The 54,979-nt window shown below is 45.1% G+C and overlaps 1 protein-coding gene across 2 annotated transcripts; it reads right to left on the reverse strand.

The window, feature by feature from the left end:
- Positions 1–580: 580 nt before the first annotated feature.
- USP10 (ubiquitin specific peptidase 10) lies at positions 581–42,682 on the reverse strand. 2 transcript variants are annotated; one of them, XM_069966331.1, is made up of 15 exons: positions 42,569–42,682; positions 35,247–35,315; positions 32,553–32,588; positions 32,100–32,157; positions 30,025–31,029; positions 26,123–26,214; positions 22,709–22,818; positions 17,587–17,642; positions 16,092–16,198; positions 15,238–15,337; positions 13,410–13,593; positions 9,108–9,273; positions 5,222–5,366; positions 3,818–3,883; positions 581–2,143 (listed from the first exon to the last, which is right to left on the reverse strand). In XM_069966331.1, the coding sequence occupies exons 1-15, from the start codon at positions 42,587–42,589 to the stop codon at positions 1,956–1,958; spliced, it is 2,403 nt and encodes an 800-aa protein (XP_069822432.1). In that variant the 5' UTR covers positions 42,590–42,682; the 3' UTR covers positions 581–1,955. The 2 variants fall into 2 exon arrangements, with proteins under 2 accessions (XP_069822432.1, XP_069822433.1); XM_069966332.1 differs by lacking the exon at positions 32,553–32,588.
- Between the last annotated feature and the right edge of the window lie 12,297 nt (positions 42,683–54,979).

Below are 54,979 nucleotides of genomic sequence, written 5' to 3' on the forward strand. Positions count from 1 at the left end.
GAACAAGTTCCAGATTGCAGGATAAAAGGAACATGGCCTGACAAAACTTACCATGCAGTGTGCTGGGGCGACAATGAAGCAGACATTAGGAGCTATAATAATCAATGCCTCATGACAATTCTGTTCTTCAGAGGCAGAAATCCTCAAACATTAGTTACTAAGACTATTCGATGAATAATTAGTATCCATTTAATGTATACGGCTTAAAAAGGTATGAGTAAAGGCGAATGCATTGTGAACACAGAGTTACAGCCACCTACCATGGTGGGGAGCGTGATTACAACTCTATTTTTAGTCATTTTGACCCATACAAATTCGAGAAGACCCATACAAGAACCTGGTTTTATATTACATAAGCCCTACACATAATGATTAGATGAAACGGCGGTAAGCCACTGAGGTCTTTCAGAAACACCATCCTCCCGCTTATTGTTTAGATTACATTTTTACACATTCTATGGTGTCAGAGCTAAAAATTTAGTAATTAGGGGGTGCAGATAATGTGTACTGTAACCCAGTAGCTCTACATGTCTCCAGTGACAGACAATGAAAAAAAAAAAAAAATCCAGGACACAAGATCTTAAACCAACGTTGTGACTTTATTGATGGGCGAAGACTTTATACTCCTAGATATCACTAAACTGTGTACAATTAGGAACTGAACGTTAGAGGAGAGCGAGACAGCAAAAATTAAATGAAGCAAACTGCCTGGAATCCCGAGCGGCTCTGGTTGTCTCTGCGTCCCGACCTCCACTGTACACAGATGAGCATTATTATTTGTGTATTACAATCTCTGTCCTCTATACAGACAAACCTCCCACAGTTAAAGGTTCATTTATTTTATGCCTTTTCTCTGCATTTTGTTTTAAAGCCTTCAGCTGCTGGAGAGGCAAATGCCCTCTAGCCTACTCCAGCAGGAAAGGAGTTAAAACGCTCTAATACTTCAGGTTACTTCTACGAGGCACCCAGCAACTCTGAAAAAAGCCTTTTGAAGTTTCTTTTTTTTTATCATTTTTTTTCTTCTTTTTAAACTTTTTTTTTAATTTTTAAATGGATTTATGCAAGAAATTCTAGAGAAAACTGCAGCCTGATACACTTTTTTCTTTATTGTTTTTCTTACTTTTGATTCAGTGATCCGAAAAGCAAAGGAGAGTGGCAGGGATTTTATTTTTATGCTAGGAGTGAAGGGTGGAGGCTTGCAGGGATGGGCTAAAACCTTACAGGCCATACTGTTCTCACATGTAGACTGATGATGCTGGTGCATTGAGTCTTTGGCGAAGCGCGTGGGTGCCCTAGAGGCGACACAGCCACTTCTACCCGAGACGCTAAAAAAATAATAAAAATCTATTCTGTGTATTAAGAACCAACCCCTGGACAGGTTAAGCCTTGGCTCCCTGGGCCCACATCAAGTCTGATGCTGCAGTTTTTGTTACTTTTAAAGTCATTGGTTTAACTATTGCAGCAGACTGAGGTTATCTGCCCAGAGGTGGTTTTATCTCTTGATCCTTTTGCCTCCAGATGGGGGCGCTCCTAGCTGCAAAAGGATGAAATATCAGTAATATATTAAACATCTTTCTAAATTGATTGCAATATCAGCTAAGATTTCCACCTTTGCAAGTCACATGGTATGCTTAAAAAGGTCTGCATCCCAAAAAGGGGAGCAGTAATCTTGGCTACTCCTGACCCCAATGGCCCCCATTGGCGTTTTGGAGTTTGTGAGGTCCCTAAAGCAGAGTGAGTTTTATTTATTTTTTTTTTTAACATATCCTCCTAGTCTAATCTAAAAATGTACCAGGAAGAAAAAAAGAAAAACTGTAGGGACAATGGGAGGGAAAAAGGGGGTTCACGCAATTAGAAAAAGAAAGAAAAGTTGAGGATTAAAAGTAAGTGGAAACCGGTGATTTGTGTCCTATGAAGCAGGAATCTTGCGCACGAGCACACACACAGGGCGCGGTTCACAGCAGGTCTACACGGCGGTAATACAGGAGGTAGGCTGTGCGCTCTACAGTCTGTTTCACCACCTGATACTGATTGATCACTTTCACAGTCTGGTCATCGATGCGTAACCAGCCATTGAGACCGATCTGGAAGACGTCTGTAGTGTAGTGTCCGCCTGTAGCACTGTTACCATGGTGATAGACGACTGACAGAAAGAAGACAAAAACAAATAAGTACAAGAGAGGCACATATCAGATATTTAGGACTGGTAGCTACACAAAAAGCAATTAAATTGACGTGCCCAGCCTTCTGTAACTAATAGTATTTTGGTGTAGTTCCTCAAAAGTCTAACATGCGTTGGAGTAAGATGTCCTAAATGAGCCATAATGAAATTTGCTAGTTATTAGCTGTAATACACGTCTGCTATAATTTACACCTATTTTCTGGTGTTATTAATGTAAATGCAGAGGGCATTCTTGTTTATTTTGAGCCAGCCAAGAACTGGTGAACTGAAAAACAGATGGAGATTGATAAAATCACCCATTCCTGTGCCTCTTACCACTGCTCTAAGGTCCCATTCTCATCACTGGAGCAGCATAACAGACACAGCGACGGGTGGGTTCACTTGTTTGTTTTTTTCTCACCCACCCCTGTCAGCCATTTTTTACAGTTTCTGGGACTTCCTCTTTGAGATGCTATGCTGCTGCCATATTAAAAAATATAGAAGCCATTCTAACCTGTCCAACTACGGCGTCTATGACTGAAACGGGACAGCACTGGCTGATTGGCTGTCACTGAGCAGGGACCCAGAGATGCCGAAGGAGGGCACTATAGGAGCGCCTACAGGCTTCTTTGATTTTTAACATAACAGTATGTTAAATTTTACAATGCTATGGTAGGTCATTCTTGCAGTAGAATGAAAGAACTTAAAAACTTAGATCTTGCAGGCTTCCGTCTATGGCAATAAATGTTATGAGAAAAATGAAGTGGGTGGTGCGTCACCAGTCTAGTCTTAGGGTCCTATTCCATGGAGCGATTATCGCTCGGTGAAATAGAGAAAACGATCAACCGATGATTGTGTCATCGGCTGATCGTTTATTTAGGCCCAAACCTAAAATGATCTGCGCATCGCTTCATGGAATAGCTGTGCGCGTGCGATTTAAAAAGCACCATACATTACCTAGCAGGGCTTCTCCTCCGCTCCGTCTTCCTCCCCGGGTCCCGCGGCGCAGCAGACCATCGCTAACGATGTCCCTGCAGCCCTCGATAAACGATCGGGCCGTGAAATAGGCCCAGTAAACGAGCGCCGATCTAGCAGATCGGTGCTTGTTTACACTGTTGATCGGCCCGTGGAATAGGGCCCTTAGACCATGCACACACTGACTCCAGAAGCGAGTCACCTATTTGTATACGTGTTCAGTAGCTTTTTTTTTTTTTACCTTTTACTTTAAAAGGATATTTTTTTTTGTGACCGCTATTTTTAAATTAACCCGTTAGCAAAAGTGTTTCTTTAGACTGTTTTTGTCACTCACTGTCTTCTTGCCATTTGTTATTTTTAGTGGCAATATATTGCCATATGTTGTACTGAAACCTTGGGGGGGAAAAAATTGTGACAGCTCCCTTTCGGTCTAGGAACCTAGATGCTGCAGTCGCTACTGCATCTAGGTGATTAAGTATTTGTAACAGCACTTCTCTAACCCTAGAAGCTGCTGGTAGGTGTCAGCTGTATAACACAGCACCTGTCATGTAACAGCTCAGCCCACTCTTTTCTCCCCTAACCAACATATGTATGTGTTAAATGTCAGGTAAGTGTATTTATTTAAAAAAAAAAAAAAACCCTCAGAAAACCAAATCCTGGACTTACGGTTTAAATATTTACCTGCAAAGAGCCTGTAGGTTCTTTGGCCTTTAAAAATCTTACTTCTCACACCAGGAGAAAGCAAATCTGCAAAGAAGGAAAGCAACAAAAACAGTTATTGATGACAACCACCCTCTCAGACCACAGCGGAAAAGTGAACTGTACTGGGTACTCAAAAAGCACAATAAGTCAGCAACGCAAGTCTATAAAGTTTTATAGAAATTCCCCAACCCGTAGCAGGAGGAAAACAACACTCAGGCAAGTGGATACTATTTTTTTTTTTTTTTAAACTACATTTTTTCGATTCCCTAATCTATATACCAGTGTTCACAACTAAAGGCGTGAGAGGAACATGTGTCTCCCAAACCACAAACTGTGTAGCTCACCCTTGGAGTCCTGGGTTAAGATTAGCTGTTTGAAAAGCTGTTATGTCTACTGGGCACCTTCAAGTCCATTAGACAAAGCATCTGTGATATTACCAGGATAGTAATGTGTGGGGGGAGGGAGAATATTAATCAGGGCTGTGGAGTCGGTAAGCCGCAGCTCCGACTCAAACTCCAACTCCTGAATTTTATCAGGACCGACTCTGACTCCTGCTCCTTCATAAATAGCCAGTCATATACCAGGGGAGTTATTTATCACACTGGCTCAGCAGCTTCTCCCTAATGTCCTACATGATCCTGGGGCGACTTCTGAGGGAATAAGGAAACATATAAAGCAGCTTCTCCTGTGTGTGCAGTGGATGCAGCCAGTCTCCAGCCTCCATGTCCTGAACAACTCAGAACTAGACTAGATGGGGCAGGTGGTTTTTTCCTGCTGACAATCTTCTATGTTTCTAACTAAATATTCACACCACACACAGAAATACTGCTAACAATGCCAGACACCTGTAATATAGAGGTCAGACATAGTGATATAGAGAGGGGTCACACAATGATATAGAGAGGGGTCAAAGAGTTGTATAGAGGTTGCACATTGATATAGAAGGTCACTGTGGGGGCACGCAATAGCATACACACACACAGCTTGCTGCAGCCATAGCGCACACCTCACACACAGGCTGCTGCAGCCATAGCACACACACACAGGCTGTTGCAGCCATAGCACACACACACAGCCTACTGTAGTCATAGCACACACAGAGCCTACTGCAGCCATAGCGTGCGCGCACACGCACACACACACATACACACACACACACCCTGCTGTAGTCATAGCACACACACACACCTGCAGCCATTGAAGACAGAGGTTACTGCTACACTACTTATGTCTTCTCCTCCTCCTCTATATTACACAGGATATCTTCATATTACACTGCTGCTCATATACCCACGACTCCTACTCCACAGCCCTGATACTAATGCCATAGGTCAACCACCTTCCTTATCCAAGCAACCCACAAACAGAACAGTCTCTTCTCACCTTTGCTGATTTCCAGATCCACAGGGTATTCAATATTCTTCACCAGTTTCTGGCAGCCGCCAGTCTTTTCAAACACAAATCGTTTTAGGTGTAGCACGAGGACAGGCGGCAGCTCCTCCAGAGTCACTCTGCGACTGACCTCCACCTGGAAGAAGAGCAATTCACATCAGCAAGGAACAGAAAGACCCAATCACTACTGTATACTGGTTACGGTGCCAAGTCTTGCACTAATCACCCCACAAACACAGTCAATACCGTGATGAAGAAATCCCGTGGATGGCAGACAACTTTCTGTAACAGAGCCTAGATTCTAGAAACAGATGTTCTATGAGTAAATTATCCAAATATTGTAGGGTCAGTTGTAGCTTCACTTGCCCTAGTGCTAAAATGGTTAAATTCTGTTTTATTGTTTCTTCATTTGTCTGCCAGTACATGAAAATTACACACTACACTGAGCGGCAACCTGCGCTCTGCTGATCCTCAAGATGCTCAGCGAGGCACAGGCCGCAGACACTAGGAATGTGCAGACCTGGAAGCAGGAGCAGGGTCTGCCGCCAAGTATTATTGCTGCAAAAAAAAAACCAGTTATGTGGAGCAGTTATCCGCAGCTAGGATCCTATATGTAAGGTAAACTTAACAATGCAGGTAAGCGCTAAGCCTGGAGAGGAGGGAGATTTGTATTCTCTATTACTCAGCCATTAGTATTTGATCAGAACAGATTTTAAGCCACTGGATGTTAATACTCATTAAATGCAAGCAGTGATCTTCTTGAAAATGTAAAGTAATTGAAACACCTATTAAATTGATGAAAAATTGGTGAAAAGAATGTGAGGTTTTGGGTCCACAATATGCAACAACTGAGGAGGGGGGGGGTTACTTTAATTATGAACTGTACCAAGGGCAGAGGTGTTATTGACACCTAGGAAATGACGCAACAAATGCAACAGCAGAGTGCCTAAGTAGCACAACCAAAACAATCTGCCAATACCGGCACACAGTGTTTGTTTATAGGACAGAGTGAGCATTAAGTAAGAGACTAATCTGCCATTCGTCCTTACTAACTATTGAAGTGCGAGTTCCCCCTTCTGTGCACCTATAGATAGATTTTATTATGTCCGTGATGGAGGAGAGAGGTGCGTGGATTGGAACCCCTGCTGAGCACTAGTATGGAACGTTTTGCAAATATTTTCTTTTAACTCCAGCAATGGCCGCTAATGTCATTAAAACCAAAGGTTTTAAAAGACAATGTTTAAAGGGAAAGTAACAGCAGGTTAAAATAATCAGTTTGGTTCCCATAGAGCTGGGAATGCCAAGGAAGGTAGTTTTCTTACCTTTATCCTCAGTGCCAGGTTTCATGCAATCCTGCGTTTATTAGGTGGTTCAGCGCACTGCGGATGTTACTAAACCTCTCAGTTCACTGGTTCTACCGACCCCCCTTATAAATACTAAGTTGGCACTCTACAGTGCCGTCACTCTGGCCACTCATCATTGCAGAGCACTAAATGAATGTTCATGAAGAGGGACTGGAAGACCGAAGCACCGATGGTTGTAGTCCTGCCTTCAATGCACCAAATAGTCTAATTACCATAATAATAAAATCACAGGACGTACAAGATATAGATATAGAGTTATCTATCTCTCTATCTGAAAACCTGTAGAGATCGGATAATTCTCAAAAAAATGCTCGGTACAATAAAACCGGCCTAAACAATCCTCTAAACCAGACTCCAGTAGCAAGGTAGGACAGAGATTTAGCTGCACAATTTAGACAGGATACAACTAACAGTATGACGTATGTAAGGTTACAGTGTCTGAATGTCACACTGATATTTTGTTAACATTACCATCATCAAATATTCTTCTATATCTAATAAACCATGTAAAAGTACCATGTGCAACGGATTTCCCTTTACATAGGTCACTATGCAGAACATTCTTGAGTAGTGATCTGTTGAATATTTGCTCAGGGTAAATCCTGGATCAATCCCAGGAAAGCTCTGGTATAAATCTTTGTTCCATATAATGCTGTGTGGTGTCGCTAGCTGAGGAGCCCAATGAGAAGGAGAAATAAATTCCTCCAAATAGTCTATTTCAACACGGCTGAAGCTTCACGTAGATACACACACACACACACACACACACACACCTCAGACCGGCCTTGCTTGGAAAAATTGGAAAATTCCCCTTTAGAAAGTGACTGACTGTCTAAATGTCATAAGGAGGGCTTCTGCACGCCTTTTCTCTGTCTCTGCCTAATTATCATGCATGAATTTTATTTCCAGCCCAGACATCAAAATAAAAACCAGACAGAGCCACCAGAACATAAACTGAACACCCATTTCTCCTAAACCCTTAATTGAACAGTGGTCGCTCTGTCAAGACCAGAAATGACAGGTTACCCACCAAAACCTTACAAGCTAAAATCACAAGTCGCTTGGCGATGAGTTTTACTCCCACATCAGCAACAACCTTCAAACGGCTGGGAAACCTAGACTGCGGCGCAGCTCCAAGAGTTCTGCTTAACCCCTGCACTGCTCAGGAGCCTAGGCGTTTAGACTGAGGCTACACAGACGTTTTCTAGCTACAGCTGCAGGCCAGAGGAATACAATGAGCTGCATTCAACCATAAACTTCTGGAAATAAGCCTGATCACTTTTCAGCAGCTTTCCACCATCAATTTCACTCAATTTTAAAGATCCGATTGCTTTCTTGTTTACAATTAGAGGCTGAAAACCTGTGTAGACCTAGTTTCGTCTGCTACAATCCTCTTAGTAGTACAGCCTCCAGACTGATACATATTGCCTACCTCAATGCACTGTAACATACCAATCACTTGAGGCATATTAGGTCTATAATATAGCCTATCACACGGGTTAGTCATTGAACAGAACCAATTGTCAATTTTCCTATATCTGGCTAAACAGAAATCTCAACCCAGAAAACAGATTCGCCATTGTGTAATAGATAAAACATTAAGTGTTGCTTGAGTTAGCCATGATGTCTTTGATAAGACATTGTGCCATTCACGTGTATGGGAAGGGGGTGGGGGGTTTTGTAGTTTTATCAAACTGTCCTATAAAAAAAAGAAAATACTCTGATGCCCATAGCAATAAACCAATCGGAGCTCATTTTATCCAAACGATATAAGGTATAATCTGAACTGTGATTGGCTGCTATGGGAACACTGGATCTCCAAAATACCCCATTAATTTACTTCATTGGTTTTGGAAATAACTGGTCTGGGCAAAAACCTCAGAACTCCAAATCTCGCTAGTTTGAAAGGAAGATATATTCCGGTAAAGTTAAAGGAACTATTACTAAGCTTTCTCTGGATCCTGAATAGCATCACAGTTAAGCTGAAATGTGACCATAGACTACTACTTTGCCCCGATCCAATAAGAAATGTATACACAACAGAGACAATGTACTATTAGTATTAAATGTCCAAGAATTCCAGGTGTAATTTATCCCAATGAGCTAAACTAACTCCCTGCTTCACGTCAAAGTCAACTATGTCAAACCTTTTCCCCCAAACTAGCCATTTTATCATGGATGTCACAGTGGTGAGCACTGCTGATACCAGCTGATTTAAACATCTGGGAAGAAAAAGCCCTGTTTGCAACATTTCAGAAAAACCGCTTGTTCCTGCAGCTTGCTAAAATCTAAATTCTTGCAGGCATATCTATGATTTTTATACATGTCTTATCTTTTTGGCGTGCCCATAACCCTAACAAACAATTGATAGCTATGTTATGAAAGAGCCGCTAACTAAGGTTTGTAAAATCTGAAAAAGGTTTGAAACATTGCTCCTACTGCACAGGGATAGGAACAGATGGGGCATGGAAAGTTGCAGAAAGGCACAGCAAGCTGCAGCACTGGGTACATACCTCTTGTTTAGTTTTGGTGGTGTACCCCTGGACAGACTCTCTGGCCACAAGACTCTCCAGTGCGTCTTGGACGGTGCGGATCTTTTCAGACTGAATGTCCAGTTGCAGGGTGAAGAACGGCTGCAAGGTAGCAGACTCCTTGGAACTTTGCTGGTAAACTACAGATCTGCAAGAGGAACAGCAGTGTTTTAAGCAGACAATACATTACATTAAATGATCATATTCCTGATCTTGTTTGGTAAACAGCTTAACCTCTTAGGGACATATGACGTACCCATACGTCATATGTCCGGAAGAGTTCAGAGGGGGGCCGCGCCGCGACCCGCTCTGAACTGCCGCCATCCCGACTGCTATCTGCAGCACGGGACCGCGGCTATTGGCGGAAGCGGGCCGATCGTCGCTCCCGCTAATTAACACCATTAGATACAGCTGTCAAACATGACAGCTGCATCTAACAGTGTTAAATGCAGCCCATCCCTGGTGTCTAGTGGCGGGATCCCCCCCCCCGCGATGCGATCGCGGAGGGGGGATCCCTTGGTCTAACTAAGCCGGGCCTCAGCGACGTAATGACGCTCATCCCGGCTCAGTATTCTATTGCAATGGTCTGCAGCAGACCAAAGCAATAGAGCAACGATCTCATGGATTGGTGCTGTGTAATACAGCTACACTGATCTCTATGAGAGATCAGTGTAGCTGTATTAGAAGTCCCACAGGGGGACTTCAAATTAATGTGAAAGTTTAAAAATAAAAAGTGTTCTTATCAATAAAAATCTCCCCTAATAAAAGTCTGAATAACCACCCTTTTCTCATTTTCGAAATAAAAATAAATAAATAAAACTAACATGTTTGGTATCACCACGTGCGTAATTGCATGAACTATTAATTTATCACATTCCTGATCTTGCACGGTAAACGGCGTAAGCGCAAATACCCGCCAAAGTGCTCGCATCAAATCCAGAAACATTGTAATAAAAAGCGATCAAAAAGTCACATATACACAATCAAGGTACCGATAGAAAGAACACATCATGGTGCAAAAAAATGACACCTCAATCAGCCCCATAGACCAAAGGATAAAAGCGCTATACACATGGGAATAGAGCGATTTTAGGGAACTTTTTTTGCTGTAGAAATTTAAATTTTTTAAAAGCTATCAAATAATATAAAAAAATTTATGCAAGTTGCATGTTTTAATCGTACAGACTTAAGGAACATATATAACATATCAGTTTTTCCATAGGACAAACGGCGTAAAACCCCCCCCCCCAAAAAAAACTAAGAAAAAGAATTGCGTTTTTTTTTTTTTTTCACTACGCATATAATTTTTTTCTGGTTTCGATGCATATTTTATGCAAAAATTCAGCCTGTCATTGCAAAGTACAACTAGTGGCGGAAAAAATAAGGGCTCGTATGGGTTTCTAGGTTAAAAAATGCAAGTGCTAACACAAAAACGAAAATTGGCTCCGTCCTTAAGGGGTTAAAGGGGTACTCCCGGGCTGGAGTCTTTTATTGTACGACCCGATTCCAGCGCTGGGTCCCAGATCGCGCCGCCCCGTTTTCCCATCCGTCTGCCGCTGCCTGGTCTGAGCTGTGGCTTGAGACGTGACGTCTCAAGGCAGATCAGCTATTTAGCGGTCGTAGCGGAGTCCCGCCACGGCCACTAAATGGCTGAGCTGCCTTGAGACATCACGTCTCAAGCCGCAGCTCAGAAGGGAGAACGGGGCGGCGCAATCTGGCGCTGGAACCAGGGAGGTGAGACCCCAGCCTGGAGTATCTCTTTAAGCACAAAATTGCAAATGTTTGGTCACATCACATCCCAGAAAAAAAATGGAATAAAAATTATCAGTTGCATGTACACAAGTGTGGTACAGATAAAAACTACAGATCATAGTGCAAAAAATGAGGCCTCAAACAGCACGGCAGACATTAAGTCATTCCTGGTTTTATGCTTCAGACCATCCAGTCTTTGGACCTGTTCTTTTTAATCAATACTTTATCAGAACTGGACACAGAGCTCTATACAGCGGAATCACACTTTCCCTTTTCGTACTGGTTATACCTCTAGCTATACAACTAGCTTTCCCTACCGCCTGGGTGCACTGGTGACTTTTAAGCTATCAGAAATCATTACCCATCTCTGGAAGTCTTTGCTAACATAAAATGATAATGATACTCAGAGGATCCACATTACTGACACCTCAAGGGATGTCAACCCTATTGCCCACTTTTGAGTCTCCCAGAATAGACCCTTTGGGCATACCAATTTTACACACAATTAACCCCAACCTTTTGATATTGTATACTTCAGCAAACCACAAATCTATGAACTATTTAGGGATTAAGGGTCTTTTTACACACACAGATTGTTGAAGCCACAGCCAGGAATGGATTTGAACAGAGGAGAAATCTCAGTCTTTACTTTAAAACAGAACAGGTCAAAAAGGAAAGACGGATATTTCTCTTTAAATCCATTCCTAGCTTTGGCTTCAACAATCTGTCAGATAAATCTGTGAGTGTAAAAGAAGCCCAAGTCAATATTCCATTATTTCTCTATGGGGTTTTTTTTATAGGCAATGGTATTAAAGGCTTTGCTGAAGTAGATACCACATATAGGCAATATCCACGCACCACCTTCTTCAAGCATTTGAGACATATTAACCCATAGACGACCCAGGACATAAATGTACATCCTGGCGTCACTAGGGGAGTTCAGAGGAAGGCCGCGTGGCAACCCCTCTCTGAACCGCCAGGATCCCTGCTGCTATTTGCAGCCCGGGACTGCGGCAATTAGTGGGCATGGTCCGATTGCTGTGCCCGCTAATTAGCCATTTAGTTGCAGCAAAGTTGACAGCTGCCTTTAAATGCCTGTTTTCCCCCTTCCGTGGTGGTCTAGTGGCGGGATGGCCAAAAATCACAGATTGAGGTTATTTTAAGAACCCTGGGGTGTACTTCATCTGGACCCATCAGAATACTCAAGTGTCTCTAAAAACACTAGGGCCTTACAACTGGAGGCAATGATCAATTCAACCATATTGTGATTGTAAAACATTACTTCTGAAAACATTGAGCAGAAGTAGTTATGCTCAGCAACTCAAATCTTCCAGTACTTATCAGCTGCTGTATGTATGCAGGAAGTGGAGTATTCATTCCAGTCTGACAGAGTGCTCTCTGCTGCCACCTAGGTCAGGAACTTTCTAGAGCAGTAGCAAAACCCTATAGAAAACCTCTCCTGCGCTGGACAGTTCCTAACATTGACAGATGTGGCAGCAGAAAGAACTGTGTCAGACTGGAAAGAATACACCACTTCCTGCAGGACATACAAAAGCTGATAGGTACTGAAAGACTGGAGATTTTTAAATAGAAGCAAATAAAAAAATCTATACAACTTTTTCACACTAGTTGATAAAAAAAAAACTTTTCCCTGTAGTACCCCTTTAACTCAATCAAGAGAAGGCATTCTCCCCTTTACGTATTTTTGTAATGCTGCAGTTTTTCTTCCTTTCACTAATATATCTGAAAAAACGTTTTTCCCCCTATTTTACAGATTTTGTCATTTCATCCTCTTGAGGATTTAGCAGTATTAACAATCACAAAACCCAAAGTTACAATCTGTCTTACGAAAACCCCTGAGACCTAAAAGAAGGCAGTTCATTAATGGTGGTCAGACAACAGGGTGACCATGTTAACCACATGGCATACAGTGAAGGCACTTGCGGTAAGGGTAAGTGTTTCACATTACATCCTCACACCACACCCATCCTCCTCAGACAACAGAGGTTACAGAGGATCCTGCAAACTCAACATCTGAAATCTAGACCCTGCAACAATACTCCAGAGAAAAACAGATTTTCAGGATTGACAAACTAAATCTAACCAGACAGAATAAGGAAAGAAGTCAGACTTTGATCTTCAACATCACACCTCCTCTCTAGTGAATGGACTGCAATCTTTGATGTCACCCCCTGCTCAGGTGGCATTCACTCATATCAATACTGCTCTCTAGTGAATGGATAAGTTGTATTCTAAGTACTATTACTGCTCTAGTGAATGATTAGGCTGGATTCTCAGTGAGGTCACTGTTGCTTTCTAGTGAATGGACAGACAGTACTAGCAGTTATATCCTGACACCCGCCATCACGAGTAACCCCCCCTCCCCCTTCTCGAACATATAGCTTAAAATCACCGCTGTTAAACTTTACTTGCGCTGTTAAAACAATAGTTTTTTTTTTTTTTTATCCAGTTATTTCGTCCAACCCCTGCACAAAACATGAAGCTGATCGGCAATGGCACGAAGACTCCTACCTCATATGTCCTCCGAAGATATCTGTAATGGGAGTCTGCACAAAGTCTGCCTGCCGGGTAACCGAAGACTTGTTTCTGGGTCCCACCTGCTCCCACTCCTCGTCGCTGCCTTCCTCTTGGTCTCCATGTTGGTTTGTGTCTTCTTCATCATTCGTCAGCTGAGTTTCAGGTCCATTTGATATTTCTTAATGGGTAAACAGAAAATTAGTACAATTAGATTAAAGTTTTAGTCAAATTATAAAACATGTTATTTTTCCCTAATCTTATTTTCTGTATTTTATTTCACTTCTACATTGTTACAGGGGATGCCATTTTTGCCTGAGCCATTTTTAACAGCATTTAGTGACATGCTTTACGGCAAGACTCATGGTCATAGATGACAATAGACAGTCTGGCCCCTTGAGATGAATTGTGAAACATTACTGAGCGTACGCTGACCCTTGAAGAAGTCATTCCACAGGAAGTGGCTATTATCTTACAGGAAGTGGCTATTATCTTATATTTAGCTATCTACTGGTGTCACCCGTCGCTGCAATGCTGTACAGATTGCTTCACAGCAGCCTCCTCTTATCACCACTTTAGACCCATTGGTGTAAATGAAAAATAGAATACTTCAGGATTATTTTTTATAACAATCAATTAATTCCTGAAAATGTATCAGCTTAATTTAAACAATGGGTAATTTTCTGACAACACATTCCCTTTAAGCTTTAGAACATGGCTCTCTAACTGTTGCAGATCCAATCCTAAGCACTTCTGCTATCCAGAAGCTCAGAGTGCATGTTGGGAGCTGTAGTTTCTCAATTACAGGAAAGCAACAAGTTTCACATCAGTGTTTTAAAATGGGCACATGCCAATTTATGCAACCTACACTTAGATACGTGGGCATAGAAATGGTCCAGGCTGTGGTTTCAGTGCAGGTATTAATATTTGTATTTAATCCTTGTTTTATTTTTTAATTACTCAGAGTGGGTTTGTTCAGGAAGTCTGCTGGTATGTGGAGTAGGCAAGCGGCTTCCTAGATGGTCAGTATTACAAGGTAGCACAATAAAGTTTGGAACTGTGGAAACATAAACCACCACCATGCCAGAATCCCACAATGGCAGGCTGAGAAACACTGGACAAAAATAGTGCTGTCAGGCTGAATTAACACACCAAGCAGCAGCAGCTGGGAGAATTTTTACATCTACCTACACTTACAGACTGAGTTTTAACTGATTTGCTCATAACATCCACAAAGCTAAAAACATCACAAAATGGACCTATTTTGCGGTAAGAAACCAAGGCTTAAAGGAGTTATTCAGGAAGAAAAAAATATATATTTTCCTGAGGTTATGACAACTTTTTACCGTCCCTACTGGGTGATCAGGATTGGACAACTCCCGGTAAAGTTATAGCTTTACTACATTGTCCGTTTCTAAACAGTCATGTAATCCTAACAGCTTGGACTCTACCCCTACTGATTAACCGCACCAAACCTGGGATAGGGCAGTGGGTTGTACTGCTTCTCTAACACAGAGTACTGTCTGCACAACCAATCACCTGTATAAAGTATGAGGCTAATACACATTTGCTAATTGCAGATATGCAAACTATAAAGGCAGCAGAATGGATGACTGTGACCCTCGCTCACTGAATCTGCACAAACATCTTTGTTCTTAGGGGTGGGTGACCATGGAAGATACTCTAAGTAACATGCAGTTCATTACAATTCTGTAATAATGAATTACAGGAAACTATGGATAAATAATGCCAAGGCTGCAACGACTATCACAGCGCAGATAAGGATGGGACTAGACCTGAACTCAGCAGAGGAACACAATCTTACTGTCATTCTGTGGGTACAGAAGCTTCTTCAGAGATAGCATTTCTTCATGTAATCCATTCAGCACAAAGCCCAGATATTCCTCTGCATCTTCTTGCCTCCCCTGTGGATACACAATTTATACATGTGTATATCCATGCATGTATGTCAATACGAAAACAGTTAAATAACAGACAATGATCAAGAATTCTTGGTTTGTGTAAAAAAAAAAAAATAAAAAAAAAAAAAAAAATTGTGTAATTTGTTCATAGCAACCAATCACAACTCAAAGCCATTATAACAAAGGGAAACTGAAACCGCAAATACGCATATATCCATGCGGATAGTTTCTCATTGCATACATACATTTAGTGCTGCTCATCTTTGGCTGCGCGGGATTTCAACGTGAGCTGGCCGCCAATCAATCTGGAGGAGGCGGGATGGGTGCAGTCAGTGTCACAGACCTAACTCTGAAACCCTCAGCCCAACATTATACAACATTTTTATCCACATGCTGCATCACAGGTATGGTATGTATGAGATGCAACAGTCAACTGACAGCACGGATATATGGGTATCTGTGCTGTCAACTTCCCTTTAATGAGCGCTGGTTAAATGAAAGCCGAGCTGTGACTAGTTGCTATGAGCAAATTACAATATCACTGTCTTGGTGTAAAATAAATGAGGCGATAACCCACAGCCACGCTCTAACAAGAACCACCTACGGACTCTGCAAGAAAATCCTTTGTATTTGCTGACGATCATTTGCAGATTTATACATTTTTCATTGAAAACAGAGGCGTGACAGAATGATGAGCCACAGCAACCCCCCTCCCCCCGACACATTAAGTTTGAGGTCTCATTCTTCCCTCGTTTACCTTCTCTGAGAGACTTGATTTGGAAAGAGTCAGCAATTGGTAGATGTATGTGGGTTCAAATGCTGGTCCAGGGCGAATGTCACGGACAACCTTGTCACCGGCAGCAGCTGCAAAAATATCCTGATCATTAGTGTCAATAAACGCTGCAATACAAAATCAGCAACTCTTACTTTCAGCAGATCATGATCTCTAGAGGCCACTCTGATATTAGGCTAGGTTCACACTGCGTTTTCAGCATCCGTTTAACGCATCCGTTTTTTGCAAAAAACGCATGAAAAACGGACTGCAAAAAACGGATTCATTTGTGTGCATCCGTTTTTCCATTGACTTCCATTATAAAAAAAAAACGGATCCGTTTTTTTGGCGGACCAAAACGGACCAAAAAACGTTGCTGACCCTATTTTTCTGGACGTTAAAAAAAACGGATCCGTTAAACGGATGCTGAAAACGCAGTGTGAACCTAGCCTTACAGAGACTCTGTCAGGAGGTTTATACTGCATGTCACAGGGTAGCATAAACTAATGACAAAAGCTGAACAGAATGATGCATCATTTAAGATGTTCTGTGAAGTCAGAGATATCCTTCTCAATGAGGATTCTCCATTAAAAGCACATGCTCACTAACCCTCGATACTCATGAGCACCAGCACACACTGCCCTCCGCCACTGATTGGGAGTTGTCTGCCTATACAGGCAGACAGCTGGCAGCTGGAAAGCAGAGGGAGTGGTGGAGCACAAAACCCATTCTCCTTCTCATTGGGAGAAAGACTAAAAACAGAATGATTTAAGTATTACACCATCTTACAATGTTCTTTTCAGCATTTCTGGCATTAGTTGATGCTTCACTCATTAAAGTCAGCATAAACCTAGTGACAGATTTCCATTAAAGGGAACCAATGAGCATGATTGTGCTGATATGGTTCCCTCCAGCATTGTATAGAGCTACTGTGCAGCTCGTGGCACATACTGGCTATGGCTTCAGCGGTAGCTTTAGTAAGCAGAAAAAAAAGTTTTATTCTGCCACACGAGGCAGGGAGCTGGGCGGCACCTAATCATCGCCGCCTGTGACTAGTCACCGCTCTCTCCCTGTCAGCGCTCAGTGGGGGATGATTGACAGACTAAGAGGTCACTAACAGGTCTCTCTGTCAGTCAATCATCCCTGCACTGCGCGCAAAAAGGGAGAGAGCAGTAATTAGTCACAGGCGGCTCACCGCACAGACGACTAATTGTCGTCCCTCTCCCTATATTGTGCGGCAGAATCTTATTTTTCAGCTTACTGAATCTACTGCTGCGGCCAGTACATGCCGTGAGCTGCACAGTAACACTATATGGTATACTGTATTGTATACTATATTGTATACTGTATTCCGCTGCCAGTCAGCTGGCCCTGGCAACTTTATATTAGTAATATAAAGGATGTAATCATCGTCCTACCAGGGTCACAGCATGGAAGAGCTATGAAGACTGATCCCTGAAATGGTCATTATAGTACTAACCTTGCTTTGCCTTAGGAATAACCGGCATATTTGTGAATTCATTCATCAGGTGAACACTGAAAGAAATACAAGAGACTTTAGGGCAGAGAAGAAAAGCAGCAGCAAACAAGAGTTTGGAAGCCCACAACAGCCATGGTATAGGAACAGTTCTTTATAGCGGTGGTTAGATTCATCCACTGTAAAAGATACCCCCATCCTAATGTAAACTAAAATCTGAATGAGTTGTTTTGCAACTTTCCAACAGTATGAGTTTTAATCTTTCATTATTTAACAATGCTAACTGCTGCCAGTGAATGACAATATTCTTGCTAACAAGGCTAAAAGCTCAGGCAGATAAGACATATCTAATAAAACACAAACAACAAAAAAGCCTCTTGACTGAAGTTACCAGAGTAAAAGAGGACAGAGCAGGAGTCCAGGAGTGATGGGTACTAAGCTGATCTAATACATGGGCAATGTTGCTTAACCCTGAAAATCACACTCCTCCTATCAGCTACAGTGGAGAAGCATCTTACTGTAAGTACTGTGCCCATGCACTGCCCCGGCAGTACACAGATGTCAATGGCTAATGTATAAAACCGACAGTGCTGTAGGGGCAAGGATCAGTCAGACTGCTAACACATGTAATGTACTGAACTGGTTTACTATAGATATGGTCCAAGATAAATTAAACAAACTCAATGTAACCAAAGCTCCAGGGCCTGATGGATTGCACCCCAGAGTTCTTAGGGAACTCAGTTCTGTAATTTCTCTACCCTTGTATGAAATATTCCGTGATTCTTTGCTTACTGGTATTGTGCCGAGGGACTGGCGTAAGGCAAATGTAATGCCGATCTTCAAAAAGGGCTCTCGAACTTCCCCAGGTAACTATAGACCCGTAAGCTTAACGTCCATTGTGGGGAAACTATTTGAGGGGCTTATAAGGGACTACATCCAGAAATATGTAGTGGCTAATAGTATTATAAGTGTTAACCAGCATGGTTTTACTAAGGACAGAAGCTGTCAAACCAACCTAATATGTTTCTATGAAGAGGTAAGTAGAAGCCTGGATGGCGGCGCGGCTGTGGATATCGTGTACCTGGATTTTGCAAAAGCGTTTGACACAGTTCCTCATGGACGTCTGATGGGTAAGTTTAAAGTCTATCGGTTTGGAAAATTTGATGTGTAACTGGATTGAAAACTGGCTTAATAATCGCACCCAGAGAGTGGTGGTCAATGATTCCTACTCCGAATGGTCCCCGGTAATAAGTGGTGTACCCCAAGGGTCAGTACTGGGCCCTCTTCTGTTTAACTTGTTTATTAATGATATTGAGAATGGAATTAACAGCAATGTTTCTATCTTTGCAGATGACACCAAGCTTTGTAGTACAGTACAGTCTATGGAGGATGTGCAGATGTTACAGGATGACTTAGACACACTGAGTGTTTGGGCGTCCACTTGGCAAATGAGGTTCAATGTGGATAAATGTAAAGTTATGCACCTGGGTACTAATAACCCACATGCATCATATGTCCTGGGGGGAGTTACTCTGGGAGTGTCACTGATAGAGAAGGATCTGGGTGTACTTGTAGATAATAGACTACAGAACAGCACACAATGTCAGTCAGCTGCTTCTAAGGACAGCAGGATATTGTCATGCATTAAAACAGGCATGGACTCTCGGGACAGGGATATAATATTACAGCTTTATAAAGCTTTGGTGCGGCCTCATCTGGAGTATGCTGTGCAGTTTTGGAACCCGATTCATAAAAAGGATGTTCTAGAGCTGGAGAGGGTACAAAGACGGGCAACTAAACTAATAAGGGGAATGGAACATCTTAGTTATGAGGAGAGATTAGGGGAGTTACATTTGTTTAGTCTGGAGAAGAGACGTTTAAGGGGAGATATGATTAACTTATTTAAATATATAAATGGCCCCTACAAGAAATATGGGGAAAAGATGTTCCAGGTAAAACCCCCTCAAAGGACAAGAGGGCACTGGAGAAAAAAAGGTTCAATCTCCGGAGGCGACAAGTCTTCTTTACCATGAGAACAGTGAATCTGTGGAACAGTCTACCACAGGATCTGGTCACAGCAAAAACATTAGAGGGCTTCAAAACAGGGCTAGACAAGTTCTTAGACCAAAATAATATAAATGCATATGTATAGAACCTATCACCCCTCCCCCTTCCCTGTATCCATCCCCTCCTTGGTTGAACTTGATGGACATGTGTCTTTTTTCAACCGTATTAACTATGTAACTATGTAACTACTTTTCCAGTGTTTGAACTAGGGCTGGGCGATTAATCAAATTAATTCGATTAATCCAGAAGGTTAGAATCTATTTGATTTTTGTGAAAATCGTAAATTCGATTTTCACAAAAAATCTTGTGGGCAAAGCAGCGTGGAGTGTCGGGCTGGAGGTGCAGGGCGGGCGCCGCTACATGGAGTGTCGGACCAGAGGTGAGGTGCAGGGCGGAAGTGAGGTGAGGTGCAGGTCGGTCGGGCAGTCCGCCTAACAGAGCCACGACTGACCTGCCCCAGCTGTACATATTGCGCCCCGTCCACACATGCAGGTCCCGGTCTCTGGAGGAGGCTGCAGAGACTGTAGTGGTGATAGCGTCCTGCGGGTCCTGGAGCTGTACAGCTCCAGTAATGGCAGTGACGCTTTCACTACTACAGTCCCCCCGTGTCACCCCCAGTCTGCCCCAGTCCCCCCGTGTCACCCCCAGTCTGCCCCAGTCCCCCCCGTGTCACCCCCAGTCCCCCCCGTGTCACCCCCAGTCTGCCCCAGTCCCCCCGTGTCACCCCCAGTCTGCCCCAGTCTCCCCGTGTCACCCCCAGTCCCCCCGTGTCACCCCCAGTCTGCCCCAGTCACCCCCAGTCCCCCCCAGTCCCCCCGTGTCACCCCCAGTCTGCCCCAGTCCCCCCGTGTCACCCCCAGTCTGCCCCAGTCCCCCCGTGTCACCCCCAGTCTGCCCCAGTCCCCCCGTGTCACCCCCAGTCTGCCCCAGTCCCCCTTTGTCACCCCCAGTCTGCCCCAGTCCCCCTGTGTCACCCCCAGCTGCCCCAGTCCCCCTCCGTCGCCCCGTGTCCGCCCCAGTCCCCGTGTCCCCCACCCAGCTGCCCCAGTCCCCCTGTGTCACCCCCAGTCTGCCCCAGTCCCCCTGTGTCACCCACAGTCTGCCCCAGTCCCCCTGTGTCACCCACAGTCTGCCCCAGTCCCCCTGTGTCACCCACAGTCTGCCCCAGTCCCCCTGTGTCACCCACAGTCTGCCCCAGTCCCCCTGTGTCACCCCCAGTCTGCCCCAGTCCCCCTGTGTCACCCCCAGTCTGCCCCAGTCCCCCTGTGTCACCCCCAGTCTGCCCCAGTCCCCCTGTGTCACCCCCAGTCCCCCTGTGTCACCCCCAGTCTGCCCCAGTCCCCCTGTGTCACCCCCAGTCTGCCCCAGTCCCCCTGTGTCACCCCCAGTCTGCCCCAGTCCCCCTGTGTCACCCCAGTCCCCCTGTGTCACCCACAGTCTGCCCCAGTCCCCCTGTGTCACCCCCAGTCTGCCCCAGTCCCCCTGTGTCACCCCCAGTCTGCCCCAGTCCCCCTAGTCCCCCTGTGTCACCCCCAGTCTGCCCCAGTCCCCCTGTGTCACCCCCAGTCTGCCCCAGTCCCCCTGTGTCACCCCCAGTGTGCCCCAGTCCCCCTGTGTCACCCCCAGTGTGCCCCAGTCCCCCTGTGTCACCCCCAGTGTGCCCCAGTCCCCCTGTGTCACCCCCAGTCTGCCCCAGTCCCCCTAGTCCCCCTGTGTCACCCCCAGTCTGCCCCAGTCCCCCTGTGTCACCCCCAGTCTGCCCCAGTCCCCCCAGCTGCCCCAGTCCCCTTCCGTCGCCCCGTGTCCGCCCCCCAGCTGCCCCAGTCCCCGTGTGTCCCCCCCCAGCTGCCCCAGTTCCCGTGTCCCCCTCCCCCAGCTGCCCCAGTCCCCCTCAGCTGCCCCAGTCCCCCTCAGTCCCCGTGTCACTCCCAGTCCCAGTGTCCCCCCAGCTGCCCCAGTCCCCGTGTCTGCCCCAGTCCCCCTGTGTCCCCCCCCAGCTGTCGCAGTCCCCATGTCCCCCCCAGTCTGCCCCAGTCCCCGTGTCACCCCCAGTCTGCCCCAGTCCCCCTGAGTCACCCCCAGCTGCCCCAGTCCCCTTTCGTCACCCCCAGTCCCCCTCAGTCACCACCAGTCCCCGTGTCACCCCCAGCTGCCCCAGTCCCCGTGTCACCCCCAGTCCCCTTCAGTCAACTCCAACTGTCCCAGTCCCCCTTCAGTCAACCTCAGTTTGCTTCAGTCCCCTCCAGTTTGCCCGAGTCACCCGCAGCTCCCTCAGTTTCCCCCATTCACCCCTCATCTATACCTGTATTACTACTACACCCCTCATCTTTACACATTGATACCTGTACTACTACAGCACACATCGATACCTGTACTACTAATCCTCCTCATCTGTACTACTAAAACAACCCTCATCTTTACCTGTACTACTACTACACCCCTTATCCACTATACCTTCACTACTACACTCTACCTAGATGGAGGCACAAAGAAGATCTCCTATACTATATAAGGACACAGAGGGGGCTTGTCTACTACATGGGGAGCACTGTAAGAACATTTTTCTCCCTGCAGCGTCAGATACTATTTTAATGACGTTTGAGACAACAACTGTATTGCTTCCCACTCTGTTTATTTAGCAAAAAGAAAAAAAGAGATTTAAAATAGAGAATCGTCCAAAATAAAAAAAATAAAAATAAATTATTTTTTGGCCATATCGCCCAGCTCTAGTTTGAACATTTAAAAAAATAAAAAATAAAGCACTCAGTACTAGGTTGTGTAACTCTGCACTTAGGGTGCGTTCACACCTACAGGATCTGCAGTTTTGATGTTTGAAGATTTGAAGTTGCAGATTTAAAGCAAATACACAGTTTTAAATCTGTGCCATCAAATGTGCTGCAGATTCTGTACATGTGAACGCACCCGTAAGCTCCCCTTATTTTGTTGCCCCATAAACCTAGAAGCTGCCCTTTACACATCGCATGATATCTGCAGTGTAACAGAGGATGTTCAGTAGATGGGAGCGCTATACACTCCCTATTACAAACAGGCTACTTACAAGCTGTCGATCATTGGAGTTGATGTACACTGTCTCTGGAGTTTAGTGTACACTGGAATGCACTTCATTAGATGATACATAGGGGGACAGGCCACCAGAGCTTGTAGGGTCTGCAGGATGTATTAAGGAATAAAACCAATAAATAGTGAAAGCACACAGTTAGGCTAGGTTCACACACAGCAATAGTGCCATACAATTACCCCATGACACAATGGTTGATGACACCCGGCCGATCAACTGCTGATTTCTTTTCCAGGACAGCCTCTTTAAACAAAGTTTTGCCATGCAGTAAATGTCGGTATGACACTACTGCATGTGAACCATGCCTCAAAAGGGCCTGTGTTCACCATTCTACAGTTCGTCAACTTTCTAATGTACCATTAAATGATATTGAAAACCTGTACAGACATACTACTTCTCATGCCTTGAGCTCAGGCTTTTTAGTATAAATCTGGACATACTTTTCACAGTTGTTTGCTTCTTACCATTAGGTTATGGCAGGTTTATAGTGTATTAAAAGTACTTTAAAAGTTATATGGACGTGTTTATATAATGAACAACTGTACCTTTGTTTAAGAGAAACTTGGATTAAGAGCGTTTTGCAAGAAGAGCTCACAGTTTTTCTAAATTGTGACTTGGTTTAAGAGCTTCCTGTACTGGGTGGGAGAGAAAGAAGGGGAGGGGCATGATCTGCATAGTGTGATCTACAGCCCTGAACTCTGACCCAGGAAGTCTCCCTCACCTTCCAAATCATAGCAGATTCACTTCAGGCTGGGGCTTGCATCAGGGGACAGGACTGTGGGGGTAATCTCTTCATAGCTTTAACCACTCTCTCCCCGGACAGAGTAGCGCTATACTGTGCCCACATCTGCCCTGCTCATTCCTCCCTGCAGTAGCTGTCAGCCCTCTGTTTCCCATCCTCTCTACTCCTGCTATAATGTGCCTGCACCCACACTCAGCTATACACACTGCTGTATAGGAAAGTTTCTGCCACTGTCCTCCTGCACAGCTCTGTGATTCTTACTTCATGATTGGTCCATGCTGAGCACACACCCCTTTTCCATTGCGGTCATGTGAAAACACAGACCTTTGGCAGCAGCCCTGCTTCTCTATTCTAGCCTGTCGTACAATACTACTGCATTATGGGGATCTGCAGTTTTATCCTGTATCTACAAACTGCTGCTGTTTTTCAGGTTTATGCCCTTATATATTATACTCTACATGTTGATTGCTATACTGTACAGTAACTTATGTGACATTCAGCCATTTCTCATTGTTTGTTTAATCTGTTCTGCATGTTATTCAGAAAATCATTATTTTTGGGGTGTGGAACCAACTGTCTGCATGTCCATTATTTTCTATGGGAAAATCTGCTTTGGTTTAAGAGTGGATTTGGATTACAAGCACGGTCCCGGAACAAATTATGCTCCTAATCCAAGGCACCACTGTATTAACATATCAGTACGGTTCTGCCACACTGATAGCTAATTGAAATGCAGGAAGTGAAGAAAACTGGCCTCTGTGCCAATCCACATTGTCTCCTGCTCCCACTACTCTCCCACCTTAGGAGAATATTCCATGCCTCTGCCTCACATTGTGTGTTTTTGCTAGGCACAGGCTGATGATGCAGACAGGGGTCAGAGCGTGATGTCACAGAAGGCTTGGCTGGATCCCCCAATCCCCTGAGTGATTCACCATCTCTGACCAGCCTCTTAAGCTTTTAGCCCACACCTGAGTAGGCAAGGAGAGAAAGAAGCAGCTGCTGCAACTTTACTGATTGTGCAAAACTCTGCTGTGAAATTAGGGCTATGTTCACACATGTTGGAGTCTCATTGCAGTACTGCAGCATCTTCACAAAAATGATGCAGTAACACAATTAAATGATGCTAAACGGCTCAGAGGGTCAGAGCCGGTACTGCCAATCCCACCTGGACAAAAAAAGGCAAAAACAGTATATTCCATGTAATATCAGATAAAGTCCTTATTTTGGGGCTCAGCCTAAAAAATAAAAGATGCTTGATTATGTGTGTGTGGAGATGAAAAGAAAATTAAATTAAAAAAAATCTTTACTTTATTCCAATATCAGCGTTACAGGTAGTAACAGTGTACTGTGTGGGTGGGAACACAACGACATGATAAAGTACTGCAATTTATTCAGTAACACAATAAAACTGCAATGTGTGAACACAGCCTAGATGTTCTGCAACAGATCTAGGCAGGGAATGGGCAGGGAGGGGGGCTGTGATGAACAGCTAAGGGAAAGCAATGCATTCTGGAACCTGTAGTACTGTGTACAACTGCTCAACCAGGAAGTACAACCACACAATACAGAACAAAACCCCCCAAAGTAAATGGATTTTTGGTACTTTCAAAACTGGGTTAGACAGGTAAGAAGTGCTGTATGCTTCTGCAGCAGGTGTTTTTTTTTTTTTTTTACCTCTACCTAGAGTTCCTCTTTAAGGTACAAACTAAATCTATTAAAAAAGGGCACTTATACATAGGCAAACAACTTTCCTATACAAGCACCAATCGTTATGTATCAGTTGATCAGCGCTCATTGAATGGATCCTTTATTTGGCATGAATGGATTCATGAACAATTGTTCATTGTCAGCAGAAGTCTCTTGGTTTACACAGGTAGATGCATGGTCAACGCTTAGTAAATACGGCCGGCCGACAGCCGAATCTGAGCCAGGCGTACTAAATCTATTTACGATCTAAATTTATGATCTAATTTGGATCATGATTTACGCCTGCGAGCCCATTGGGCGAGCTGGGCATACGGCAGGCGTCTGCCAGGGAGAAGGAGCGAATCTACACGGATGTTTAATAAATGTCCCCCAAAAGATGTAATGGGCAAACAGTGGATTATAGTCCTGCATAAGGGGAACTTTAAGAAGTTCTTTGCGTTGTACAATTCCATGTTAGGATGGTCCCCAGGACTATAAGCTGAACAGAAAATATCAAATATCACTATTCAACTCCACTACAGAGCCACAAGAGAAGTTAGGTATTACATTGCTCACAGTGAAATCGGAGGACTGATTGTGTAATGCATGGGTCTCCAAACTGGGGCCCTCCAGCTGTTGCAAAACAATTCCCATCATGCTCGAACAGCTAAAGCTTTGAATTTGGCTGCCCAGGCATAATGGGAAATGTAGTATCCTTACAGCTGGAGGGCCGCAGTTTGGAGACTCATGGTGTAATCCATGAACGTGCAAGAGAATACTTTGTAACTGCTTTGAGCCCTACCTGATTTAATGGACTTGTGACTTAATGTCATCCATATTAATATATAGCAATTCTAAAGAAAATGTCTTCTTTACACTGCATTTTTGTGATCCACTGTTGCAATAAATGACAGTGATGCTAACAGCCAGGGACTGCTACCTGTAGCAGCCACTATGAAGGATACAGCATTGATATAGCACCAGTTTCCTTTGTTGATGAGTCCTCGTGGCTGTAACGACACAGGTTTATGGATGAGCTTGACACCTTCCAGAAGTTCTGAAAATAGGACAAGAGTATTATTAAAAAACAAGGAGAAACACTGCAAAGACAATAGTGAACATGGCAATGCTGTCTCGGGTCAAACATTACACTGTACGATACCCTGACAATGATTCAGAGATGTTGTCCAACACCAGCAGATGATCGCAGACATCCTTTTTGCCTTATATCAATGTATATGTATCTACCATTAGACTGGGATCAGAAAAAGAAAGTGTGGATTTTGCTAAAAATTTGCAAGTGCAAGGGAAAGAGCATGGTGAAGACCCAAGGAAAATTCTATTGGCCTGCAATTCCCTAACTGCTCAGTGTCTACACAGAGATTTTCTGGCGATTTGCATCCTGGAAAGCATCATATGTATAACTAAGGATAAATAGCATAACATATGTAGTACACAGTGACTCCCACCAGAATAGTGAGTGCAGCTCTGGGGTATAACACTGGTGGTAACTATGAACTACAAGACAGGTAATTTATGTACACAGTGAGGTTACCATCAGAATCAGCTCTGAAGTACAATACAGATTATACCTCAGATCAGTGCAGGATATATAGTGTAATGTGACTGCACCAGCGGAGTACAGAAGGCAGCTTCTAAGTATTATCCAGGTTGTGGTTCATTTTATATGTGACCTCTGTAGTGGGGTTTAATGGTGCTCACTATAAATGTAGGACCAAGGGATCAGATTATAAAACCACAGAAGGAAAATGGCTACTATATACAGAGAAATCCAAGCAAAACAGCAGAGGTGCCAGCTATATTTTGTTAAATTTTGTAGAGACCCTAAACCTGCATTTCCCAAATTGACCCCTGTCTGGATATAATCGTTTTAGTTCTAAGAAAGCATATTAAGCCCATGGAAGAAAAAGCTCAAACACAACCTATGAGCATTTTTATGAATAAAGTTTAATTTATTTAATTTGGAAATCAATCAGAATCCCTGCTAACACTTCTTTGCAAGGTCTACAACTGGTAGTTCATACTACGTCAGTAATTTACATAGATAGCAACCTTAAAACTCAAGCACGACCAAGGCACTTAAAGCGTAACTGTCATGTTTTTTTTATTGCAGAAATCAGTAGTATAAGCGATTTTAGGAAACTCTGTAATAGGTTTCATCAGCCAAAAAGGCCTCCTTCTGTACTCAAGAAGCAATCTCCCAGCCTTCCCCCCTGACTTCTTATCTGTGCATTATCAGGCAAACGCGTCTTCATTACAGAGAAGCCAGTGAAGACGGGCTCTGCTCTCTCCATTGTAAGCCTATGAAGGGGGGAGGGGCTGAGGGAGATGAGGGAGTAGGAAGAGGAGACATGAAGGTCAGCTGTTTGTAGACTCTCTGGGCACCTAAACCGCTGGATTCGGGGGTCAGAAAGGTCAGTGCTTATCTATGAACTTACTGAGAGAAGATTGCAGGGTGTTGTGCTTTGCAGGACTGCTCGGTGCTCAGTCACTCCTAACAGCCCCTCCCCTCTCCATAGCCACATAATGGACAGAGAAATCCTGCTTCATTTGATGTGAGGGGGGAGGCTGGGAGATTGCTTTTTCACTACAGAAGGAAACTCTTTTAGTACATAAAACCTATTACAGAGTTTCTTAAAATCGCTTGTACTGTCGATATTTAATGTTTTCAGAAAAATGACCCTGAAATGACAGTTACGCTTTAAATGCAGGACACTGTGGCCTTGTATAAGCTCTGAGCACCACCTTGTGGCCAAATATATTACATTTATACTGCAGACAAAACCAAAAAAAGTCCCAGGTATAATCATTTTCTCTGCATGTAGTTACTGTACCACTATAGCATCTTCAACCCAACAGCCCCTGGACATTATCTTGATAAACCCCAAACTTTTCCTTCTTCGCCAGGACCTGCACAATGACATCCACAGAATATGCTAAATGTAATTCTATGGAGGAAAAAAAACAGCCGAGCATAGTTCAAATAGTTGGGACTGTCAGAAAACTTATCTAAACCGTACGGGCCTTCTAAAATATAGAGGGGAAAAAAAGTGCCTTCCCCACTGGTGTCAAGTTTCACTGCGTCTTTAGGGTTCTGGGACATTCCATTTATTGTGCAATTTTAAGCAGCTTGATAAGGCAAATTTAGATCCACCTTCTACTTTGTTAATTCCTCCAGTAAGGCTGGGTTCACACTACATTTTTGCAATCTTTTTTTTTTGCAAAAAAAGATAAAAACAGATGCAACTGTGTGCATCTGTTTTTCCATTGACTTCCATTATAAAAAAAAAAAAAAAAAAAAAAAAAAAAAAAAAAAACGGATCAAAGCAGATCCGTTTTTTTTTGTTTTTTTTGACGGACACAAAAACGTGGTTGACCACACAGAAAAAACGGCAAAAAACGGATTGCAAAAACGCAGTGTGAACCCAGCCTAATAGTGTGGCAATAGAGAGGCAAATGGGTCAGCGCAATGCTCCAAGACCTGGCGTCACCTCTGCCTCACAGCTTTGATCCCTGGCAGCTGCACAGTAAGCAGGTTTATCATCAGGTCTAGGAGCGCAAAGAAAAAGTACAATTTAAAATTGCCCAGAACACTGGCCAAGCTCGGATTTCTGAAGGACAAAATGAAGTATGAACGGGTCACACCAAGAGCCGGAGAGACTATGGAACCACAGGATACATAAATCCAAACTATTTACTCTACGCTGCTCACATGTAATAATCAACAAAGTTCTTCTAAATAAAGAATAAGAAAAATATCCAGGTAAATACTGTAAATGTGTAATGGGCCGAGCTCTTTCATGTCTATTACCAGTAACGTTCACTAAGGCTAAGACTGAGGTCAATTATGCAGTTTTCACTTTTGATGCCTGTGCTGCCATCTTGTGGTAAACCTATAGCTAGGGCTGGGCGATTAATCAAATTAATTTGATTAATTCGCACAGAGTGTTTGAATCGATTTGATTGTGAAAATCGTAAATTCGATTTTCACAAAAAATAATTGCGGGAGGGCCGGACGGTGCGGTACGTGGGCGGACAGTCCGGAGAAGGGCAGTATGGGGCTGGCGAGCGCTGCTGTGAAATGCAGGGCAGGCCGGCAGTCCGGAGAGGGGCGGTGCAGGGCCGAGAGTGGCTGATCGCTGGAGTGAGGCGAGGGGCGGGCAGTCCGGAGTTATGCGGCGCGGGCGTCCTCCAGCACAGAGTCACGCTCCCCTGTCAGCCACAGTTAGAGCTCCCCAGTGTCTGAAGGAGACAGCAGGGACTGCAGGGTGATAGTGTCGCTGCGGGTCCTGGAGCTGTACAGCGGGGTCAGATCCCACTGTACAGCTCCAGGAATCACAGTATGCTGCAGTCCCTACTGCTTCCTCCAGAGACCGGGGAGCTCTAACTGTGGCTGACAGGGGAGCGGGACGCTGTGTGTCGGGGTGAGAAGCAGGGCTATGTGCACTCCTTCTCCAGTAACCCCCAGCCCCCCTCGGTCCCCTTCCAGTCACCCCCAGCTGCACCAGTCCCCCCCAGTCATCTCCAGCTTCCCCAGTCCCCCCCAGCTGCCCCAGTCCCCGTCAGTCATCCCCAGCTTCCCCAGTCCCCCCCAGTCATCCCCAGTACAAGTTGTTGTCTCAAACATCATTAAAATAGTATCTGACGCTGTGAGAAAAATTTTGTTAATTTAGCAAAATTAAAAAAAAAATAAATCGAGATTTAAATCGAGAATCGTCCAGAAAAAAAAAAAAAAAAAAAAAAGATTTTTTTTATAGCTGTAAAAAAGAAAATCTGTGCAACAACTACTATCACAGAAGTTAGTACTTTATAACCACAGTAGACTTAGTGACTGAACACAATATACCTGCAATCTTTATGGCTACAGGGTCCTCTGACACAGGAACAGGGCCTTCCTTAACGTCAACCTGTTTCTCAGGGGCCAAAGGGGCTGCAGAAGGAGGGGCAGGCTTAGTTTCAACATAAGCCACCAGTGGGGTTGGTGAGGGCTTGGAATTGTGAAAGAGACTCGCCCAAGACTTGGCTGGTAGATTCCCGGGGACCAATGAGGAAACCTGGTTCATGGCCTGAGACAAGGATGTATCCTCTGGCTTTACTTGCTCAGCCTCAGGATGTAAATCCAGCCCATTGGAGGCCGCAGCATCTTCCGTGGCTTCAAGTGTCTGTCCGTTGGTTTCCCCAAGATTTTCAGTAGTATCAGAGACAGCCGGTGGCTGCTCCTCAGCTGTCCTTACCGGGCTTTCCCGCCCAGACTCTGAGGCCATGCAAAGTGCTTGTGAATCGGTAACACTGCATTCCTCAGGCTGACCAGCAGTCCTGGTATTGTCTAGTGCATTAGGTACAGAAGTGCTGTCCTCATTGACAGCCTCATTCCTGAAGTCCACAGAGGGCTCTGGGCTGTAACACGTCCTCGGAGAGGCTGAAGATGCCCGATCATCTGCAAGCTCAGGCTCATCTGTGCTTATACTGTGAAGTCCTGCAGAGGTGGCATGCCCATTCACAAGGGTCTCTGCAAGGACACTGCCATCGCCAACACCTTCTAAATAACTATAGTACCCCGGGGGCCTTTTTTTTTTCTTTTTCCGCTCTCTCTGCCCGGATGTACCATCACTGTCTGCATTACCACTGCTGTCTGGGACAACAGCGTCATGGTATTGACCATCAATGGCACCACAGTTGTTTTCATGGAGGAGATCGTCTGGAGATTTCCGAGTTGGGCTGCAGGACAGGATGAACTCTGGAGCCTGAGGATTTAGGGTGCTGGAAATACTGTAATCCGAGTTATTGAGTAGAACGGCATCCGGGTCAATCACTTCACTGACTCCAAACTCAATTCTTTGATACTCGTCACCTTAAAAGGAAAGGGAAAAAAAAATAAGATAACTGAATATAGAAAGCAAAATGGAAACAGAACTGCTATGAGCTTGCTCTGAACCCCCAAGGGCTTTAGATGGTTATTAAAATGGTCACCAATTCAAACAGCAATTTACAAATGGCAAGAAGACCAGTTGTCTAACTCCACGTTTGCTTTGTTTTCTGCACACCATTTCCAGCTTGCTCGCACATCCTGCCTCTCTTTTACAGACAGTGTCATGGACGAGTGTTCTAGCAGATGTACCCAGCGTGGCCATAAGAGAGAAAAGCAGGAAACTGCATGCTGCAATGCCCTGTCATCACTGCCTGCAATGCTAGTGGTTGCAGTGCTGCAGTGGTCAGGATACAATACATAAAATTATGAAGGGTGGCTGGCTGGCACTGTGTTTCATTATCCTGTGGAGTAGCTTGTCAGAAGCTTTTAGGCTGCTAAGCTACAACCATGTTGTAGTAGCACATTGGCATAGTGATACCTTACACCAGCCCTCTATCATCTGTGTAGGCTTAATGGTTATAATTGGTAAAGGACATGCCATGGACACATGACCATTTGAACTGGTCTTTCACCCACAGCAGTCCAGTGAGCAAAGATTAGAACAGCTCCCGTTCCCCCTACTCTTCCAGCATCTCTTCCATTGTTCTATGCACTGCCACATGTGGGTACTCCTTTTTCTGGGAATCCTCACTCCTCTACAACTACTTTGGGGCTGGGAATGGGAAGCAGGTAACTGGCATTAGATAAGGAGGTATGGGGGGCCGGTCACAGCAGCACAAGAAGCCCCGCTTTAAAGTCTGAAGTCGTCAGCAGCAGAATAGAGAAAAGAAATGGAGGGGGAGAAGCTGGCCACAACACATGGTATTTTTATTATTATATGAATTGTGTTTATATTTGGCAACTAAACTTTTTTGGCTCCAAACTTAGTTTAGGAGCCAGTGTACCTTTCATCTACTGTGATTACTTCAGCATAGATATTACCCTGTATGCAAACAGCAGGTGAAGAGTATGTTTATGCAGTGGTTTCATAGATATACATGACAGACACTTACCATCTTGTAGATCACTTGAAGATTGGGGTACATATGGAACTTCATTAAAAGGAGGCAACTGCAGAGAGAACAATGATTTTCAGCCTTTTCTAGAATCTTAATTTAAAATCCATAAAGACTTTATACTCAGAAACACAATGTGACATTTCCTGTTAAACTGAAGCAGCAGATGGAGTAAAGTCTTCCTGCTATCCGCACGGGGTTAAATCAAGGATCCAAGTGCCCCAAGACACAAATAAAAAGCTCAACGATATCCTAAAAAGTCCCCAGCTCTGGTCACACCACAAAATGTCTATACAGTAAAGTTCTTTAATAAGGCATCAGAGGGACCTGAACAGAAGATATTCTGGAGAACCATAAGAGAAGCTTTTAGAAGCTCAGCAGCCCAAAATACAAAAGCACCATCAAAATCTGCTGCCGACACTGACAAGAGAATCAGAGAAACATCCTCACCGGCTCTGTCTGCACATTCTTCCACATGCTGTCGCTCTGTACCAGAAATAATTGACAGATTATTAAATGCATATAAACCTGGCTGTGACATCCACTGTGGATATGCGCTAGGGAAGTATGGCACAACAGGTGTCCTCAAAGCTACCAACTGGTCACCTAACAACTAGATGCTGCAGTCAAAGGCAACTGACATCTTGGTGAATAGAAGCAGTCTTCCAGTGCCTTAGTGCCTTCCCCCCATGACAGCTAGGGTGCTTCTAAGGGCATATGTCAAAGTAAGAACTCTTATTACATCCTACCTATGGCACACTGTAACAGGAGATCAGCAATTTCGCAGTTATTTGCAACACATAATTATTGCAAAGTAACAAATGTAAGGAAGACTAAAAATGTTTTAAAGAAAATTAGACATTCATTTTAATACAGGACCTTTTTTTTTTTTTTTTTTTTTAAACACTCCACAGCATAGGGAACAAGAGATCGTGGGGGGGTGCAACCTCCGTTCCCCAGACTCCTTTATTTTGAATTGTGCCATGGGTAGGGAACATGACCCGTGGTTTATATTCTCTATGGAGCCGCCGGAAAGAGCCAAGGGCTGAACTCTTTTCAGCAGCTCTGTAGAGAATGAACAGCACAGCGGCTCACATCTCTATTTTATAACAAAGTAGCTGGGGGCTAATATGAATATTGCCAAGATGTATGGAGGTCAGATTCCTCCCCCCCAAGATTTCTTACTTGTCCCCTATCCTAAGGAAACTGAAACACCCCTCTAACTTGACAAGTCCTACAACTTTAATTATGTTACTTCAGTTTAGTTTTTTACGTACCGCAATTGCGGTAAATTGATGCAAAAAAAAAAAAAAAAAAAGGCGATATTTTAGCGTGTGTGCGCAATTCACAGTAATACCGTCAAAATTGCAGCAAAAATGCATCAATGCAAAATAAATGCCATGTGTGAACACAGCCTTAGTCCCCCTAGGGGACTATAATAAGCAAACAGATTGTTTACTGATTAATGCTATGCTACTGCATAGCACTTATTAGTTAAAGGAGAAGTCCGGCGAACATTTTTATTAAAGTATTGTATTGCCCCCCAAAAGTTATACAAACCACCAATATAGACTTCTTATAGGAAATGCTTATAAAGTACTTTTTTCTCTGCACTTACTACTGCATCAAGGCTTCACTTCCTGGATAACATGATGATGTCACGACCCAACTCCCAGAACTGTGCGAGCAGTGGCTGCTGGAGAGGATGATTTCAGAGGGATGCTCAGAAAAAAAGCACTTTATAAGCATTACCCGTAATAAGTCTATATTGGTGATTTGTCTAACTTTTGGGGGGCAATACAATACTTTAATAAAGATTTTCAGCAGATTTCTCCTTGAAATCAGTGTTAAAAGTCTTCCTCAAGTACACTTAAATCAGTAACAGCACTAAGAGCCACAGTAACTAATCGGCATGCCAAAATTGCATTGCAGAAATGCTGACCGGGCACTTGAATGGAGGATAACAGGTTAGCAAGCAATTTAAATGGTGTGTCCATGATTAATCATGTAAAGTGTCACTGTCATTTACATAAATACATGTCAAACGTTTTGATCAGTCCGGGTCTTATGGTGTAGCATTGCCTTTACCTGCTCTGTGTCAGTGAAAACTTTGAAACAGTGATACTTTTTGAAACAATGATGCGACTGATATGGTGTTGCTCTTTTAGTCATTAGCTGATCATGACAGTTGCTATCTATAAAAGCTGCAGTCAGCCCTTACATTGTTTCATAAATGGAAAAAAAAAAAAAAAAAAAGATAAAGGAAACAATATGGCAATGTAAAGCAATGAAAAAAGTTTTAAGTAGTAAAAACACAGAAACGTTTCTTAATGCTGTAGGTGTACCAACACATAGAATTAAGTTAACGTATCAGTTTTAATGTTGAAGCGACTCTGCACCCACAATCTGTCCCCCCCAAACCACTTGTACCTTCGGATAGCTGCTTTTAATCCAAGATCTGTCCTGGGGTCCGTTCGACAGGGGATGCAGTTATTGTCATAAAAACAACTTTTAATCCTACAGCGCTGTGTCTAACAGCCGGGGCTTACATTTGTATATGCATTAGGCTGGCACCACCTCTCCGTCCTTCCTCCCCACCCTCCTCATCATTAGGAATGATCCAGGAACATTTACTGCTGTTTGAGCTTTGCACAGGTGTATTAACGATTCAGCCCATGTTCATTATACACACAGGTGAGGAATAGGACGCAATCTGCCTGGAGCATTCCTAATGATGAGGAGGGTGGGGAGGAAGGACAGAGAGGGTGTGCAAGCCTAATGCATATACAAATATAAGCCCCGGCCGTTAGACACAGCGCTGCAGGATTAAAAGTTGTTTTTATGACAATAACTGCATCCCCTGCCGAACGGACCCCAGGACAGATCCTGGATTAAAAGCAGCTATCTGAAGGTACAAGTGGTTTGAGGGGTCAGATTGGGGGTACAGAGTCGCTTTAAAGGGAAACAGAATTTTTCTTTTGAACTATATAGTCAGGACAGCAGCTGTCATAATGCAAGATAACATTCATTGTTTTTTTTTTTAACAATTTGTTTTTATTGGTATATAAATGCACAGATAAGAATTAAAATATAACAGTATACAGTAACATGGGGGAGGGCGGGAGAAACAGTCATTGTTCTTACCTCTACTGTGCAGCGAGCACTGATGAAGAACTGTCGGAATTCATCATCGCTGAACTCCCCAAATATGTACTGAAATACAATAAAAAGAACACAGGAATGAGTAAGAAAATAATAAGCATCCAAGTAAACACCATAGTATCTCCCACAAAATGGTAACTGTTAGGGGATACATCGACTTTGGCAATCAGAGTCATAATGAAGCCAGGTTTTACTGGAATGAATTTTTTTTACTTGCATGAAAAGAAAAAAGCTGGGACTTCATTTCTTCTATTAAACAGGAACAGTGCTCACACAACTGGCAGCTTGTTACAATGCATGTGTAGATTTCCACATGAGGGAGAGAAAGATTGTTCTCATAAGGGGATCGTACACATTGATACATTGTAAATTTGTAATAACACCTTTTTGCCCCCAAAGTATTCACCATCACTAAATGGGGATATTCACTGACCACAACCTGAGGCTCAGGGGTACATAGCTTCTAAAGTGTTTGTAGAGGATTGCCAACATCAACACTGTAACAAACCTTCAGCTGCGAGATGCGTTAGCGCCCCATACATTTCAAGCAGCTGCATATAAATTAGCCTCCCAAACACAAAATGAATGAAACAATGTGCCGTTATAGATTGATTTAGCTTAAAAGGGATTATTCAGGATTTAAAAAAAAAAAAAAAAGAAAATCTCCACCTTAAGAAACAGCACTCATCCGGTCCTCAGTTTGGGTGTGACTTTCAGCTTCGTTCCATTGAAGTGAATGGAGCTGAATTGCAAAACCATACACAACCCGGGGACAGGGGTGGTGCAATTTCGCAAGAAAGTAGCAGAGGCTTTTCTTATCCTGGATAACCCCTTAAAGGGTATGGGTCTGTTGTGTCAGACTTCTAAAAAAATTTTTGTCAGGTTCGTATCCGCTCACGTGTTGTAAATGTTGTAAACTTTAGATCAAAGTCCTGCCAATCCAACCTCCAAGGCATCCCCCCCGCACCTCCCCCCCCCCCCCCCCCGATCGCCACTCAATACAAATGAGTTCACAGAACCAAACCAGCACAGCTTTTGTGTGGAAGCAACTTTGTCCTCTACAATGTGACCTAATCCTGAGATGGTAACAAGCTGCAAAAATCCAGAGAAAAGTGCAACCACAGCACGGGCGATTCTTTGTTACATTAATGCTATTTCAGCGAGACATGTTCATGTACAAACCGGCGTAATCCAGAGGACCATTGCCAGCAAATTTTATTACAACAGACAGACCTTTCTGGGATCTGTTACATGAAGCAGAGGTCCCCACCATGGTCTCAGCAGTGACTGCACGGACGGACAGATCCCACCCCCGTCAGACAACTGGACGCAAAACTGTGTCCAACGTAATGTAAAAAAAAAGTAAAATGAAAATTTAACACTTTCTAGATGATTATTAGGCAAAGGAGGAAACCTGAGTTTGTTACAATGTTTAGTTCACAGAATTATGTAAACTGTATGCAACTGTAACAAATCCTCAGTTGTAAGAAGTACAGTATTGGCTTGTCAGGATATTCTATAAAAAAATGGCAAAGTAGTCCAAGCTGGCAATAAAACGTTGAGCTTTTTTTGCACTTCATGTGCAGTCTCCACTCCATGCGCTGCTGTACGGTTGACAATAAATCTACTGATCCCTATTACCAGCCATTGTGGGCACCAGCTTGACATCACACACTCCAGTGATAAGAACCTTCAGCATCCTATACCAATGGCTAAACTTCACCTTTCTTAACTCCAATTTGTAGGGTTACCAGCCCTTTAAGAAGTTCCATAGGAGATTATCTGATCCCTGCACACAAACCAACAAAAATATCAGCCAGACTAAACTCTTCATTCTACAATGTGGCCTGGGAGTCAAGGAGGGAGGTAAGGGGTTAAGAGTTTGGCTGGGTTACTGCCAATTGGGAGGCAGATTCCCTGGTAGACGAGCTGGCTCACACCATCAGGGAGCACACATAGCGATTATAGGTGTGTCCCAACATGAAGAGCACCCCTTACTTGCATTTGGATGACAGTAACTTCACAAGAACTAAACCTGCATTCTGTCCTAGGGACGGGGTCCTGCCTCAACTGCTGACTGGGCGAGTGGGCCTGACACGTCATGTCCATGGTCCCGACACGTCATGTCCATGGTCCCCACTAAGACCCAGAAGCAGCCAGGACTGGGGGCCCAAGGATGCGGGATAGCAGCGCTGGAGCGGGGGAGGTGAGAACATGTTACTTCTTTCATCCTCCTCTGCCAAAAATCAACTCAGCCCAGAATTCTCCTTTAAGGCCCTATTACACAGAGCGATAATCTTCCGATTCAGGCCAATTCAGCAGATCATTACTCTGTGCAGAGAAGACAACAATTAGCCAAGGAGCTGATCATCAGCTGATCGTTGTCTTTCAACATGTTGACAAATCATCAGCTGCCGACCGCACATTGCTATGTGTAATAGTAATGCATGGGTGACAACACTGTAAAGGTAAATAAGTTTATACTTACCTGTCCAGGCTCCCTGTGACCTACAGCCTTTACCCCACATGTCCTGCTGCCTGCCGCTGCTTCTGACACTTCTGGCCTGGTATCTGTACTGACAGAAGTGCTATAAATGAGTGAGTAACCTCTGAGACATGTGTAAAGTTTTGATCGGTCAGGGTCTGGGTGCTCAGACCCGCCACCATTTGTTAGAGCTTGCAGCTGCGCTTCCCATGTTGCTGCAGAAGGCAGATTCTATAATAGGTGTATGGAGCCGTCTCCGGCAGCAGGGACACTTAAAATTGTACCTAGACATTCAGGCTACCTCTGACATGTCACAGGGAAGTTGTGATGGTTGGGGCGTACGGCTGCTCATAAATTCACCAACTGCTAAAACAAGGGACAGAGGTGTAAGCATGTAAGCGGTGTCCCTTTATTCCTCAGAAAGCCAAATGCGTGGTGCATGGATATGCCATTCACCTCCTCAGTGTGAAGTAAAAGGACAACCATAGAGCACTACACCATTAGCAGCCATAACATTTATCCTTTGACCATGTCCAGGGAAAACCCATAAACAATCAGTAATACCTGACCCAAAGGACAGGACGTCTGACAGGCACAAGAACTGAATCAGTTTGTACTAATGATCAAGCACCGCAGGAGTTAAGCTGAACCTTATAACAATAGGCAGTCTCTGGCAGGGGATATAAACTTGGAGAGGTTTATTTAATCCCTCCCCCCCCCTGCACACACAGTATTCAGCATGAATCACTGTGACTTGCAGATCTAGTGAATAGTAATGATAAATGAGTAAAAATAATGCAAGTATGGAGCAGGCATGTGGACTTAAGGCCCTATTCCACCGAACGATTGACGTTTGCATAATCGTTAACGATTAACAATCTCAGACGACCGCTATTGCGAAAAACCTGAAAACGTTCGCTCACTTCCATGGAACGATAATCGTTACTTATGATCGTAATTGCGATCGTTTTTCTTCACTATTTATTCGCTATTGCGTTCGTATCTATTGCGAACGACGTCTTATTCAATGCGAACGATTTGCGAACGAGCAACGATAAAAATAGGTCCAGGTCTTATAAAGCGATCAACGGTTATGGTTCAGATTATCGTTAAATCGAATCTGAACGATAATCGTCCGGTGGAATAGGGCCCTTAGCCCACGTGCACACTGGCAGAAATCTCACCTGTGTGCAGCACTGCAGTCCACAGTTTGGGTCGGAGTGGAACACGCAGAACTAATTGGTATGTAATGTTTGTAGAGATCACCATCTCCCTTTTCCACATAAAAACATATACTTAATGTGTGTGTGTGTGACAGGTGCTATGGCTGCACCCCACAACCAAGCAGAAGAATACAAAGAACCCACAACAAGTTATTCAGACCAAAAATGCTCTGAGCCAATCATATGGAATGAGGGTCCTAGGGCATCAGAAAGTGAAGGGCCCCTAACATGCTGACTGATCATAAATGTGAAGAACTGAGGATCTGATGGTTATTTATCACAATAATACACAAATGCCATGACACTAGGTTTAAATAATTCCTATATATCACAGGCGACCAGTGAAGAAAAAGCCCAATTCATTAGCTTACTTCCCTCGCTGTTGTGTGGACCAGGCCAAGGCCTAATAAGCCACATCACTGCTCCTATTCCAGGAAACATTGTACAGCAGTCCTACCAATAGCGCTGTGCCTGCAGGGGAGCATGGACCATGGTTTGCACAGCACTGCAGTTCCCAAAATCAACATTGATGGCAGCAAAGAGGACCATGTTGCCCTGTACAGCTGCCAAAGTAAAATGTTGTACAAATAAAAATAAAAAAAACAGCAACTCTACATTATTGATATTACACAGTAATGTAACTTTATTAAAGGAATGTATTTTCTAAAAAAGACCCCACTACTCCTGTAAAATCATGTGATTATACTAATAGACTACAGTTTTGTGGGGCTACAACTCCCAGCGTCCAAGGTTATCAAACATAACATCAGGGCTCTGACATTTGTAGATCTCCTGTAGAGCCACATAAGGCAGAACCCCGATGTAGAAGTCGTTGCATGGGGCCAATACAACCTATATGTTCTGCTGTGTATGTGACGAGAGGCGACAGGTTCCCACTATTTATATCAGTGTGGGAGCGTTATAGGGGGAATATCAGTCACATGTATGGATGTAAAGCGACATTCCTATCACTCACCTGGAGGACACTACAGTCAGCCTCTCCCCTGCCTGAGGCGGCTGATAACAGAAAGCATTAGAATATACCACAGCCAGAGTGACAGATTGTATTCCCTCATGCAGCACATGGAGAGAATAGACAGCTGCTGCAGAACCCCTTTACCTGCACACTGTTGCTATGTTTAAGCAAACAAAGCAGATGCCTCAGTGACCACGGATGGTTGGGGGCCTCAGGCCAGAACTGGGCCACAGCGGGAAGATCTCAGCCAGGGACTATGATCCAGTCACAAATCCCTGGTCTGATCACTTGTATCAGATCTGTGTAATGTGTGTGCCCCCACTACTCACCCCACTGCTCCTGATTTAGAGTAACCCCAAAACATCCTGCACTCATATGTAGTGTAATCTATGTAGTGACAGGGGACACCAGGTGACCGCCCCAGCATCAGACCTGTCCTCCTGCCAATCCCCAAAAGAGACACCTCATCAGGATGCACTGTACCCCCTCACACACAGGGTGTACAGCCCACTTACACAGGCTGCACCCCACCACCCCTGACATAGGCTGCACCCCCTTACCCCTGGCACACAGGCTGTACACCCCCCACTCAAACACAGGCTGCACCCCACACAGCCAAGTTGTACCCCCCTCTCGCACAGTCTGCACCCCCTTACCCCACACACACAGTCTGCACCCCCTTACCCCACACACACAGGCCGCACCCCCTTACCCCACACACACAGGCCGCACCCCCTTACCCCACACACACAGGCCGCACCCCCTTACCCCACACACACAGGCCGCACCCCCTTACCCCACACACACAGGCCGCACCCCCTTACCCCACACACACAGGCCGCACCCCCTTACCCCACACACACAGGCCGCACCCCCTTACCCCACACACACAGGCCGCACCCCCTTACCCCACACACACAGGCCGCACCCCCTTACCCCACACACACAGGCTGCACCCCCTTACCCCACACACACAGGCCGCACCCCCTTACCCCACACACACAGGCCGCACCCCCTTACCCCACACACACAGGCCGCACCCCCTTACCCCACACACACAGGCCGCACCCCCTTACCCCACACACACAGGCCGCACCCCCTTACCCCACACACACAGGCCGCACCCCCTTACCCCACACACACAGGCCGCACCCCCTTACCCCACACACACAGGCCGCACCCCCTTACCCCACACACACAGGCCGCACCCCCTTACCCCACACACACAGGCCGCACCCCCTTACCCCACACACACAGGCCGCACCCCCTTACCCCACACACACAGGCCGCACCCCCTTACCCCACACACACAGGCCGCACCCCCTTACCCCACACACACAGGCCGCACCCCCTTACCCCACACACACAGGCCGCACCCCCTTACCCCACACACACAGGCCGCACCCCCTTACCCCACACACACAGGCCGCACCCCCTTACCCCACACACACAGGCCGCACCCCCTTACCCCACACACACAGGCCGCACCCCCTTACCCCACACACACAGGCCGCACCCCCTTACCCCACACACACAGGCCGCACCCCCTTACCCCACACACACAGGCCGCACCCCCTTACCCCACACACACAGGCCGCACCCCCTTACCCCACACACACAGGCCGCACCCCCTTACCCCACACACACAGGCCGCACCCCCTTACCCCACACACACAGGCCGCACCCCCTTACCCCACACACACAGGCCGCACCCCCTTACCCCACACACACACAGCACCCCATTACCCCACACAGGCTGCACCCCCTTAACCCCCCCACACGCTGCACCCCCTTACCCCACACACGCTGCGCCCCCTTACCCCTCACACACGCTGCGCCCCCTTACCCCTCACACACGCTGCGCCCCCTTACCCCTCACACACGCTGCGCCCCCTTACCCCTCACACACGCTGCGCCCCCTTACCCCTCACACACGCTGCGCCCCCTTACCCCTCACACACGCTGCGCCCCCTTACCCCTCACACACGCTGCGCCCCCTTACCCCTCACACACACTGCGCCCCCTTACCCCTCACACACGCTGCGCCCCCTTACCCCTCACACACGCTGCGCCCCCTTACCCCTCACACACGCTGCGCCCCCTTACCCCTCACACACGCTGCGCCCCCTTACCCCTCACACACGCTGCGCCCCCTTACCCCTCACACACACTGCGCCCCCTTACCCCTCACACACACTGCACCCCCTTACCCCTCACACACACTGCGCCCCGTTACCCCTCACACACACTGCACCCCCTTACCCCTCACACACAGGCTCCACCCCTCCCCACCATGCACTGGAGAACCCTCAGCTGTCCCACCAAGCCACCTGCACGGCCCACATGGCCTGCTCCCCTCCCCAGCCACTTCCCATACACCACAGCCGCTCCCCCGGGAATCAGGTGACCACAGGAAGGCATGTGACGAGGTCTGGCTCGGTCTCCGGTGCTCAGTCCTGGGTCTCAGGCCCCACGTGTGATCCGGTGCCCCGGGCCCGATGAGGCTGCAGAAATGAGGCCGGGCCTAGCGCCACCACCCCCCAGCTATTCAGGCCGAGCAGTGTTGGACGCCCCGGCGGCTCTCAGGTTACTTTGTGGACGCTGACACCCCCTCTCGTACCTGCGCGCCCGGGGAGGCCATGCTGGACACTTTCAATGAGTGAAGCCGCTCATGCCGCTTCCCCCGCCGCCGCCATCTTCTCTCAGCGCGCCTACCCAGCTACACTGCAGTGCGCAGGTGCGGCCACGCCCACTCCTCCACCCAGCTACCTCAGGGAGGGCGGGGTCCACCACGGGAGGAAGGGGTATTCCACGAGCCGAGTCTGTCACGTGAATACTAATTAGGACGGGAGGTAGAGAGGGAAGGAGCCACAAGGAGTGAGGAGAGGGGCGGCGAGTATGAGAGACGGCACTGGGGAGACGAGACAGCAGGAAGTGGAAAGCAACAGAAAAGGCTATGTTACCACACACACATTAGTCTGTGGATTTAGTTGATTTATGGTCACGTTTGCTCTGTTTTTAAGTTTATGGCTCAACAAAGTCCCAAAGGTCAATATGAAAGGGAATGTGTCAGGTGACTGAGGTGAGTGCCAGGTACAGAGCTGCAGACACAGGCACATAGCTGATAATGATGCCTTGCTCTTTGCTGATGGCCATTTGTTTTCTATGTTTTCTTTCTAATGAACTGGTGCCCAAAAGTGCAGAGATAAAAAAATTCAAGTCTTCCAGTACTTATCAGCTGCAGTATGTCCTGCAGGAAGTGGTATTCTTTCCAGTGTGACACAGTGCTCTCTGCTGCCACCACTGTCCAAGACAGGAACTGTCCAGAGCAGTAGCAAAGCTCCATAGAAAAATTTTCCTTTTCTCAAGACTGGAAAGAATGCACCCTTCCTGCAGGACATACAGCAGCTGATAAGTACTGGAAGACTTGAGATCTTTTAATAAATGTAAATTTAAAAACTTTTGCTCCAGTTGATTTGAAAGAAATCTTTTTTTCTGAACTACCCCTTTACAATAGCATTTTTACCCTCTTAAAGGGGAACTCCAGGTAGAGGTTAAAAAAAATTAAACTTCTGCAGAAGCATAAAGCATTACTTACCTATCCCAGTTTTGACTACCAACTACCAAAAATCCATTTGTTTTGGGGAGGTTTGTTCTGTTTTGTGTTTCTGCACTTCCTGGTTTATCAGTTATACACAGTACTACAGTCCCCCACCCTGCCTATTCCCCGCCCAAAGCTGCTGCAGACCATCTAGGCCGTGTTCACACATTGCAGTTTCATTGTGTTACTGAATTATTTGCAGTAATTTTAATTTCATTGTGTTCCCACCCACACAGCACACTGTATTCTCTACCTGTAACACCACACAGCACGCTGTATTCTCTACCTGTAACACCACACAGCACTGTATTCTCTACCTGTAACACCACACAGCACGCTGTATTCTCTACCTGTAACACCACACAGCACGCTGTATTCTCTACCTGTAACACCACACAGCACGCTGTATTCTCTACCTGTAACGCCACACAGCACGCTGTATTCTCTACCTGTAACGCCACACAGCACGCTGTATTCTCTACCTGTAACACCACACAGCACGCTGTATTCTCTACCTGTAACACCACACAGCACGCTGTATTCTCTACCTGTAACACCACACAGCACGCTGTATTCTCTACCTGTAACACCACACAGCGGGCTGTATTCTCTACCTGTAACACCACACAGCGGGCTGTATTCTCTACCTGTAACACCACACAGCGGGCTGTATTCTCCACCTGTAACACCACACAGCACACTGTATTCTCTACCTGTAACACCACACAGCACGCTGTATTCTCTACCTGTAACACCACACAGCACGCTGTATTCTCTACCTGTAACACCACACAGCGGGCTGTATTCTCCACCTGTAACACCACACAGCACACTATATTCTCTACCTGTAACACCACACAGCAAGCTGTATCCTCTACCTGTAACACCACACAGCACGCTGTATTCTCTACCTGTAACACCACACAGCACGCTGTATTCTCTACCTGTAACACCACACAGCACGCTGTATTCTCTACCTGTAACACCACACAGCACGCTGTATTCTCTACCTGTAACACCACACAGCTCTGTATTCTCTACCTGTAACACCACACAGCTCTGTATTCTCTACCTGTAACACCACACAGCACGCTGTATTCTCTACCTGTAACACCACACAGCACGCTGTATTCTCTACCTGTAACACCACACAGCACGCTGTATTCTCTACCTGTGACACCACACAGCGGGCTGTATTCTCCACCTGTAACACCACACAGCACACTATATTCTCTACCTGTAACACCACACAGCAAGCTGTATCCTCTACCTGTAACACCACACAGCACGCTGTATTCTCTACCTGTAACACCACACAGCATGCTGTATCCTCTACCTGTAACACCACACAGCACGCTGTATTCTCTACCTGTAACACCACACAGCACGCTGTATTCTCTACCTGTAACACCACACAGCACGCTGTATTCTCTACCTGTAACACCACACAGCACGCTCTATTCTCTACCTGTAACACCACACAGCACGCTCTATTCTCTACCTGTAACACCACACAGCACGCTCTATTCTCTACCTGTAACACCACACAGCTCTGTATTCTCTACCTGTAACACCACACAGCACGCTGTATTCTCTACCTGTAACACCACACAGCACGCTCTATTCTCTACCTGTAACACCACACAGCACGCTCTATTCTCTACCTGTAACACCACACAGCTCTGTATTCTCTACCTGTAACACCACACAGCTCTGTATTCTCTACCTGTAACACCACACAGCACGCTGTATTCTCTACCTGTAACACCACACAGCACGCTGTATTCTCTACCTGTAACACCACACAGCACGCTGTATTCTCTACCTGTAACACCACACAGCACGCTGTATTCTCTACCTGTAACACCACACAACACGCTGTATTCTCTACCTGTAACACCACACAACACGCTGTATTCTCTACCTGTAACACCACACAACGCACTGTATTCTCTACCTGTAACACCACACAGCATGCTGTATACTCTACCTGTAACACCACACAGCGCCATTTACAGAGATCATTTACTTGTGTTACTGCATCATTTTTGTAACTATGCTACAGTACTGCAATGACACTCCAACATGTGTGAACACAGCCCTAATTTCACTGCAACACCTGCTTCTGGCCCGTCAGAAATGGTGAATCACTCAGGGGATTGGGGGATCCAGCCAAGCCTCCTGGGACATCACGCCCTGCCCCCTGTCTGCATCATCAGCCTGATCTCAGCAAACACACACAATGTGAGACAGAGGCATGGAAGATTTGTCTCCTAAGGTAGGAGAGCAGTGGGAGGAGGAGACAATATGGATTTGAACAGATGCCATTTTTCTTCACTTGGATTTCTATCAGCCACCAGTATGGCAGAACCGTACAGATACGGCAATACATTGTATAGACACAATTATTGTACTTTATAATAGAAAAGAAGTTTTTCTTATCCCGAGTTCCCCTTTAATCCTCTTCTCTAGCAAACCTACACCCTCCCCATTCAGGTGCAGCAGTCCCCACTGTGGAGCCAGCAACCAACAGAAATGTCAACCCCCTTCATTCTACAGTAGCTCTTCAGACACTTGTTTACCTCCCTAATCTATTGCTGCTTCGCTGATGTGGCATGTGGTACAGATAATAGTTGTGAAAAAAAATACTACCTTGTAGTTCCTTGCTTTAGAGGGGTATTTCCCTCAGGTACCTTTTTAGTCTACTTCCCCCAGTTGTACACCTGCTGCTTTCTGCACACACCTAGAAGGGGGGGGGGGGTGATTCAGCATCTATTATACTTAAGGGGAATACCCTTTTAGGCTGGGTTCACACACAGTATATTTGAGGCTGTATTTGTGAGGCTGTATAGCAACCAAAACCAGGAGTGGATTGAAAACACAGAAAGGCTCTGTTCACATAATGTTGTAATTGAGTGGATGGCCGTCATTTAATGGCAAATTTTTGCTGTTATTTTAAAACAACGGCTGTTATATTGAAATAATGGCAGTTATTTACCGTTATATGACGGCCATCCACTCAATTTCAACATTGTGTGAACAGAGCCTTTCTGTGTTTTCAATCCACTCCTGGTTTTGGTTGCAATGAGGACCTGACATGAGGACCAAATACAGCCTGAAATATACGTAGTGTGAACCCAGCCTCAGGCTGCGTTCACACTACGTATATTTCAGTCAGTATATGTATATTTCAGTCAGTATTGCAACCAAAACTAGGAGTGGATTAAAAACACAGAAAGGATCTGTTCACACAATGTTGAAATTGTGTGGATGGCTGCCATTTAATGGCAAATATTTGCTGTTATTTTAGAACAACGGCTGTTTTATTGAAGTAATGGCCGTTATTTACTGTTATATGGCGGCCATCCACTCCCCATTTCACCATTGTGTGAACAGATCCTTTCTGTGTTTTTAATCCACTCCTGGTTTTGGTTGCAATACTGACTGAAATATACTGACTGAAATATAGGTAGTGTGAACGCAGCCTCAGGCTAGGTTCACACTATGTATCTGTGCGGCTGTTTTGCGGGCGGTAAATCATCGGCCGGATTTTTCCGGTTCGTGCATACGCTGGAAAGTATACGATATACGGCTGCACAGTGCACACTATGTATGAACCTACGGCCCTATCGTAAACAGACCCGTAAAAAATGAACAAGACCATTGTTTGCGGCTGGAACTGTGCAAATTCACGGCCGTGGATTGACAGGCGGTCCGTACGGAGTACTTCAAAAATAGCCGGCAATAATGCCGAATGCCCATGCCTCTAATAGTTAATATATTAAACACATTTTCTTTGTAATAAAGTCCCTTTCGTTGTTCAATAATTTAATTCTAACGAATCCATCATTGTGCAATTAAATATACTGTTAAAATAAATATATATATATATATATATATATATATAAATAAATGTATATTTATATATATTTATTTTTTGACAGTATATTTAATTGCACAATGATGGATTCGTTTAAATTAAATTATTGAACAAAGAAACTGATTTTATTACAACGAAAATGTGTTTTATTAATTAAATATTAATTAGTACAGGAAGCTCCATTAAGCCGTTAATTCATATTGCCGGCAATAGAGCATTCTGTACTAATCATCACTTTACTTTAATGAAAACATCAAATGTTTCTTCTAATTATGTTATCACAATAGCATTATTAGAAGAAACATTTAGAATTATATGTGCGCTCAGCTGATTGGCTGATCGGCTGAGCGCACATATAAAGAGCCGGTCCGCAGTACAGTGACTTCATTGTGCTGCGGACCAGCGAAGAGACAACATCGGGGTGAATATAGAGCTCTCCCCACCCCCTCCCCAGCACTGCACCCATCCCAGTAAGGAAGGGGGGGTCACTTAACCCCTTCCTTGCTGGGATGGGTGCAGTCTGACATCAGTCTGGCCCCCAGGGCTTAAGGGGGATGCAATACATCCTCCCTTAACCCCTTGGGGGCCAGACTGTAAGCAGCGATCTGTAAAGATGCTGCATACTGTAAGGTGCACAACACCGCTCGCAAAGATTGGTGTTGTGCTCCTGTTTGTGTGTTTTTTGTGTGTTTCTCCCTTTTTGTTTTTCAGATATCGGTATCCTGTGGATTACGTCGGATTCGGTGGACTACGTCGATGACCAGCGGTTGTTTGGTGTTTTTTTTTTTTTATAAAATGGTCAATGAGGGGTGGGGGTGTTTTTATTTGAATAAAAAAAAAATTTCACTTGTGTCTTGTCTTTATTTCTTTACTTTATAGACTTAGTAGTGGAAGCCGTCTAATAGACGGAATCCATTACTAAGTCGGGGCCTAGTGTTAGCCAGTATAAAATGGCTAACACTAACCCCCCATTATTACCCCAGTACCCAATGCCACCAGGGGTACTGGGAAGAGCCGGGTGCCAGTGGTCCCGGAGCGTCAAAATTGGCGCTCCTGGACTGGGCAGCAGCAGGCTGGTAAGATTGAGGCTGGGGAGGGCCTAAAACAATGGCTCTTCCCACCCTGGTGTTACCAGGCTGGTTATAAAAATAGGGAGGACCCTATGCTTTTTTTTTTTTTAAATAAATAAAAAAAACCGCATAGGGTCCCCCCTATTTTCATTAAAGTAAAGTGTTGATTAGTACAGAATGCTCTATTGCCGGCAATATGAATTAACGGCTTAATGGAGCTTCCTGTACTAATTAATATTTAATTAATAAAACACATTTTCGTTGTAATAAAATCAGTTTTGTTCAATAATTTAATTTAAACGAATCCATCATTGTGCAATTAAATATACTGTTAAAAAATATATATATATAAATATACATTTATTTATATATATATTTATTTTAACAGTATATTTAATTGCAAAATGATGGATTCATTTAAATTTAATTATTGAACAATGAAAGGGACTTTATTACAAAGAAAATGTGTTTTATTAATTAAATATATTAACCATGAGAGGCATCGAAATTACTGCAGAGGATCGCGATTCATGTAAACTTTCTACTTTCACCTATCACTTTCTAAAGATTTTATTTGTTATTTTTAGTTGAACCAGATTTCCAAGTAAACGACCGTATGTTTTCAGCCGCATGTCTATTTTTTCCCATAGTTTCAGTAGTTTCAGCCGCACATTTCCAGCCGCATAAAAAATACAGCCGCACAGATACATAGTGTGAACATAGCCTTAGGGTGCGTTCACATGTACAGGATCAGCAGGAGATTTGATGCTGTGTTTAGTTATTTAGTTACCTTCATATCAAATCTTCTGCGGATCCTGTATGTGTAAACGCACCCTTAGGGTACAAAAACACACACCGTATACGCAACATATTTTCTGCTGCGATGCGCAGCAGATACGCAGCAGATTACATCTAAATAACTGAACACAGCATCAAATCTGCACCATCAAATCTGCTGCGTATACGGTGTGTGTTTGTACCCTTAAAGGGGTTTTATCTGCTCAAACATAAGTTTTTATATGTTGCTTCTCATGGTGGGACTAACAATTCATTCCATACTTGTTATTACATCTATTCAGTCTTCTTCCCCTTGTTCTGAGCTGCTGCTTTCTCCTGAAGACACAAAAACTGTGTGTTAGCATTTTTCTCTTGTCTCCCTCTGCTACATCAGCTGTCTCGGGAGAATGGAGGGGAAGTTGGAAAGAAAAACAGTTTTTTGTGTCTTTAGCAGAAAGCAGCTGCTCAGAACTGGGTGAAGGAGACTAAATAAATAATAACAATTATACACAAAGGCTCTATGTGACAAATAAAATATTCAATAATTCTTATCAAAGTTTCACCATATATAATGTCACAGACATTAACCACGACGCACGTTTCACTTAAGATGCCCCTAGAGAGAGCATCTACATACAGTATCATGGGTATTTTATTATCATTATTCTTAATATTTATTATAGAGCGCCCTTAAAGTGAATGTACCACCAGGCCCAGGCTGAAGCACTGGAGGCGGGCCGACCCACCCCCAGTGGGAAGAAATCCCAGCCCCTCCATGACGTGACTCCATTAGAATCAATTGAACCCTATCATAGAGGAGTGGGGGTTTCCTCCCACTAAGGGTGGGTCGGCCCGCCTCCAGTGCTTCAGCCTGGGCCTGGTGGCACAGTCACTTTAATTCCAGAGCGCTTTACAAGAGATAGGGGGTAACGAGCAGGAACATTACAAGATCAGAACACATTACATGAAGGCAAATGGCAGACTGATACATGGTGGAAGAGGACCCTGCCCACAAGGGATTACAGTCTATAAGGTACGGGGAGAGAATCAGGAGGTAAAGTGCAGCCAGTCGAGTGTGTTGCAGAGTTATTATAGGTTGTAGCCTATTTTGAAAAGATGGGTTTTCAGGTTACTTTTAAAGGACTTGATGGTGGATGAGAGCCGCATGTGTCGGGGTAGTGAGTTCCAGAGTATGGGGGGGGGCTCGGACAAAGTCTTGGAGGCGGTTGTGTGAGGTGCGAACAAGGGGGGAGCACAAAAGGAGGTCACTGGAGGATCGAAGGTTGTGTGAGGGATGGTAGCAGGATATGAGGTCAGAGATGTATGGAGGGGACAGGTTACAGATGGCCTTGTACGTCATGGTCAACAATTTAATACGTGAATACGTTGGACAATGGGGAGCCAGTAAAGGAATTAGCAGAGGGGAGAGGCAGAGGTAAAGCGAGAGGAATGGTGGATTAGTCGGGCAGCAGAGTTAAGGACGGACTTGAGGGGAGCAAGGGAGAGCAGATGGAAGGCCAGAAAGGAGGATGTTACAGTACTGCAAGTGGGAAATAATGAGAGCATGTGCCAGCAGTTTTGCAAAGTCAGGGATGAGAAAAGAGCGGATTCAGGTAATGTTTTTGAGGTGAAGGTGCAGAAGGTGGTCAGGGCCTGAATGTGTGGTTTAAAAGACAAAAGGTGACCCCAAGGCAGCGGACTTAGGGGACAGAGTACAGCCATTGATAGTGATTGACAGATTAGACTGCAGAGTGGATCGAGATGTGGGAAAGATGATAAGTTCTGTCTTGTCCATGTTGAGTTTTAGAAAGCGGGAGGAGAAGAAGGAAGATATGGCCGATAGACAGCGTCCGGAGGGTCCTTTGGTAGTCCCCGGTCCCCGTGCTGATACGGCGCACTGACTGTCGGGCGACAGGGCCCCCGACAGTCAAACAGTGCTGCCGCAGGCCCCCCTTGCTGCACTCTTGTGTCCACAAGCAGTGTCTTGCTTGCGGTCACAAGAGGCAATCCGGCGCCCAGCTGATGCTGCGTTCCCTGGGAGGGTGTCCCCCATCCGCCCGGCGCACGCATCAGGAAGCTCTGTGTGCGCCGAAGGCTGGAACTTTCAGTACAAGCGAGCGCGTATTAGAAAGAGCTTAGAGCGCACAGAGCTTCCTGATGCATGCGCTGGGCGGGTGCGGGACAGGGAGCGGACTATCAGCCGGGGATGAAGAGAAGACAGCCGGCGGGGGAGCGAGTGATTAGGTGAGTTGTTTTTTTTATTTCTTTTTATCTGCACTGAGGGCCATCTATAAGGGGGCTATCAGGGGGGCATCTATAAGGGGAATATCAGGGGGACAATCTATAAGGGGGCTATTAGGGGGGGCTGACTGGGGGGCCACCTATAAGGGAGATAACTTGGGGGCATCTATAAGGGGGCTAACGGGGGCCAGCCATCTATAAGGGGGCTAACAGGGGGGCCATCTATAAGAGGGTAATACAGGGGGAGCCATCTATTAGAGGGGGCCATCTATAAGGGGGCTAACAGGGGGGCCATCTATAAGGGGGATAACATGGGGGCCATCTTTAATGGGACTATCGGGGGCATCTATAAGGGGGATAAAACGGGGGACATCTATGAGGGGGATAACGGGGGGGGTATGTGTAAGGGGGATAAAACAGGGGGGACATCTGTGAGGGGGTTAACAGGGAGCCATCTATAAGGGGATAACGGGGGGGCATGTATGAGGGGGATAATACAGGGGGACATCTATAAAGGGGATCACATAGAGTCAGCCTACCCACTAAATGAGGGGGTGAAGGAGCCAATACAGATGTGTAGTTTGTAGAGAGATGAGGATGGTGTCAGAGTGAGGAGCCTAATATGTTTGGCAGATTCTGTGGATTCGTGGCTCAGAGAAGTTCTCATAACGGCCCAGGGCAGATGAAGAAGAGGATGAAAAGGGAAGAACTCTCATCAGAGAAGGCGTCCCCTGTGAGTCACCTGATGTAACTGCACTGTAATGTATATGGTGTATAGAACCTGTGTAGAGCTGCATCCACCTCTATATGACTGGATGAGGTGATATTGGTCTGTGTACAGTGCATTATTCAGTAGCAGCGGTGGTGTTAGTCAGTATGTGCGGGTATTATTTGTAACTTTTTATCTGGTACTGTATTTTATTGGTTTTAGTATACAGGATTTGGTCAGTAAAGGCCCTATTACACCAACAGATTATCTGACAGATTTGTTTTTAAGCCAAAGCCAGGAATGGATTTGAAAAGAGGAGAAATCTCAGTATTTGCTTTTTTACTATGCTGCATGGTGTGTCTCACCGTTTCTTCATTGATGGGCCCCAAGGATCATTTCCTCTGGTGGGCCCCAGGTACCCCAGTCCGACACTGCCGATAGACACTAAGGTAACATGCTACTTGTTTGTCAAGTGCTGCACAATTATGGCCCTATTCCACAGGAACGATAATCGACCAAATTGGCCCGATTCAGCCGGTTATCGCTCGGTGGAATAGAGAGAACGATCAGACGATGATCGTGTCATCGGCTGATCGTTCATTTAGGGCCAGACCTAAAATCATCGTTCCCCCATCGCGCATCGCTACGGTGGAATAGCGGTGCGCAGCGGGCGAGCGACGATTTGAGAAGCGCATACATTACCTGTCCGGGCTTTTCCTCCGCTCTGTCTTCCTCCCCGGGTCCCGCACGCTCTAGCTTCAGAGCGGCCTGTCAGCTGACGGAGCGCTCAGTCAATCACTGTCCGGAACCGCCTAAGTGGCTAAGTGACCTGTCAGCTGACAGGCCATGCTAGAGCGCGCAGGACCTAGGGAGGAAGACAGAGCAGAGGAGAAGACCTGACAGGTAATGTATGCTGCAAGGACATCGGTAACGATGTCCCTGCAGCCCTCGTTTAACGATCATCGGGCCGTGGAATAGGCCCAGTAAACGAGCGGCGATCTAGCAGATCGGTGCTCGTTTACATCGTTGATCGGGCCCTGCTCGGCCCGTGGAATAGGGCCCTTAGGTTTGGGACATTGATTGTTACTTCTTATTTGCCAATGACTGCAGGTCTGCTATATTCACAGGGCCTATGACAGCTAGCATTGTGAGATATGATGCAATGATTTTTTACTATCTGATATATCCCATGTGTATCATGTGGGTGATGATCAGTGTCAGTATAAGGTCGCCTTTTGCACAGTTTCTATCCTGATATTGTAACAATTTTTATGAATATATAATAAAGGATTTTTGTATTACTGGTATGCTATAGAAAAGATAATAACAAGTATGGAATTAATTGTTAGTCTCACCATGGGCAGTAACATATTTTCAGTACATCCAGTCATGACAGCACCCATTTATTCAGGTGGTGCTGACATGCTAGACTCCTGAAAAACGAATTATCTGTAAGATATAATTCTGACTTTGAGCAAAATACCCCTCTAAGGTTGCCCTCTAAGTCCCTAAAAGCATTTTGAAAGAGAACCGCAGGTAGAGGTAAAAAAATAAATAAACCAGAAGCAAATAGCATTGCTTACCTGTCTAATCCAGTTTTAAAACTACCAAAAATCCATTTGTTTTGGGGATCTTCGTTCTGAATTTTGTGGCTGTACTTCCTGGTTGTACACAGTACTACAGGTTCCAGAATGCATTGCTTTCCCACAGCTGTTCATCACAGTCCCCCACCCTGCCCATTCCCTGCCAAAGCTGTTGCATAACATCTAGGCTGTGTTCACACATTGCAGTTTTAGTGTCTTACTGAATTAATTTCATTGTGGTCCCCACCACACAGCGCGCTGTATTCTCTACTTGTAACACCACACAGCGCACTGTATTCTCTACCTGTAACACCACACAGCACTTTATTCTCTACCTGTAACACCACACAGCACCATGTATTCTCTACCTGTAACACCACACAGCGCGCTGTATTTTCTAACTGTAACACCACACAGCACTCTATATTCTCTACCTGTAACACAACGTAGCGCTGTATTCTCTACATGTAACATCACACAGCACACTGTATTCTCTACATGTAACACCACACAGCATGCTGTATCCTCTACCTATAACACTACGCAGCACACTGTTACTACCAGGGCTGTGGAGTTGGAGTTGTTTTTGACTAGAGTCAGAAAATATGTACCAACTGTGACACCAGCTATAAAAAAAAAAATCTTTCAAAATGTTAAAATATTATAAATTTTCCTCTTTAATAAATTTTATGTTCTATCAATTTAAGCCCTTTATTTATAACAGCCAGAAAAAAACTATGGCTGCAGCAGGCTGTGTGTGTATGTAAGCGCTATGGCTGCAGCAGGCTGTGTGTGTGTATGTGTGCTATGGCTGCAGCAGGCTGTGTGTGTATATGTGCTATGGCTGCAGCTGTGTGTGTGGATGTGCTATGGCTGCAGCAGGCTGTGTGTGTGTGTATGCGTGCTATGGCTGCAGCAGGCTGTGTGTGTATGTGTGCTATGGCTGCAGCAGGCTGTGTGTATGCGTGCTATGGCTGCAGCAGGCTGTGTGTGTATGTGTGCTATGGCTGCAGCAGGCTGTGTGTATGCGTGCTATGGCTGCAGCAGGCTGTGTGTGTATGTGTGCTATGATAAGATTGAACATAGATTGTCAGCAGAAAAAAAACACCTGCTCCATCTAATCTAGTTCTGAGTTGTTCAGGACATGGAGGCTGAAGACTGGCTGCATCC

The sequence above is a fragment of the Dendropsophus ebraccatus genome, chromosome 4 (genome assembly GCF_027789765.1).
Source record: "Dendropsophus ebraccatus isolate aDenEbr1 chromosome 4, aDenEbr1.pat, whole genome shotgun sequence".
In the NCBI taxonomy this organism is placed as follows: Eukaryota; Metazoa; Chordata; class Amphibia; order Anura; family Hylidae; genus Dendropsophus; species Dendropsophus ebraccatus.

Bases quoted from the DNA above. Each gene is read 5' to 3' on its own strand.
- USP10 (XM_069966331.1), bottom strand. From the start codon at position 42,589: ATGGCCTCCCCGGGCGCGCAG. The intron at 3,884-5,221 runs GTGAGAAGAGAC...CCTTCTTTGCAG, and splicing joins GGATCTGGAAATCAGCAAAG to ATTTGCTTTCTCCTGGTGTG. The intron at 2,144-3,817 runs GTAAATATTTAA...TCTTTCTGTCAG, and splicing joins AACCTACAGGCTCTTTGCAG to TCGTCTATCACCATGGTAAC.